The sequence below is a fragment of the Pinus tabuliformis genome, chromosome J, assembly GCF_031772625.1.
Source record: "Pinus tabuliformis cultivar Carrire ecotype Pingquan chromosome J, CPIR1, whole genome shotgun sequence".
Lineage (NCBI taxonomy): Eukaryota > Viridiplantae > Streptophyta > Pinopsida > Pinales > Pinaceae > Pinus > Pinus tabuliformis.
This window is the reverse complement of record NC_142295.1, coordinates 752,437,618-752,509,706: the sequence shown is the minus strand read 5'-3', so window position 1 is coordinate 752,509,706 and position 72,089 is coordinate 752,437,618. Positions and strand designations below refer to the sequence as shown.

General features: G+C 37.5%; 1 pseudogene; it reads left to right on the top strand.

Moving 5' to 3' along the window:
* The first annotated feature begins 18,919 nt into the window (after positions 1–18,919).
* Positions 18,920–44,848, top strand: LOC149228922 (cocosin 1-like; annotated as a pseudogene).
* Positions 44,849–72,089: the final 27,241 nt, after the last annotated feature.

Here is a 72,089-nt window from a genome sequence, read left to right as displayed (position 1 = left end):
TTAGACATTTGAACTATGACAGTCTCTGCTTGTTGAAGAAAAATGGTGTTGTTGGTTTGCCTACAATTCCTAGGAAACTTAAGCAATGTGATGCTTGCATTCTAGGAAAGCATAGCCAACAGTCTTTTCATGATTCACATTCAAGAGCACATAGAAAACTTGAACTCATTCATTCAGATTTATGTCGTCCAATGCCTGTTCCTTCTGCAAATGGAAATAAATATATCATGAAATTTATTAATGACTACACCAGAATGTGTTGGGTTTAATTATTGAAGAAAAATTCTGATGATTTTCAAACATTCAAGAATTTTCATAAATGGATTGAAAATGATGCACAATCTCATATTGGGTCTATTCGCACTGATAATGGAAAAGAGTACACATCAAATGAATTTGAAAACTATCTTCGCCAACATGGGATCAAACATCAAACAATTGTGCCTTATAATCCCCAACATAATGGTGTAGCTGAAAGAATGAATAGGACAATCTTAAATATGGTACGATCGAGGCTCTTCTTCAAAAATGTAAATATAATGTTTTGGGTTGATGTTGTTCTATGTGCTGCATATATAAAGAATAGATGTCCATCTAATGCTATAAGAAACAAGACTCTATATGAAATGTGGTATGGACATGTTCCTTCAGTAAAGCATCTTAGGGTCTTTGGTTCCACCTGTTATGCCTTGATACCAAAGGTACATAGAAACAAACTTGGTGCCAGAAGTCGTAAGTGTATCTTCCTGGGGTATTCAAACACCTCCAAAGCATACCATCTCTATGATGAAGTAAATTAAAGTTTTTTATATCTAGAGATGTAATTTTTCTTGAATCATCCAAAACTGACAATGTTGTTGAGCGGCAACTTGATTGCTTAGATAGATTCGCAAAAGAAAAATCATTTCAAGAATTTGATAATCAGATTCTCATTCCACATCTTGAAGGGGGGATTCCTTTACTAGATCAACATGTGGAATCTTCTTTTGAAGAACACTCTCCCCCACATGAAACTCCAACAACAAATGATGCTTTAAGTGATGTGATTGATAGAATTGGGAGACTCAATCTTGATCAGTCCCAACTCAATCAACGGAGCAGCCTGGACCATCTGAGAAATGTCCCCCAAGGTGGCTGATAAAGACACTTGAAATTGTTCATCCTGATGAGGTTGGAAAGACAGGAACTTGAAATTGAAACCGACAAAATGGAGGTGATGTAGATGACTCTAATTCACCTGTTGATATGGATGTTTCTTATGATTGTGAATTGAACTTGTCTATAGATTTTGAACCAACTTCCTTCAAAGAAGTTGCTTCTCATGATGAATGGAAAGAAGCGATGTAAAAGGAGTATGATGCCCTCATAAAAAACGACACTTGGAAGCTGGTTGATCCTCCATTAGGAACCAAACAAATTGGCTGCAAGTGGTCTACAAGAACACGTATAAAGCTGATGGCTCACTTGACAAGCACAAAGCTAGGCTTGTGGAAAAAGGTTTTGCACAGAAGGAAGGGGTCGATTATGAGGAGACGTTTTCCCCCACAGCAAAATGGGCTACCATCCATAAACTCTTTGCCCTAGCAGCTCAGAATGGTTGGAAAGTCCATCAAATGGATGTAAAAACTGTTTTCTTGAATGGAGATCTAAAAGAGAATTTTTTTATGTCCCAGCCTGAAGGATTTTCTGTGAAAGGAAATGAACATAAAGTATGCAAACTGGTGAATTCCTTGTATGGCCTCAAATAAGAACCACGAGCCTGGTATGAAAAACTAACTGAGCATCTTCTGAAACTCAATTTCAAACATTTTGATCTTGATGATGCAACTTTATTTGTCAAGAAAGTTGGCAAAACAGTTGTATATCTCATGGTATATGTAGATGATCTTTTAATGACAGGGAACAATGAAAGCTACATTGCATCCATAAAGAAGGAATTGGGGAAAAGTTTTGAAATGACTGATTTGGGCTATGTTCATTACTATCTTGGTATTGAAGTAACCCAACATCCGAAGTCCATATTTCTTTCTCAAAAGAAATACATTGGAGATCTATTGAACAGGTTTGGCATGACAGAATGCAATCCTTTGACTACTCCAATAGAACAAAACTTAAAGCTCACATTTATTGAAGGAAAATAATTTGAGGATGCAACAAAGTATAGATAGCTTGTAGGAAGTCTCAACTACCTAACTAGTACCAGACCAAACATTTCGTTTGTTGTTGGAATCCTCTCCAAGTTTATGTAAAAGGCTTGTGAGGGACATTGGTCTGCTGCAAAAAGAGTTCTAAGGTACTTGGAGGGAACTCAAGACTTTGGAATCAAGTATACACCGGTGGACGACTTCAACTTGATTGGATACTCTGATTCAGACTTCGATGGAGACAAAGAAACTGGGGTATCTACTTCAAGATATGCTGTGAGTCTTGGATCAGGAGCTGTCTCCTCGAGATCACGCAAACAATCAGTTCCAGCAGATTCCACAACAAAAGCAGAATATGTGGCGGGAGCTGAAGCAACAAAAGAAATTGTGTGGCTCAGGAAAATTCTTGAATATTTGCAGGTAAAACAAGTACAATCAACTCCACTCATGATTGACAATACCTTTGCAATAAAGTTGGCCAAGAACCCAAAGTTCCATGATCAAACGAAGCATGTCAATACTAAATATCATCTGATTCGACATCATGTTGAGGCCAAAACAATCCATCTCCGTCATTGTTCCACAAATGAGCAAATTACAGACATCTTCACCAAAGCGCTTGGGAGAGAAAAGTTTGAACAATTCAGAACAATGCTTGGACTCACCAACATCCCTTCAGATTAAGGGGGGGAATGTTGACACCTAATCCTCATGATTGGGTGAATAGATGTAAATAAATAAATAAGTAATATGAATAGTCATCGGGAGATGAACTAAACAGTCTCTCTGTCATGTATATAATGAATACCTACTTGATGGAATAAGATATACGAATCATTTTTTGCCTTGAGGAGTTACTGCCTGACATGACATAACTCTTCTTTTTCCCATGACAGAGAATTTGCTATCAGTTCCTAATGTCACTTCAAATTTCACTATTTCATCTAGATTGGAAAACATTTCTATGTTCCCTTACATGTGATTGCTACACCATGAATCTAGATACCATATATCACTTTGTTTTTCTTGTGCTACATTACAAGCTAAAAACATGCTATCATGGTTCTCATTTTATTTTGTGAAATTTACACTTGGGTTGTTACTAATGTCATATTGCTTCTTTCTACATTCATTTGCATAATGACCATACTTCTTACAATAATTACATTGGACTTGAGATTTATCATACCTCTCACTTTGTGCTTGACTTTGGCTTGGCCATTGACTTGGATTTTGATTTCTGCCGCTTCCACTTGAGCTCCAAGGGTCGCTTCTTCCACCTCTGTGTGGGGTTCTTCTTCCTCTGGCATATGATCTTCCTCTGTCTCTACCTTGACCAAATGAAACTTGTGTCTTGAAGGCATGCTCCAATGAGGAGCTTATTTCTCTATTCAACCTGTGTTCATCAGAAATCAGTGATGCATGAAGCTCATCCACTAAGAACTATGAGAGATCCTTTGTCTCTTCTATGGCCACAACAATGGCATCAAACCTTGTTGGCAAACTTCTCAAAACTTTCTCAACTATTCTCCTTTCTTCAAGTGTCTCACCTGAGTAACGAACTCAATTACATGTGTAAGAAACGTCCAACATCAACATGATCCAATGGTTTGGATCAACATTTAACGGAAGCTCCGCGGTGGAGATCCTAGTCGAAATAGCCCCCTCAAGATTGACAAAGGAGATGGTTTTTCGTCCCCACCTTCTCATTTCAAAACCACCACCAAAAGGGTCCTCATTTGTCTGTGGTGGAGATCCAAGTCGAAATTGCACCCTCAAGATTGAAAGCTGAGATGGATTGCGACCCCCAACCTTCTAATTTCAAAATGATCACCAAAAGGGTCCTCATTATGGTGGTAAGTTGTTTTGTAATTTATTTAATTTTTAGATTTAGACAAATTAATATAGTATTATTATAAAAATTTAATACCATTAAGTGTAACAATAATAAAAACAATTAACGAAAACTTGTTTTACTTTACTAGATAAAGATTGCTATGGTTCTTGTTAAATAATTTATGTCGTCATGATTTACATATAAAAGTTAAATATGTTATATTTTGAATTTTTAATTAGAATTGGAGAAAAAATTTGGCTAAATTTTAATTTTTGTTATTTAAAATTAATTTTTAATTATTTATATAAATTCTATACTTTACTGAACCTTTCATACATTTTTATAATAAAGAATTTATAACTCAAACTAATAATTCCAAAAAACCTACTTAATATTAAAACCAAAAACTATCTTTGAAAACCTTCCAAACCCTAAAATAAATAAACTACCAAAAACATATATATGAGATAAAGTTTCTATCCATAGATACCTGCGATTTACAAGCATAATCCATAATCATTGGTTTCGTTCATCGGCATGGAAAATTTGTAAAATATAATAACTTTTTATTTTTAATTTCAAATAAATTCTTAAAAAATAGAAATTCATCTGGATCACCCCACCATTAATTCTAACTTGAAAATCGTGAGGATATTTAAAATGATTTTGGATTCTCATTCTTAATTTCGAAAAGTTTTCAACAACGATATCGAGTAAGAGTTTTTCTTAGTTCAGTTGAGGTATAATATATTTAGAGTATTATTTGATGCATAAATTTATTGAGTTTATAATTTTGTAAAAAAATTAGTTAGAGTGTTTAATTTTTTCGAGGGTAGAAATGGATTATCAAAATTTTTTTAGTCAGATTTTTAATTTAAATAATTTAAAATTTTTAAAAGTTGTGTAAGATTTTAAACAACATGCTAAAATTTCCACTATTTTCGAGGAAAAGTTATAACCTTATTAAATTACTCTTTTATAAATTGTTAAATATTATAAATTATTGACGACTCATTTAACAGTTGCATTTCTATTATTTATTATTTTTCTGATTCAAGTTATCCAGCTATGTCTTAATATAAACCATAGTAAGTTTAAGAACAATTAGATGATAAATTTAACATATAATTTCTCATGAAAATATTTTTTAAAGCATTTATTCATTTATTATAACATATTAATTAAAAAATTCACTTTGATTAATAATAATTGAAATAAATTGTAATCGATCGAAAATGAAAAGAAAAATCTTCACCCATATTTTGTGACTGGATTTAATCCCATCTGTTTGCCACACCATCAGCATATTCCCTTTTCTCGGCCATCAAAGAACTTTGGTTTCAGCGATCACCACTTTGAGTTTTGAACCTTGATGCAAGGTTTTGAACCTTCTGTGGTTTCCAGGCCACTTATATCATCCAACCTTAGGTTGCTTAATCTCTTGAAACCGACATTGGAATCAAAATAATATAGCAACTCAATATGGAATATTTATTTTGACTTCAACATATTTTGGGATTAAATCAGATATTTAGATATTTAGTAATCAGTGATCGATCATACTTTAAATAGAGTAATCTGATTTGTTACTTTGAATTAAAATTCTTTAATTCAAGTTCCCAAAATTTCTGGGGGGTGAAAACCATTTCTGGTTTCCAAAATTTCAGTAAACACTTTATTCGGATGTCAAATGGAAAAATTATTTTGTTTGGTAAATTAAATGTTCTAAAGGTTTCCACATAATTCATTATTTAAACTAAATAAAAATATCACCTTTTATAAGTAATTTATTATTTTATATATGCAAATCAAATCCAATACCAAATAAAACCTATTTATTCTTGTTATGGTATGATATCCTTTTAATTTAAATCAGTGTGAAAAGCAGATATTAAATCTATCTTTTTGAATCATTTATTTTAATAATCAACATCAATATGGTTTTTATTTCTATTAATTTTAGAATGGTTATTTGGTATTTGATCAAAAAAATACTTGACGTTTAATTTATTTATTTTTAAAAAGTTAAAGGGAAGTTTCTTAATTTTTTTTAGTTTACGAAGTTTTATATTATTATCAAATTTTGAATTTCATATATTATAGGTAAATCATTTTAAGAGAAAATGTTTTTTTTATCTTCAAAGTTTTTAGTATTATAAAGATGATTTTTTTATTGAAAAGACATTTTATCCTCTTTCAAATATAATAAAAAGATACTTTCAATATTCTAGATAGTGGTTAATGACATCTTTACAATATTTTGATTTTCCCTTCTCATCTATTTCTTTATCATAACCACCATTTCTCCTCAAGTTTAGATGTGATAGTACTTCTAATGGTATTAATAAAGTTGCATCATTCTCTATTATTAGACAATTTAACCAAGACCTAGAAACTTAATGGTATCTCCATTTAAGTTGTATGTAGCATTTGCTATAATTTGAATCAAACATAGGGAACATTTTGGAGTCCTTCATGTCTTTGTAGTCCAAGGGTCACAAGTGTTTATCGCACACAAAATAGTCATTAAACAGTTGTGGTTTAACCTCCAGCCCTGGGGCCGTCTCTGTTCATCAACCAACCCTTCAATGCATTAGAAACAATCCTTAAACATGCCCTAGAATAGTATGTTGTATCTCAGCAACTCGGCCTCCCTTTTAGGAATGCCCACGTTGTCCTTAAGCTATCTCTCCTTGTTGTGGCTAGGGAATTTTTCTTTGTTGCGGCTAGGTCTACTACACCCGTGGCTAGGGCACTTTAAGGCCTCGACATGATAGCAGATCTTTCTGCGTATAGAAGCTCTCCTAAACAATGGTAGATCTCCCTTCTTTGTTGCAGTAGAGTATAAGGGCAGGTTTGGGCAAAATATAGGAGCCTCTTTAGGGTGTGTATAGAAGCCTCTTTACTGCGGCCAGACCTCCTTCATGACTGCGTTTTAGGCTTCCTCTGGACAGTGTATAGCTAGGGCATCATTATCATCTTCATGTCTGCATCAAAGGTCTCCAAACCTTTCAGTTGTTCAATGTACACTCTTCCTCAATAAATCCATTGAGGAATGTTGTCTTCACATCCATCTAGTGGACCTTCCATCCCACCTGCGCTGCAAGTGCTAGAATTGATTTGATGGAAGAGTACCTTGATAATAGAGCAAAGGTCTCCTCATAGTCAATTCCATCCACCTAAGAGACCCCTTGGTCACAAATCTAGCCTTGTGCTTCTCTATGCTTCTGTCTGCTGCTTGCTTTACCTTGTAGATCCATCTCGAACCCACCACCGATTTATCCTCTGTTCTTGGGACAACTTCCTAAACACTGTTTCTGACAATGGAATCATATTTCTCTACAATATCATCAACCCATACTCGTTTCTCTACAGCTTCCTCAAATGAGGATGGCTCAGTCTCTACAAGTTCACACTTCAGAGCCGTGTAGCCAGTGTACTGTTCTGGTGACCTCCTATGCCTGCGTTATGATGTGGGTGCTCCCACATTCTCTCTAGCATCATGAAATAATCTATCATCTTCCCTAGTTCGCTTCCTTTCTTCTCTCGATGTATTTGCTTAAGTGGATGTCTCCACTCTCTACTCCTCTGCTTGTTGTTGCTCCACAACCTCCTGAGGTTCTTCCTTTTGGGTGTTGGTAAAACTCTTCATATTTTAAATTTATAGTGTGTTTATACATAACAATAATTAGATTGATTTTTAAATAGGACCGACATTAGAATAAAAATGTTAAACATTACATATTAAATGTTTACGTTTAAGTTTACACGTTTACATTTACGTTTATGTTTTTTACATGAGATCCATTGCCATACTGGGTTGTAGAGCACCTCTCGGTTCAATAATTATTCTTATTCCATTAATAAGATTAAAAAGTTATATATAATCTAAAGATTCAAGTTATATATAATTTAAGATTCAAGCTAATGTTTTGGCCGACATTTGGAAGTCATTTTTTATATATGCATACTTCGATATATATGTGCATATGTAGAATTTATGCATATATAGAGTTCATATTTTGTATATACATACTTCCATATATATGTGCATATACAAAAGTCATGCATATAAAGAAGTCATCTTCAATATATGTGGAAATTTTTTATATGCACACAGACACGCACACACATAGAAGCATGCATATATCGAAGATAATTTTGATATATGTGCAACTTTAGTAGATGATTTCTGTATATGCACATCTTCTATAACATAGATATGGAAGTGTGTATATGGGGAAGCCATCTTCCTATATGAATTATTCCCTAACAACCTAAGTGGTTATAGAACGATACCATTTTGCAACATCATATACAAGATTATCTCCTCTGTCATGGTGTGTAGATTAAACCCACTTTTGAACCTCATAATTAGGTCGAAACAAACAAACTTTGTAGTGGGGCAACAAATCCCCGATGGCATAATCTTGGCTCATGAAATACCTCACTCTTTGAAATCTTTACGAAAGCCAGGGATGCTGATGAAACTAGACTTATCTAATGCACTTAAATTGGAAATTCCTCTTTCAAATGCTGACAACCATTATATTTTCTGAAGACTAGATATGGTGGATCAGATCCATGATAACAACCCCTTTCTTTTATATTCTTCCATCTATGATCTATTTTTGTATGATTAGCTTTACTGTGCTAATAACAATTACATATTTATAAATATGTGCATGCGTATTGCTTCTTTTGCTGAGGTTTCATTAGTTGTTTGTGCATACAATCAGGGAAATTTCCTTAAGTTTAAAAAGACATTCATGCGAAAAATATCTTCAGAAAAAATATTGACCAACAAACATGTATCGTGTAGCAAACCATCAAAGAGACACATTAACACAATGTTTTGATGAAGGAGTTCACCCATCCTGGGCTACATCTCCTTGGTCCAGCTTCCATGGCTTGGGCCTCTGTATTAGCTCAATGTGGAAAAAATGTTGTTTACAAATATCTATGGCTCTTGATACCTACACCCATGTGTTCAGAATGTTGAAATTAGCCAATAACACCTTTTTCTGAGCTCAATTTGGTTGAAAAATAACTTCTCTAGTGCTCAATCAGTCATTTCCTACATTTTCTCCTCTAAATATGGAACATTCCAGTTAGTCCCGCTAAATTTGGTAGAGGGCCAAAATTTGGAGGCACCGCAAAACTCTCTTGGAGTGGTTTTTACACACCTTTGGGCATTTGGATCAATCCCCTAATAGCTTGGTTGAAACAATAGAAAACTAGTTGATGGCTCTCTTCAAAAATTTGATTGTTAATTAGGCCTGGGTCATCAACCTAGGCTTCCTCCTTTGGAACATATGGAAGGGTCATAACAAAGCTTATGTGTGCAGTTAGGACCTCATAATTGTACTAATGTTGTGTTGTGCATGTGGTTGGGGAGTTTCCCTAGTGAAATAGAGTTCTAGCTCATGGCTTGACCATCTGGGGTGGTTTGTAGTCTCTTGAGTGATTTTTGGTATTTGAGGGATGTCAGTTTGTCATTAGTTTGTTGGCCCCACTTCCATGGCTGGAAATTGGAAGTCAATTCATATCATAGTGACACTCGTCTCATGTTTACCTTGGCGAGCTTGTAAAATTGGATAAATATGGGAGGGGTGGTTATAGATTCGTATCAGAGCTTCTAGGTTCAAACACTTGGGCTAGATGGGTGAATTTGATTGTTATTCATTCATGTTAGACTTTTCAATTTGTTAATTGTGCATGCATTTTGATTATTATGGTTATCATGCATACTAGGTTAGACATGCATTGGTTGGTCATTATTGCAATTGTGTCATGATGATGGTGTTGGTGTCATTATGTATATTATGCTAATCTCGATTGATTGTGTAGACAAGATAGCCTCCCCTGGAATACACTAAGGTATGATTTGATTATGTCTATATTTGGTTTATCTAACATGGTATGTCTACACGCAATAAAAGATCAGAGATGATGAGAAAAATGGTGGATTACAATTCATGTAACTCTCCTTATAGATCATCCTAGTAGCAAGGATATGAGTATTCTCCTGATTTAGAAGATACACTGATAAGTTTGAAGGCACAGATCAGAATTTCCAAGGCAAACAATAACAATTCAATTGATTCATGGGAAAAAATTGTCAAAGCTCAGGAAAATAATGCAGAAGGTAATGTAGTAATCCTTCATAGCATATCAAATTTGTAGAGACAAGAACATTTAAGGATCAACCATGGGTAAGAGGAAAGGAATAATAAGGAATATGATATCATGTCTCAATCAGGATACATGTTGGACAGGGATGATACATTCAGAGGTGGCAGATAGTTGGATACATGTGACATGATGAATTATAGGCCCTCCATCAAGCCAATATAGTGACACCAACACTCCTTGCTACTCCGACAGTGGATGAGATGCCTCAAACCATTTACTATGTCTTTGAGTAAGAAGCCCCATGAGCAGTTCACCCATGTGCTTTCTGTCACTATACCTCTCACCCATCTTAATTCTCCAACAAGAAAGAGAAGCAAACGAAAACAACTATGCCAAACTCAACTCCTTTCAACGTTAGAATCCATTTTTATATGAAAGCACTTTTGTATATGCATATAGATATGCAAGCAGATATAGAGAAATCCACTTTCATAAATGTGCTTCCATTTATGCATATGAAACTGAAAATATATTTAATCATAATTTCATTTGTAAGTTAAGGCCCCACCTACAATGCTCATGTTGGCTCCAAATGTTTGTATACACACATATGTTAAAGCGCGCATATATGAAAGCAAAGTTGTGTATATGTGTGACTTTTGTAATTGCACACAAATATAACAACATGCATATCTAAAAGCCACACATGTAGATGTGGAAGCGCATATAGGAAAATATTTATAAAATATTATTGTCATATTTTTTGTTCTCCTAATACTTCAATTTTTTATAGGTACTCTATAAATGGGATCTCATGCAAAATGAGGCCATGCATTCCCACCACTTGTCATCGGTGAATTAGTTAGTTAAATGAAGTGTCAAAAAATATATGCACTTTCATATAGCACTTCAGTTCTAAGGGCTTTAATGGAATCCATATGACCAATTGCGGGGACAAGAACTTTAATAGGTAGTTAACCTATTAATTTATATTCATACCTAAGCTTAAACTCTTATACAATAGCTTTCTTTATAGTTGAAGGCCCAAATAACCAAATAACCTCTTCAATGTCACTGCCACCCAATCTTGAAAGTCAACACATTTCCATGTGTTATTATTTGCTACCTCCATGTGTCGTCTACCACCTATACAACTAACCACCTAATAGTGCGAAAAATGAGTGTCATGTGTCATCACCTTTGGCTACCACGTTGATGTCCTCTGCCTCCTAGAACCAACTGGCATGCCATCTATATCACCATTTCTGTTGGGGTCAACAAGTTGGCTAAGGGAAGGAAATATAGATCTGTCTGTTATCTTAAGCATTTCTCGGTTGCACTTGTGGATTCCCAGATGTCCATATATAAAAAAAATTATCCAAATGTGTCCTATATCTAGTTGTTAAGCCAATGTGATGAGCAACAATAGGCTCAATTACTAGATGCCATAGTGCATCCTAAGATGGTTTGGATTGAATTATAAGATGGAAGTTTAAGCCATCTTTCATGTATGCACGTTTCCATATATATGTATCTATATATAGAATCTGTACATATACAAAGGTCATTTTCTATACATACAGTATATACAAAAATCAAATATATATAAAATATGAATTCTATATATGTGCAACTTATGTATATATAAATATATATGAAATCATGCATTTATGGAAGATGGCTTCCATATATGCACAACTTCTATATATACACATAGATATTGAAGCCATCTGTTGTATATGCACACTTCAAGATATATGCTATAGAATATTCACGTATACATAAGCCATAGTGAAGTTGTGCATATATGGAAGCTATATTTCATACATGTACACTTTCATATATATATGTGCATATACAAAATCTGGACATATACGGAATATGACTTATTTATATGTGTGGCCTCTGTATATGCACATATGTATGGAAGTGTGCATATATGGAAGATGGTCTCCATATACGCACAACCTCTATATATGCACATAGTAAAGGAAACATGCACATAGAGAAGATGGTTTCCATATATGCACAACTTCTATGTATGCACATAGATATGGAAACCATCTCTCGTATATGCATGCTTCCATATCTATGTGCATATACAAAATATGGCTTCCATATATGTGCATATTATGTAGATGTACATATCTCTCTCTCTATCTCTCTCTATATATATATGGAAGCGTGAATATACAGAAGATAGCTTTCGTATATGCACAACTTATGTAGACACACACACACACACACACATATATATATATATATGTGGAAATGTTTATTTATGGAATGCAACTTTTGTTTATTCACAACTTTTGTATATGCACAACTTTTATATTTTGACATAGTTATGGAAACATGCATATACGGAAGATTACTTCCATATCTATGTTATAGAAGATACATATATATCGAGGCCATATATTGAAGTTGCGCATATACGGAAGCTATCTTCCGTATATGCATGCTTCTATATATATATATATATATATAATTTGTACATTTCTTTATATGTGTGGCTTATGTATATGCACATATGTACATGGAAGATGACCTCCATATATGCACGACCTCTATATATGCACAACATAGATGACCTCCATACCTATGTGCATATATAAAAGTTATGCATATACGAAAGCCATATTTTGTATATAATTGCTTCCATATCTATGTGCATATATAGAGGTTGTGCATATATGAAGGCCATATTCCATATATGCACACTTCCATACATATGTGCATATACAAAAGCCACACATATAAAGAAGGCATCTTATGTATATGTGCAAAATTTGTATATACACACACAGACACATATATGGAAGCATGCATATACGAAAGATAACTTCCGTATATATGGTATATGGCTTATGTATATATGTATCTTCTATAACATAGATGTGGAAGTGTGCATATATGGAAGATTGCTTCCGTATATGTAAAACTTCTATATATGCACATATATATGGAAGTCATCTTCCATACATGCATGCTTCCATATCTATGTGGATGTTTAGAAGTTGTGCATATACAAAATTTGTGAATATACGGCAGCCATATTTTGTAAATGCACATAGATATGGAAGTGTGCATATACGAAAGATGGTTTCCATATCTATGTGCATATATAGAAGCCACACATATAAAGAATCCATCTTTCATATATGTGTAGATTTTGTATATGCACATATATATATGGAAGCATGCATATACGGAAGATAGCTTCTATATATGCGCAACTTCATTATATGGCTTTTTTATATGTGAATCTTCTATAACATAGGTCTGCAAGTGTGCATATACAGAAGATGGCAACCAAAGGTGATGACATGTGACACTCATTGTTTTCACTTTTAGTGTAACAACCTTGCTTAAAAATTCATGTAAAAATATATAAGACCATGGTCATGGGACACGTATTCCAAGATGAATGGTTGGAAAAACATCCCAGTAGGTATTCGTTTAGTTTATTATTGCTAAGGAAATTGGCAAAAGAAATGACAATGGCTTTGGAAAGGAAAAATGACATTTTTGGCACTTTTATTTCTGAAAATAATGGAAATTATGAGAAAATGAAGGTGAAAGGTCACAGGCTGCATGTGAGGACGAAAATGAAGGAAAATAATGGAAATTGAAGAAAATAGAGGCCTCATTGATAAACAGGCTTCTACGGATCTTTTGGCAAGCTTTTGACAGGTTTTGGTGGAGCTTTATTCTATTCTCTCTCTCTCTCATACCCTTGGACACCATTGTAGTGGCTACAACCACCCTCCAAATTTTTTCCTATGCTTCGCTTTGGAGACTTCTTACTAAATTCCTAGCAGCTTCCAAGAGCGTTGGATCAAACGATACTGTTGAGAGAAACATTGGGGATGTAGTTGAAAAGGTGTCAATGAACTTGTCAGTCTATGCAGACACACAGTTGTTCTTAGAGAAGGACATGAAGATAACATGGCAGGAAATTAAGGATATCTTTATAGGCATCTTCAAGGAAGATCTAGAAGATTAGTAGGTCTATGTCAACCCCCACAAGTCAAGCTTATATAAGGTTTCATGCAGGTATCTCGCCTTCCCATGTGCAGACATCATTCACTAGATTGTCTCACACACCAATCTCGTCACGATGACATTGAACAGTGCTAGTGGAACACAAGTTGCTACATTTAGGATGGAAAAATACCATCAAATGTATCACTTACCATAACTGGTGAACCGCATGGATGCACTTTTGTATACCACCAACAACAATGTGAACACTAGAGACATCATGAACTATTGGGTGAAAGAGTCATCGAAGTTCAAGTTGACACCCAATTAGGGTTACAATACTAAGTCACTCAGAAAGGCTTACCACCTATTTATCATCTTTGCATGCTGCTTGTACTGTAAATAGAGCACATAGACTATTAGGGTTAGTGGTTGTCAACGGTGTATGTATGGATGGAACTTTCACTTAATAATATAATTGACCGATCAAATTTTCATGCATATGTCGTTATTGTAGTTGGACTATTCTGGTTGCTTTAGTGATGTATATTTCTTAACTTACGCATTTGTGTATGAACTATTTTGTATGCAATTGCATGAATCAGGTTGAAGGCGTGTTGTTGGATTAACCCGTCACTTTGTTTTGTGGACTATTCAACTTCCATCTTGTGATGTCAGTTCACTCATGTGTTCCTTTCAGGGTGTGTACTAATATAGGCTTCTAAGGGACACACTTCCTTTCTCTCTTTGTGTGTTAGAACCCCCCATGCATCTCACTTGACTAACTAAAATGTCACGCACTTGCTTCCAACCAAAGATATCATACTTACTTCTATGCACTACCATGGTCAAGGCACTACATTACCACCGACTACTGGGACTCCTACTCCAAACGGTTTGAGGTCTAGTTCGAACATCTTACAAGGGAGATCCCCTTAATATGTTGGTGGATCCAACACCATCAATGTACACTTAAGAGTTTTCTTGGAGCACTCTTGACGTGGAAGTGACATGGAAGACATGACATGGAAAGGGAACGAAGTGGAAAGTTTTGATTGGTTCTCAAAGTTTCCACATGACAACATCTGAAGTCTTAGGACTCTCACTCAGATTTGTTTTGTAGGATTTATTTTTTTTTAATTTTCTCAACTAGGTATATACTAAACCATGCAAGAATAGTATGGTGTAAGGGATGTAGGTAGCATGCACATGAGATTGAAGCCATGATCTGAATTCATAAAAAAATAAAAATTGGTTGATGTTCCAAAAATGGTCTTGATTTCGTGCGTAATAGGTTATTTGGTTATTTGGGCCTTCCGGTATAAATAAAGCTAGTGTATTAAAGTTTAAGCTTGGATATGAATATAAATTAATAGGTGAACAACCTATTAAAGTTATTCTCCCTTCACTTGGTCATATGGATGCCATTAAAGCCCCTAGAACTGAAGTGCTATATGAAAGTGCATATAGGAAATTTGAATTTTTAAAAAAGAATTTGTTTTTGTATTTTATGAAAAGATGTTAATGTTTTTGACACTTCATTTAACTAACTCATTCACCGATGACAAGTGGTGGTCATGCATGGCCTCACTTTGCATGAGATCCTATTTATAGAGTACCCATAAAAATTTGAAGTATTAGGAGAACAACAAATATGCCAACAATATTTTATAGATATTTTCCTATATGCGCTTCCATATCTAAGTGTGGATTTTAGATATGCATGTTTTTATATTTGTGTGCAATTACAAGAGTCACACATAATTTTTTTTCTTCGATATATGTGCAATTTAATATATATATATGTGTATATAAAAATTGGGAGCCAACATGAGCATTGTAGCTCAGACCTTAACTTACAAACGAAACTATGCTTACATATAAAAAAGTTATTAAATATATTGACAGTTTCATATGCAGAAATGAAAGTGGATTTCTCTATATTTGCTTGCATATCTATATGCATATACAAAAGTGCTTGCATATACAAATGGCTTCTAACATTGAAAGGAGCTGAGTTTGGGGGAGTTGTTTTTGTCTACTTCTCTTTCTTGCTAGAGACTAACGTAGGGTGAGAGGTATGGTGACACAAAGCACATGGGTGAATTGCTCATGGGACTTCTTACTCAAAGACATAGTAAATGGTTTGAGGCATCTCATCCACTGTCGGAGTAGTAAGGAGTGTTGGTGTCACCGTATTGGCTTGATGGAGGGCCTCTAATGCATCCTGTCAGGTGTACCCAACCATATGCCACCTCTGAACGTATCATCCCTGTCCAACATGTATCCTGATTGAGACCTGATATCATATTCCCCATTCATCCTTTCCTCTTTCCCATGGATGATCCTCAACTATTCTTGTCATTGTAAACTTGATAGACTATGAAGGATAATTGAATTACCTTCTACTTGCTTTTCTTGAGCTCTGACAAGTCTTTCTTATGACTCAATCAACCTGTTATTGTCTACCTTACAACTTATGATCTTTGCCTTCAAAATTCTCAATGTATCTGCTAAATCAGGAGAATACTCATCTCCTTGCTACTCAACTGATCTGTAAGGAGAGACATGTGAATTGTAATCCACCATTTTTCTCGTCATCTCTGATCTTTTATCGCTTGCAAACATGGCATGTTAGATAAACCAAATATAGACATAATCAAATCATACCTTAGTGTGTTTCAGGGGAGGCTATCTTGTCTGCATAATCAATCAAGATTAGCATAATATACGTAATCATAATTGGGGCTTGTATTAATGGACCCGCATCATTAGTGCCTCTAAACACAATATCCCACTCATGTCATGACACTCTAAACTTGATAAAAAATTCCTTTTCTTTCAATCTAATTTCCAGTCTTTGAGCATGTTGGGTGTAGTTTTGAGAGGGTAGCTCTTAATTTGGGGCCTGTCTAAAACAAAATTGAGCCTATATTTCTCCTCATGTTGAAGGATACTGAAATCCAAATTTTTAACTCCTTTTGCAAAAAGGAATTCTGAAGCCAGACCCCAATTTTTGGAAAGGATTTTTCTGACTTCTGGATTTATATTTTGAAAAATTTTCTTGTTTCTAGCAAGCAATATTTGCTAGCACAGAAAGGAAGGAAGACTGAGATTGGCCTTAAGTCTCTCTATAGACCATTATTTTGGTTTTCTCGAGGTTCACAGATTGGAGACTGACATTAATTGCAACAAGGGTAAGGTTGGATGAAAGATCCATTAGCCCAAAGCCTAGTTAACAATCCATTAATAAACATAGCCTTTGTTGCATTTGTTAGCCAGAATCCATTAACCAGACCAACTTAGGACTTTGAAGACCATTTTTGGTTTTCCTAGTGGCTTAGTGGTCGTTGTTCTATTAACTAGACTAGGGAAAGAATGAGAATCTAGATTATGTTAAAGAATGATAGACATACACTAGCAAGATCTTTCAAGTGATGGAGATCGAGGATAAAAAGTTTGTGAAGATCTAGACGTCTAGACCTTTGGAATTTCTTATAAATAGAATTTATTTATGACAATGGAATATGCCATGAGGATGATATGTAGAGTCCACGTGATCACTCCAAGCCTTGTGGGTAGGAGGGTGCTAACATGTCACATAGACCAATTATGGATGATTTGGCATGTTGTTGTGTCATTAACATGGCATTCAATGTGGCAAGGTTGTGTTGCAAAATTGGTATGAAAGCATCGATGTAGTGATCGACATGGAACCTACCATCGATAGTGATTTGGGATTTGAAAATATGGAAAATTGTGAAAAGGGACCTTTTTGGATTTTTCCAAAACTAGCTAAATCCAAAAAAAATAAAAGTCGGATATCTAGATAGGTGGGGATTTTCCCTATGTTGATTGTTATCATTATGGCACGAGGTGCCATGGGTTAGATACACGACAACACTAAAGTGGAGACCAAGTAGTAGTCTTATGGACCGCTCTTTTCAACTCGAATTTGCCAAGGATTTCAACTCATCTCCTCCGAGTGATGAAGATATCCCCTTTGTTATTCCCTCAGGGTGACGGTTCTGCTGAGGTTGTTTGTGCTTCACCCGTTGGTGTTCTCGGAGAGTGGATACAATAGCCGGGCATAAAAAAAAATTGAGTGCTATTGCCTAGAAGTGAAGTCGTGTAAGATGTCAATTCATTTAAAAATAAAATATGAGCGCCAATGCCAGTTTGAAATCGAAAACGAGGAGGTTTGAAATGGTAATATGCGCGCCAATGGCAGTTTGAAATCCAAAACGAGGAAGTTTGAAATGGTAAATGAGGAGGTGGCATTGAATGCTTGTACAAGTTGTGTTAACCACATGCATGTGATGAAATACGAATGATGGACATTCTTGAGTTGGAGCGATTAAGTGAGAAGCCTGAGCCGTCGAAGTTGACGCTGAACGTCCCGGGAAATATGATGCTTATGTATGGGTATGTATATTGATAAGAGCATTCACTAAGCCAATAATTGGCTCAGTGACTTTGTTTTTAAGAATCGCTGATGAAGCTCGTCTATCAGGAAACGCCCCGGAACATGGCCGTACATGTACTCCATTGGGAAATGTGCTTATCAGTTTACGTGGCAATTAAGTATTTTACTTCATTCTTTTATTTTTATTTCATTGATTACTGGATAAAACAAAAAGTCAATTGCCATTTTTTATGTCGATGGAGAGAACTAGAAATGTATATATTTGGATGCCTTGATTCTTGTATCTCTTCACCACCTTCCCGAGCAGTTTATGTAGTGTTGCTTTCTGGTTGTCTATTGCTTGTACGTCTATTGGCTTTGCTTCAAAGAATTACATAAAGAAATGAGATAATGGAGGCCCGGCCGAAGACAGTGTTGACTACTGCTGAGCCCAAGAAGATCCTGAGTTCGCAGGGAGGGTCTTTTTATGCATCGTCAACTTCAGATCTCTGCATATTAGCCGAAGCCAATGTCGAAGCAGGCAAGCTGCTTCTCAATTATCGTGGTCTCGCTTTGCCAAAGTACTCCGACTCTTCAAAAGTTGGCTACGTGCTTCAAGGTATGTAATGAGGATTTTATTGGTTAAAATTTCTCTTTGGTTGGATAGAGAGTTTTCTTATTTTTGTTGATTTAGATGGGTGTGTGAGACACCAGTTAATAGTTCTATCTCGTGGCGTGTTTGAATGAAGTGTAGTTTACAATCCTCGGAGCCCTTAGGAAGAACCATTCTACAGGGATTTGTGCCCTGGTTGCAAATAATGCCATGCCAGGTTAACTGTTGAAGCCCTAATAATGGTTGTTCTGATTCAATATTTTGCAGGATCTTGAGTTGCATGGATACTTATTCCGGAGGCAGAGTCTGAGCGAGTGGTGAAAATCCACAAAGGGGATGCCATGGCGGTGCTCATGGGAGTAATTAGCTGGTGGTTCAATGATAATGCTTTTGAAGTTTTGGAAATCCTCTTCGTCGGAGATACATCCAAGGCCCACCGTTCGAGAGAGTTTACTATAGGTAAAACTATTTGATTGTGTTCAATGACCCATTCATTTACTAACTCGGGTGAGTACAGGGTTTCTAATTGATGGGTGCACCTAATGGGTTGTTCCATGGGTTTAGCAAGGAATTCGTATCAAGGGAATGGGCTGTTGATGAAGATAAGGTGGAGCATGTTGAAAATGTAATTTCAACGCGCTACGTACGCAGCCCAAAACCACCGAACAAAACCATAAAACCGGCCAGGATCATATCGCACCGCCATCCATGAAAAGTGGTTTCCGTATTGTTGAGCTCCGATGCGATTTGGAGGCGACGCGTGTCACCCGCATGACATCAGCAAACGAAACCCATCGGAAGTTAAAGCTCGGTGAAAATCTGCCTTCCGATATCCTCTCCATCGTCCGATCTGGTTGCGTGTTCTCCGCCGTTGATCGATTGAAGCTGCATACCAACAAACGTCAAATCAATTCATTGCGTGGATTAAACTTTTGGTTGGCCATACGTCTTAATGAAATGTCATAGTGGTAGGTAGAATATTAAAGTTTTTATATAGAGCTCGTAAGTTTTTTTATGAAAAGGTATGGGCACGTTTTAATACAAGTCTATGTCTTTTACGGCATGTATTAAAAAAATGCAAAATCGTATGTAATATGTTTTAGTGTTGACTTTTTTTTATAATGTATCGCACATGGGAGGATATAGAGTGTTTTTCTACAGCAGCGTAAAAAGAATGATGGCGCAGTAAAAGAAATACACATAGCAGTGTGTAAAATGAGAAGAACCAGGTGATGTAATTTCTGGAATAGCAAAAACCATGTGTGGTTTTGCACAAGCAGTGCACAAAGAAAATGGTGGAGCGATTTTTGTAAACCTGTGTTATTTTTATTTACAGCAGTAAACTTATGTAAACTTTCTTTACAGCAGTAAGTTGTCTTTTTCACAGCAGTGAATATAAAAGGGATTTTACAGTGGTAAATCTTTGCATCAGGTTTTAATGAATATAATGTTTTTATGGTGGTGAAATACTCTGTTTCTCTGTGAAATTTTTTTTTTAAGCTGTCTGTGCACAAAAAGATCCTGTGGAGGTAAAACAGAGCATTGCCTCTGTGTGATTGAATCTTGGTTTTTGGTATTTTCCCATTGAAAAATACCCAACAGTGGTATCAGAGCAGGACCAGGCTCTTTAAGGAAGTTAAAGAAGCTGAAGGAAGAAGGTTGTTGCTGCAGCAAAACCTCTCAGGTAGACAGAAGACTCAGACAACGAAGGATTCAGGTATTCTTCAAAAGGCATTTCTTTTGTTATTGCTGAAGACAGTCAGTTTTTTTTTAAAAAATCACAGTCAAGGATTTAAAACCATAGTTCAAGATGCAAGGAATGGCAAGCACAAGCATGGGTATGTTCAACACCCAGCTCCCACACTTTAATGGGAAGAACTATGACTACTGGTCTATAACCATGAGAGCTTTGTTCATTGCTCAAGATATATGGGAACTAGTAGAATATGGGTTTGAGGAACCAGCAGATGAAACTGAGTTCAATGCATTAACTCAGGGAGAGAAGGATCAGCTGAAGCTCAATAGGAAGAAGGATGCAAAGGCCATTGTCTTGTTGTATCAAGCAGTGGACCAGAGTATATTCCCAAGGATAGCAGCAGCTACAACATCACATGAAGCATGGCAAACTCTCAAGACAGCCTATCAAGGCATGGAGAGAGTGAAGACAGCAAAATTGCAAATGTTGAGAAAGGATTTTGAAAACTTGAACATGAAGGAGTCAGACAACATTGAATCATTCTTCACTCATGTGATTGGTGTAATCACACAAATGAGAACTCATGGAGAAACAATTGAAGATAGAAGAATAGTGGAGAAAATATTGAGGGTCTTACCCTCAAGGTTTGATGCCATAGTCACCACCATTGAAGAGACAAAGGATCTCTCAAAATATTCAGTTGATGAGCTACATGCATCACTGATAACTCATGAGCAGAGGTTGAGTAGGAATGAAAACTCATCCCTTGAGCAAGCCTTCAAGACCCAGATGTCCTTTGGAAGAGGAAGAGGTCAAGGAAGAGGAAACCGAAGAGGAAGAGGCAGAAGCCAGAACAGAGGTGGAAGGAACAGCCCATCAAATGCACAAGGAAGAGGCAGCAATCCAAATCAGAACCAAGGTCAAGGCAGCAGCCAACAAAGAGATCAGTGTCAGGCTCAAGGACAAAGGTATGATAAATCTAATGTTCAATGCTATTATTGCAAAAAGTATGGACATTATGCTAGTAATTGTAGAAAGAAACATCATGATATGAACAGCAGACAGAATGCAAATGTTACAAGAGAAAACAGCAGTCAAGAAAATGTCCTGTTAGCTTGTAACATGGCTGAAACACATAGTGAAGACATATGGTTTTTAGACTCAGGTTGCAGCAACCATATGACAGGGAATATAGCCCTCTTTTCAGCCTTAAATCAGAATTTGAAGTCAGAGGTCACACTAGGAACTGATAGTAAAGTGTTTGTTATGGGAAAAGGGGAGGTAAAAATATTTACAAAACAAGGAGAAAGGAAAACCATAGCAGATGTCTACTATGTCCCCGGAATGAGATGTAACCTATTGAGTGTTGGACAGCTTATCCAAAAGGGTTACAATGTTTACTTTGTAAATGATGTGTGCACCATCATGGACATACCACCCAGCAAAAGATGCATTGCTGAAGTGAAGATGACAAGGAACAGGATGTTCCCTCTCCGGATCAGGGCAGACATGAAAAACAAAGGTGAAATTGCAGCAGTCACCCAAGAGGCTTTCCAAAGCGTGCCAAAGGATGAGAACTGGTTATGGCACTTGAGATTCGGGCATCTAAATTTTGGAGGCCTAAACTTATTGAGCAGAAAAGGAATGGTGAAAGGATTGCCATTGATAGAGAAGCCGGACAGCCTTTGTGAAGGCTGCATTTTGGGAAAACAACACAGAGAAAGTTTTCCATCAGGGAAGAGTATAAGGGCAAAGACACCCTTAGAGATCATCCACTCAGATTTGTGTGGACCAATGCAAGCTCCATCATTAGCTGGCAGCCTATATTTCTTGACATTCATTGATGACTGTACAAGAAAGACTTGGATATATTTCCTTAAAAACAAAAGTGAAGTGTTTGAGAAATTCCAAAATTTCAAAGCACTTGTGGAGAACCAAAGCGGGCTGCACATAAAAGTATTGAGAACTGATAGAGGAGGTGAGTATATCTCCAAGGAATTCCTAAGATTTTGTAGAGAAAATGGAATTCATAAACAGTTTACAGCAAGGTACACTCCGCAGCAAAATGGAGTTGCTGAAAGGAAAAACAGAACCATCATGGATATGGCGAGGAGCATGCTGAAGGCAAAGCATTTGCCAAATGAGTATTGGGCTGAAGCTGTACATTGTGCAGTTTATATATTGAACAGGTGTCCTACAAAAGCAGTGATGAACAAGGTGCCAGAAGAGGCATGGAGTGGGAGAAAGCAAGGAGTCACCCACATGAGAGTTTTTGGATGTGTGGCCTATGCACACATACCAGATCAGCTAAGGAGGAAGTTGGACAGCAAAGGGGAGAAATGCATCTTCATTGGATACAGTGATGAATCCAAAGCCTACAGGCTGTACATTCCATCTACCAAGAAGTTCTTTGTCAGCAGGGATGTTCAATTCATTGAAGAGGAAGCTTGGGATGGAAGCATAGAGAAAACAGTGAATGTCAAGAGCTGTTTGTCTCATGATGAAGATGAAGAGGAAGTGGCTGAAATGAATCCCCAAACAGCAGCGCCAACACAAGGACAACAAGGGACACCATTGAGGACAACACAAGGACAGCAAGGTACACCATTGAGGATAAATGAGAGTGCTTCTCCAAGCATACCACAAGGAGGAAATTCAAGTGCATCTTCAAGCACTTGCACACCAAGTGAACGAGGTAAGAAGTTTAGAAATCTAAGTGATATTTATGATGAAGGAATGAATTCCTTATTTGCCTTGTATTGTCATGTTGATGATCCTATTCATTTTGAAGAAGCTATTAAAGATAGGAAATGGATAGAAGCTATGGATGAGGAGATGAATGCCATAGAGAGAAACAAAACATGGGATTTGGTTGAGTTACCAAAAGGCAAAGAAGTCATTGGTGTCAAATGGGTCTATAAGACCAAGAGCAATGCTGAAGGCAAGATAGAAAGGCACAAGGCAAGGCTGGTTGTCAAGGGGTACAAGCAGCAATATGGGAGAGATTATGAGGAGACTTTCGCACCGGTTGCAAGAATGGAAACCGTGAGAGCAGTGCTGTCCATAGCAGCACAAAACAAATGGAAAGTCTACCAAATGGATGTGAAATCAGCATTCCTAAATGGAGTATTAATGGAAGAGGTCTATGTGGAACAGCCTCTCGGATATGAGAAGAAAGGTGAAGAGCACAAAGTGTGCAAATTGAAGAAAGCTCTTTATGGGCTGAAGCAAGCGCCAAGAGCATGGTACAGCAGGATAGACTCATATCTATTGGATAATGAATTTGACAAATGTGAAGGAGAACCCACAGTCTACATCAAGGAAAAGGATGGTAAAATTTTAATTGTTGTCTTGTATGTAGATGATGTTATTTTCACTGGAAATGATATTTGTCTTATTGAGAATTTTAAATCAGTCATGAAGGATAAATTTGAAATGACTGACATGGGTTTGTTGAGATACTTCTTAGGCATAGAAGTAGATCAAAATGAAAAAGGAATTTTTATATCTCAAGCAAGATATGTAAATCAAATTTTGAGCAGATTTAAGATGGAAGAATGCAAGGCAACAATCACTCCCACAGTGATGGGATTAAAACTCAGCAGAGAGGACAGCAGCAAGGATTTTGATCCTAGCTTGTACAAAAGTATTGTAGGCAGCCTTATGTATTTAACAGCTACTAGGCCTGATTTAATGTATGCTGTTAGTTTGATTTCCAGATTCATGGAGAGGCCGAAGGAGGCACATTGGCAGGCAGCAAAGAGAATTTTGAGGTATGTCAAAGGTACCAAAATGTTTGGAATTTTATATAATACCTCAGAACATTCAGATTTGGTTGGATACACTGATAGTGATTGGGCTGGAAGTGTAGATGATCGGAAGAACACTTCCGGTTATGTATTTCATATGGGTTCAGGAGCCATTTCATGGGCTTCTAAGAAGCAGTCCATTGTAGCATTGTCTACAGCAGAGGCTGAATATGTGGCAGCTACAGCAGCAGCATGTCAAGCAGTGTGGATGAGAAGAATGTTGAGAAGCTTAGGCCAAGAGCAGGCAAAAGCGACAGTGATATTTTGTGACAATAGCTCAGCTATTGCATTGTCAAAGAATTCAGTGTTTCACAAGAGAACGAAGCACATTGATACAAGGTTTCACTACATCAGAGAATTGGTGAACAATGGAGAAATTGTCTTGGAACATTGCAGGACTCAAGAACAGGTAGCAGACATCTTGACAAAGCCGCTGGATCAGAAAAGCTTTGAATTTTTGAGGAAGTGTTTGGGTATGACTGAATGCCCAGCAGTTGAAATTAAAGGGGAGTGTTGAAAATGTAATTTCAACGCGCTACGTACGCAGCCCAAAACCACCGAACAGAACCATAAAACCGGCCAGGATCATATCGCACCGCCATCCATGAAAAGTGGTTTCCGTATTGTTGAGCTCCGATGCGATTTGGAGGCGACGCGTGTCACCCGCATGACATCAGCAAACGAAACCCATCGGAAGTTAAAGCTCGGTGAAAATCTGCCTTCCGATATCCTCTCCATCGTCCGATCTGGTTGCGTGTTCTCCGCCGTTGATCGATTGAAGCTGCATACCAACAAACGTCAAATCAATTCATTGCGTGGATTAAACTTTTGGTTGGCCATACGTCTTAATGAAATGTCATAGTGGTAGGTAGAATATTAAAGTTTTTATATAGAGCTCGTAAGTTTTTTTATGAAAAGGTATGGGCACGTTTTAATACAAGTCTATGTCTTTTACGGCATGTATTAAAAAAATGCAAAATCGTATGTAATATGTTTTAGTGTTGACTTTTTTTTATAATGTATCGCACATGGGAGGATATAGAGTGTTTTTCTACAGCAGCGTAAAAAGAATGATGGCGCAATAAAAGAAATACACATAGCAGTGTGTAAAATGAGAAGAACCAGGTGATGTAATTTCTGGAATAGCAAAAACCATGTGTGGTTTTGCACAAGCAGTGCACAAAGAAAATGGTGGAGCGATTTTTGTAAACCTGTGTTATTTTTATTTACAGCAGTAAACTTATGTAAACTTTCTTTACAGCAGTAAGTTGTCTTTTTCACAGCAGTGAATATAAAAGGGATTTTACAGTGGTAAATCTTTGCATCAGGTTTTAATGAATAGAATGTTTTTATGGTGGTGAAATACTCTGTTTCTCTGTGAAATTTTTTTTTAAGCTGTCTGTGCACAAAAAGATCCTGTGGAGGTAAAACAGAGCATTGCCTCTGTGTGATTGAATCTTGGTTTTTGGTATTTTCCCATTGAAAAATACCCAACAGAGCAACTGCTAAAAGCTCAGTCGGGGACTGGAATTGTAAATTTGAAGGAAGGAAAACGTGTACCTACTTCATAATCCCAAGAAGAAGAAAAAGATAAAGAGAAGATAAGGTTGGTGTTCAACTGCGAGGAAACCAAATTGGACGTCGATGTGAAAAATGGAGGGCGTGTGGTCGTTCTGACCAGCCATTAGCTGCCATTGTTGGAGAAAATTGGGTTGGGGGCAGACCTTGTGAAGCTTGATCTGGTAACCTCTTTCTTTCACCCTACCTATAATAATATTCTTTTGTGCATCTAGGAAGAAGGAAATAATAATGTATTATTTTTATGTTAGGCGGCAATGCGTTCGTCGGGATTCTCGTCGGATTCAGCCTTCCAAGTAACATACATAGCGAGAGGGCATGGGAGAGTTAGGGTGGTGGGGATTCAGCCTTCCAAGTAACATACATAGCGAGAGGGCATGGGACAGTTAGGGTGGTACATAGCGAGAGGGCATGGGAGAGTTAGGGTGGTGGGAATCGATGGGGCAAGGGTGATGGAAGTAGCGGTTAAGGTTGGTTTCTTGTTTACCATTGTCTCGAGGATGGCTGGAAACAATGAGCTAGAATCGTTTTTTATTATTATTGACAAAGAATGAAACTAAACTAGCATTTGCACTTTATGTTGCAAAGGAAACACCGTAAGGTATAGAGTGGGGATGAATAGCATAGAGTGGAGAAGAATAGAGACATGTATAGAGTTGGGAAGAATAGCATAGAGTGGGGAAGAATAGGGACATGTGAGTGGACATTGTTGAAAGCAAGGGTGGATGATAATGAGTTACAATTGCAATAGTTAGTTATGTGTATTTTGAAAATGAATATTTTGTAAATAATAATAGTTTGTGGAAGAATTTATAAAAAGTATGCCATCAACTACACAATTGATATCTACAAAAATAGAAGGCTAGAAAACAAGAACTTTAATTTATAAGATCCAATTTACATGGTTGGTCAACATGTAAAAACCCCTTCCACTACAAATATTTTTATTGACAATGGCCCTTATAGAGAGTTTATTTTCAAGCATTTTCAAGTGGCTTCTGTTGATGAAGAAAGTGCAGTAGTAGTTCTAGTAAGTTGATCAGTGTATAAAAGAAATTCCCATCTGAAGCCCTGAGTAGGCTATGAGTGAGACTTTTTGCCTCTACATAAGTGTTCATTAGATAATGCATTCTACAAACCCTTCTCACATACTCAAATGCATGACTGCCCTATTCAAGAGCCAGCTATTCCAATAAGCATGTGAATGAAAATCACCTATACAATTTACCAATTACAACAACAACCAACCAACAAAAACAAAAAAAGTGTACTTAGCAGACTAAGGCAACAAATTGGTCAAGTAATAATCCTCAAAAGGGCCAATATACTGGGACTCTCCATTCAACTAGGTATTACCACCTATATTTTATCTTGATTTAAGTATATTTCCAGTAACAATTCACCAAACCGTAGTCAGGCTATGTGATGAAACAATATTACCAAAAGTTCAAACTAAGCATGTTACCAATAAAACTGTTGGCTAAACCTATAAACAATCTTAATCATCCACTTCTACTTGCCTTCTTAATATTAGGCCTTTACCAACAAGTGTGTGATTAAGTTGTTTCTCATCTTTTATCAACTACCAGGTTTGACAGAAAAGAAGTGCAAATTTCCTGCCTCCACTATCTAACAGATCTGCTAATTTCTAAATCATTCAAAACTTGAACAGGGCCAATATATTGAAATAACATTTCCTTTGCTCGAAATTGTTTCAACCTATGATTGTTTATATAATCGTCTGACAACTTGTATATTTTTATAGAGGAGTGTGGTTTCCTAGCATGCTTATGTATGAAATTAGGTCCAAGATAAATGGCAGGAATTTGACTGATTTTAACGCTTGAGCATTTTCAAAGCATTTCAGGTTCAGCTAAATAAAATACTTAGCTTGTTGTTTGTCTACTTTACAGTTTCCAGCAGCAAACAGAATTTACTTTTATATTGGAGTCTAGCCTTGAACTCTTAAATAGAACTCTACACATGTATCCTTTCTATTAAGAGTGCTGATTTTTGTCCGTTCATTTTCTTTTCGACTGCGACTGATGCTTGTTCAAAACGATGTTGTCAGACTCTTTTCGGACTCCTGAATCTTGCCAAGTCCATTGAGTCGCCACTGAAAAGAGTAACTCCTAAACACTCTTCTGTCATAATCCCCACTTTCCAGACTCCTTTGAAACTTGCCAACACATATTCTGAGTATTTTTTTTTCTCTTTGCCAAGTCTGAAAGATTATGTTGAGTCTTCCTGAGTCACAGCTCAGCCGAGTCTTAGAAGAGTCCAAGTCTGACAACAATGGTTTGAAACAATTTCTTTTTCAAGTCAGGTCAGCACATCTTCCTGTCCTTCCCACAATATTTATGTATGTGTCCATGTGTGTAGGATGTGTGTGTGGATCTATTTCCCACTTTATTTCGTTTGAGTGAATCAATCATTGTTAAGATGAACTTTACAACAAACCAGTTTGTAAGTGAGGTGTCATGAACATACCTCTCCACAAAAACGCTGAACTCTTGTGCAATACAAAAGTTGTTTCATCTATGGAATGAAAATTTTGTTTGATACTACCAGATTCAAACTGGATCGAGAGAAATTTTTGTCCAATGTTTATTGAGAGTAAAATTAGTCTTTTAACTAGATGTTCTGTATAGGCAATTGTTAAAAATGGTCAACTAATGTCAAATTCCACTATGGACGGCTCCTTTGTATGAGATGATGATGGCATTGGATTCCTCTTCTCGAGAGGACCAATTTTGACCTAAAGCACGACGGATTCTGACAGGCGGAAATGTATATTTGAAGTCAAACCCACAATGTTGGTTTTGGTCAAGGTCAGCCCCACAGTCATGTAGGCTCATGAAGCCCAAAAGACATGACCTTTGACCCACATTGAATTGTATAAATATAAGATGAGTTCACTCCATTTTGGCATCAACACACATGATTTTTTCTTTCCTCTCATGATGGGTTTGACTTTCTTTGAGAAACTATCTCTCTCCCATACGTGCAAATTTTTGGAGGATGAATTTCCTATGATTTTCTGCGCTTGACTTTTCTAGTACACAGAGCAGCATTGACCAGGCACTTTGACCAACTGTTTGACTGCGACTTTGATGGATTATTACTCTGCCAGCTAGGCCGCACTTGTGAGCAGAGGAACCGATCACAAACTGACGTGTTTGACCACAGGTCTGAGGCAGGTTTAACCGCAGACTGTTGACCAAGTTTTGACCAGAATTTTGAAGGCTGCCTTGACTGCATTTTAACTGCCTAGAGAGGGTGAATTTCTCTCTCCTTTTACCGAATAGATTGGGCTGATTTGACTGAGTTGTTAACTATTGACTGCTGACTGGTTAGGATAGATTTGACTGTTGTTGACTTCTACATATGTGACTTTGACTTTTGGACATTTGATTGGGATCATCTATGGCAACTCAATATATTGAGTTTGACTAATGTATCATTGTACTTATGGATTTCTCTCTCTGTGAACATTTGATATTATCAAGAAGAAAAGATCTATGGGTTTTCCCCCTTGTCGGGTTTTGTCCTGGCTTTAAGTCTAAATCATGGTGTCCTCTTGTCTTGGCTTGCCTCTTGCATTTATGTTTGATGTTTTTTCATCAGTTACTGTCATGTGATAATGGTCAACGTGATTTCTAATGGATTAATGGAATTAATAATGGGCTAATGGATTAATGAAGTAACTGACCTCTGACCTAAGCAAAGAACATGTTAACTCAAAAATTAACATGGTATTAGAGGTAGCTGAGGTCAAGCCCAAGCAAGAGGAGGAATGCAATCTCAAGAGATGAAGCAATGGAATGTTAATGTATTTGAAGTATCTTGTTGCAAGCCTTAGAAAACATGAGAGGTCTCGAAAAATAATACAAGTCTAGGTATATGCAAGAGCTGGGCTAAATAGCTCATGAAGGCCATTAATCAAATCTGAAGATGTTAAAGTCCTCCTTCAGCAGCTAAACCACGTGTCATGATAAGAAGTCAATGAAGAGTTTTGTTTTAAGAATTTGTTTATCTAAGTCCAATCTTCTCATTGGATAAAGCAGTCAACATTATGTTTGAAGATCTGATCCCTTTGGCACCTCTGCATCAGAATTCTGAAGCTAGCAGTCCTTCCATCCAGTCACCTGTGCTCACATAAAGCCAAGTCTTGTAAACAAAGATGTCCAACAAGCAAATTTGTTGAGGATCAAATAAGTGACTCTAGGGATACATATATTTATTTGGATTTGATCAATGAATTAACGAGAGTCCTATGGAGCAATGAAGAACCGAGTTGTTGGCCTAGTTCTCTGAACCATTAAGAAGGAGCCAAGTGTTCCTATTGTTCTGAGCACAAGAAACAATAAAGGTCTGCTATGCAATGGAGCTATCTCTCTTTTACATTCTGGGCATAAGTATGCTTTTGGATAAGTCTTTTGAAAATAACTTTATTCTCCTAAGAGGCCAAGAAAAGTGCAAGAACACAAGAATATGCCAAAGGTCATTTCATGAAGCCAACCTTGGAGAAAGGATTACTCTGTTCTCGATCTTGTGGTATGGAGGAAGAAATGTTATGGCTCGGTGAACTCTGCCTTATATTCTCTCTCGCTCTTCAATTCAGACAGTGAATCCGACCTATTCATGCCTCTTTGTTCTTTGAGTTATTGAAGAGAAAAAGTTTTGTTAATGTCGATTGTTTTATCTAAGAAGATGCCTACTTATTCCTTGTGCTTGTAATAAGGCCAAGAAGCCTATGTCACATAAAGCACTACTATATACTATCATGCTTTGTGAATTTGGCCGACCAGCATAGGTCATTGGGGCTGTGATTTCTTGATCTCCAAGCTATAAAAGAAGAAAGGTGGTGGACTTCTCATTCCACATATTTGTAAGGAAGCGGAGAATCTTTTAAAGGACAGTTCTAAGGCCCTTCATAATTTAAGGAAGTCGAGATTCTGTATGCATGTATTTCCAAGCCTTGAAAAGACAATCAGTGGGCATCCTATGTCATCTATATTAGTAAAATCGAGGAACCCTATTTTGTGTATTGAAGAAGAGGCCAAGTCCTTATCACTGTGACAAGCGCATATATATATATATATATATATATATATATACAAGTGTTAAAAGCCTGTTCCATTCAAGCCAACTTGCAAATCAATAAGGAATATATATTCATATCTTTGAAACCCTCATAAGAGGTGCCCTGAAGCCAATAAAAATAGAGGATGCAGTTATGAGAAGGGATGGTCCCTTTCGACATCAATCTGAAAATGATTTTTGAAGAATAGTAAAAGCCCTCCATAATGTCATTATCTAGCAGTTGATGTGATTTTGTTGAGAAGGTTTAGTGGAAGCCCTCCATGTGATCCTAGTTTTGTCTCGCAACTGAAGCAAAGGAAGTTCATCCAAGAAAAGTATGCATCTCCTTTGTGTTGGCACCATTTGATAAGGGTGACAGTACCTTTGGAAGTCTGGAAGATAGAAGAAGTGCGAGGCACTTTGGAGCAGACCCCTGTAGCAGCTTGTATGAACATAAAATCAGAGGTATGGTATCGCTCAAGGTGCCTCATGAAGAACACATTGGAAGAAGGATGTGCATGACTGATCCTATGTCTTGGCGAGCACGATGAGCAGAGGGAACTGTGAGGACCCTGATTTTGGCATCTTGATTAGGTCATTGGGCACTTTGATGCGTTGAGCCAGGATCCTATGAAAGACGGTCTTATGAATATGGATGCCTGGATGCGAAGGACCCCTCCTCATCATGGATTGGGTAATTTAATGCATATTACCCATTTAATGCAGTAATTTAATTTTTTTAGGTACTTTTGATATGCTATTTGCGGAGGTAATATTTCAATGTTCTTACAATAGGAAATTCCTCCTTCAGCAGCTAAACCACGTGTCATGATAAGAATTCAATGAAGAGTTTTGTTTTAAGAATTTGTTGATATGAGTCCAATCTTCTCATTAGATAAAGCAGTCAACAGTATGTTTGAAGATCTGATCCCTTTGGCACCTCTGCATCAAAATTCTGAAGCTAGCAGTCCTTCCATCCAGTCATTCTGAAGCTAGAAAATCCAGAAATTCAAATTGCAGATCTGTTTTATATATTAATATGAATATGAAAATCTTGGAGCCCTATATCAAACCCAGATACATGAACCATACACTGAAAGTGGCAAATATCTTAAAAACAGGCAAGGGCATCATACATATTCCCATAATTGAAAATTTAAATACATTACAGAGAGAAATGTTTATTTATTTTAAGTTAAGGGACCTTAAGCCCATGAAACTTAAAACTGCATCTACAAGTAGCCTGCTCACTGCCTCTTAAGTGGCTTCTCCAAGACAGCAGAGATATACATTTCTTTGAGGTCGGGCCCTCTATCCAACTTAGGGGAAATAGACCATTTCAGCTTCTTATACCCTAGCTGGTCAATCATGGGCACATAGATCTTTAGCTGATTCTTTGTATAGAAAAAATGATCTAGCTAGAACAGGCCTCCAGGCCTCAGAATCCTGTAGATATCATAGAGTACAAATTCCAGCAGCTGTGTGGGAATCCAATTGCTCAAGACATGCATAGAATGAACAATGTCCAAAGTATTTTAAAAAATGGCAGCCTCTGCGTTATAGTGATATACATGGGAATAACCCCTCTGGAGGCAATGAAACTATTGAAGGGCCCGTTCAAGTTCATGGAAGTCGTAACAATTGTTACATTCCGCTCCCTCACTCTCACGACAAAAGTTCCTGTTCCTCCTCCGATGTCCAACCCAATTCGAATTGTCTTCTTCAGATTCAAGACCTCGTCGATAGAGTAATCCATGGAGCCACCACCATTTACCCACCTGGTTTTCTCTTGGCCTTGAAGATCGAAGCAGTCTTTGCAGTCAACGAAGCCCTTATGATATTTTATCTGAATGAGGCACGAGTAATTCTTGCAAGAATATGCAGTCCAGACGACACTAGAATCAGGGGGGGTTTTCCATATGCTCTTAGGAAGTTGCAACTTCTTCGTAGCAATGCCACGATAAGCTGTATTGTGGCAAAGCTTCTTCACGCAGTGCTGAATCAGCTGGTGACTCCAGCTTTTGTAGCATGATATTTGAGATCTCTTGTCATCACTATCTGGGTTATCAACATTAACCTATGTATATCTAATCAGCATGAAGTACTACAATACTGACAGGGGAGGGTTGAGATCTCACCCATTATATGTGTCCAGATCGAAACCCCTTATTTCTGCAACACGAGAAAGGGCATCTCTCCAGGTTTGAATGATGGTGGAGTTGTATCGTAGTTTCCCTTCACCCGTTTGTGCGATTTCTATCCCGATTTCAATTTCAGAAGGGTTTTGGGGGCATGAGGATACATGGGATGCCATTGCCAATGCCGATTTGACTATACAAACAGAAATTCGAGCCCGTAAACTGAAACAGCCATAAACTCCATGAAACCGTAAACGGAAACAAATAAGTGACTCTAGGGATACATATATTTATTTGGATTTGATCAATGAATTAAAGAGAGTCCTATGGAGCAATGAACCATTAAGAAGGAGCCAAGTGTTCCTATTGTTCTAAGCACAAGAAACAATAAAGGTCTGCTATGCAATGGAGCTATCTCTCTTTTACATTCTGGGCATAAGTATGCTTTTGGATAAGTCTTTTGTAAAGAATTTTATTCTCCTAAGAGGCCAAGAAAAGTGCAAGAACACAAGAATATGCCAAAGGTCATTTCATGAAGCCAACCTTGGAGAAAGGATTACTCTGTTCTTGATCTTCTAGTATGGAGGCAGAAATGTTATGGCTCGGTGAACTCTATCTTATATTCTCTCTCGCTCTTCAATTCAGACAGTGAATCCGACCTATTCATGCCTCTTTGTTCTCTGAGTTATTGAAGAGAAAAAGTTTTGTTAATGTTGATTGTTTTATCTAAGAAGATGCCTACTTATTCCTTGTGCTTGTAATAAGGCCAAGAAGCCTATGTCACATAAAGCACTGCTATATATTATCATGCTCTGTGAATTTGGCCGAACAGTATAGGTCATTGGGGCTGTGATTTCTTGATCTCCGGGCTATAAAAGAAGAAAGGTGGTGGACTTCTCATTCCACATATTTGTGAGGAAGTGGAGAATCTTTTAAAGGACAGTTCTAAGGCCCTTCATAATTTAAGGAAGTGAAGATTCTGTATGCATATATTTTCAAACCTTGAAAAGACAATCAGTGGGCATCCTATGTCATCTATATTAGTAAAATCAAGGAACCCTATTTTGTGTATTGAAGAAGAGGCCAAGTCCTTATCATTGTTACAAGCGCATATATATATATATATATATATATATATATATATATATATATATATATATATATATATATAAGTGTTAAAAGCCTGTTCCATTCAAGCCAACTTGCAAATCAATCAAGAATATATATTCATGTCTTCGAAACCTTCATAAGAGGTGCCCTGAAGCCAATAAAAATAAAGGATGCAGTTATGAGAAGGGATGGTCCCTTTAGACATCAATCTGAAAATGATTTTTGAAGAACAGTAAAAGCCCTCCATAATGTCATTATCTAGCAGTTGATGTGATTTTGTTGAGAAGGTTTAGTGGCAGCCCTCCATGTGATCCTATTTTTGTCTAGCAGCTGAAGCAAAGGAAGTTCATCCAAGAAAAGTATGCAGCTCCTTTGTGTTGGCACCATTGGATAAGGGTGACAGTACCTCTGGAAGTCTGGAAGATAGAAGAAGTGCGAGGCACTTTGGAGCAGACCCCTGTAGCAGCCTGTATGAACATAAAATCAGAGGTATGGTATCTCTCAAGGTGCCTCATGAAGAACACATTGGAAGAAGGATGTGCATGGATGATCCTATGTCTTGGCGAGCACAATGAGCAGAGGGAACTGTGAGGAAACTGATTTTGGCATTTGTATTAGGTCATTGGGCACTTTGATGCATTGAGCTAGGATCTTATGAAAGACGGTCTTATGAATATGGATGCCTAGATGCGAAGTACCCCTCCTCATCATGGATTGGGTAACTTAATGCATATTACCCATTTAATGCAGTAATTTAATTTTTTTAGGTACTTTTGATATGCTGTTTGCGGAGGTAATATTTCAATGTTCTTACAATAGGAAAGTCCTCCTTCAACAACTAAACCACGTGTCATGATAAGAAGTCAATGAAGAGTTTTGTTTTAAGAATTTGTTGATCTGAGTCTAATCTTCTCATTGGATAAAGCAGTCAACAGTATGTTTGAAGATTTGATCCCTTTGGAACCTCTACATCAGAATTCTGAAGCTAGCAATCCTTCCATCCAGTCACCTGTGCTCAAATAAATTCAAGTCTTATAAACAAAGATGTCCAACAAGAAAATTTGTTGAGGATCAAATAAGTGACTCTAGGGATACATATATTTATTTGGATTTGATCAATGAATTAAAGACAATCCTATGGAGCAATGAAGAACAGAGTTGTTGGCCTAGTTCTCTGAACCATTAAGAAGGAGCCAAGTGTTCCTATTGTTTTGAGCACAAGAAACAATAAAGGTCTGCTATGCAATGGAGCTATCTCTCTTTTACATTCTAGGCATAAGTATGCTTTTGGATAAGTCTTTTGAAAAGAACTTTATTCTCCTAAGAGGCCAAGAAAAGTGCAAGAACACAAGAATATGCCAAAGTTCATTTCATGAAGCCACCCTTAGATAAAGGATTACTCTGTTCTCGATCTTGTGGTATGGAGGTAGAAATGTTATGGCTCGGTGAACTCTGTCTTATATTCTCTCTCGCTCTTCAATTCAGAGAGTGAATCTGACCTATTCATGCCTCTTTGTTCTCTGAGTTATTGAAGAGAAAAAGTTTTGTTAATGTTGATTGTTTTATCTAAGAAGATGCCTACTTATTCCTTGTGCATGTAATAAGGCCAAGAAGCCTATGTCACATAAATCACTACTATATACTATCATGCTCTGTGAATTTGGCCGACCAGTATAGGTCATTGGGGCTGTGATTTCTTGATCTCCGGGCTATAAAAGAAGAAAGGTGGTGAACTTCTCATTCCACATATTTGTAAGGAAGCAGAGAATATTTTAAAGGATAGTTCTAAGGCCCTTCATAATTTAAGGAAGTCGAGGTTTTGTGTGCATATATTTGCAAGCCTTGAAAAGACAATCAGTGGGCATCCTATGTCATCTATATTAGTAAAATCAAGGAACCCTACTTTGTGTATTGAATAAGAGGCCAAGTCCTTATCACTGTTACAAGCGCATATATATATATATATATATATATATATATATATATATATATACATATACATATAAAGTGTTAAAAGCCTATTCCATTCAAGCCAACTTGCAAATCAATAAGGAATATATATTCATGTCTTTGAAACCTTCATAAGAGGTGCCCTGAAGCATATTACCCATTTAATGCAATAATTTAATTTTTTAAGGTACTTTTGCTATGCTATTTGTGGAGGTAATATTTCAATGTTCTTACAATAGGAAATTCCTCCTTCAGCAGCTAAACCACGTGTCATGAGAAGAAGTCAATGAAGAGTTTTGTTTTAAGAATTTGTTGATCTGAGTCCAATCTTCTCATTAGATAAAGCATTCAACAATATGTTTGAAGATCTGATCCCTTTGGCACCTCTGCATCAGAATTCTAAAGCTAGCAGTCCTTCCATCCAGTCACCTATGCTCACATAAATTCAAGTCTTGTAAACAAAGATGTCCAACAAGCAAATTTGTTGAGGATCAAATAAGTGACTCTAGGGATACATATATTTATTTGGATTTGATCAATGAATTAAAGAGAGTCCTATGGAGCAATGAAGAACTGAGTTGTTGGCCGAGTTCTGTGAACCACATTAAGAAGGAGCCAAGTGTTCCTGTTGTTCTAAGCACAAGAAACAATAAAGGTCTACTATGCAATGGAGCTATCTCTCTTTTACATTCTAGGCATAAGTATGCTTTTGGATAAGTCTTTTGAAAAGAACTTTATTCTCCTAAGAGGCCAAGAAAAGTGCAAGAACACAAGAATATGCAAAAGGTCATTTCATGAAGCCAACCTTGGAGAAAGGATTACTCTGTTGTCGATCTTGTGGTATGGAGGCAAACATGTTATGGCTCGGTGAACTCTATCTTATATTCTCTCTCGCTCTTCAATTCAGACAGTGAATCTGACCTATTCATGCCCCTTTGTTCTCTGAGTTATTGAAGAGAAAAAGTTTTGTTAATGTCGATTGTTTTATCTAAGAAGATGCCTACTTATTCCTTGTGCTTGTAATAAGGCCAAGAAGCCTATGTCACATAAAGCACTGCTATATACTATCATGCTCTGTGAATTTGGCCGACCAGTATAGGTCATTCGGGCTGTGATTTCTTGATATCCGGGCTATAAAAGAAGAAAGGTGGTGGACTTGTCAATCCACATATTTGTAAGGAAGCGGAGAATGTTTTAAAGGACAGTTCTAAGGCCCTTCATAATTTAAGGAAGTCGAGATTTTGTATGCATATATTTCCAAGCCTTGAAAATACAATCAGTGGGCATCCTATGTCATCTATATTAGTAAAATCAAGGAACCCTATTTTGTGTATTGAAGAAGAGGCCAAGTCCTTATCAATGTTACAAAGAGTTTGGACATAGTACACAAATTCTACATTTCACAGCCATAAAAATAACGCGATTTTATTGTATACCGTATCTGCTTGTTATTCCATTCCTAATTCAATCTCGATGAATTTCAGATAATTTGCAGTTTCGCCATTGCAATCAAAACCTACTAAACATGGCCATTGAATTTCAGCCCTTGACCATTACAGACGAACCATCCACATTTTTTCAAAAATCAATGAAAACCATGGCACGGTAGAAAATCCAGAAATTCAAATTGCTGATCTGTTTTATATATTAATATGAATATGAAAATCTTGGAGCCCTAAATCAAACCCAGATACATGAACCATACACTGAAAGTGGCAAATATCTTAAAAACAGGCAAGGGCATCATATATATTCCCATAATTGAAAATTAAAATACATTACAGAGAGAAATGTTTATTTTTTTTAAAGTTATTGTTTTAAGTTAAGGGACCTTAAGCCCATGAAACTTAAAATTGCATCTACAAGTAGCTTGCTCACTGCCTCTTAAGTGGCTTCTCCAAGACAACAGAGATATACATTTCTTTGAGCTCGGGCCCTCTATCCAACTTAGGGGCAACAGACCATTTCAGCTTCTTATACCCTAGCTGCTCAATCATGGGCACATAGATCTTCAGCTGATCCTTTGTGCAGAAAAAATGATCTAGCCAGAACAGGCCTCCAGGCCTTAGAATCCTGTAGATACCATAGAGTACAAATTCCAGCAGCTGTGTGGGAATCCAATTGCTCCAGACATGCATAGAATGAACAATGTCCAAAGTATTTTCATAGAATAGTAGCCTTTGTGTTATAGTGATATACATGGGAATAACCCCTCTGGAGGCAATGAAACTGTTGAAGGGCCCGTTCAAGTTCATGGAAGTCGTAATAATTGTTACATTCCGCTCCCTCATTCTCACGGCGGAAGTTCTTGTTCCTCCTCCGATGTCCAACCCAATTCGAATTGTCTTCTTCTTCAGATTCAAGACCTTGTCGACAGAGTAATCCACGGAGCCACCGCCATTTACCTACCTGGTTTTCTCCCGCCCTTGAAGATCGAAGCAGTCTTTGCAGTCATCGAAGCCCTTCTGGTATTTTCTCTGAATGAGGCACGAGTAATTCTTGCAAGAATATTCAGTCCAGACGACACTGGAATCAGGGGGGTTTTCCACATGCTCGGCGCACAGATGCCAAGTGGAAAGTGAAACGTTTTTTAAGTTTTTTTAATGTTTTAAAACATTTTTGATTAAATCCGACGGCTGATTTTTGTTCAATCGTCTAACAAAAGATATAACGGCTACGATTAGGACAGAAAGGCATTTGGGGGAGTTCATTTCAGAGGGAAACGCCTTACGGCGTAAAAATGGAGCAGAAATTGTTCTTTCTAAATATTCTGAAAAACTAAATAGGATAGGTTATATTGTAAACATCAATAATAAATGACTCAAGTAAAACTCGACACCTGTGGAGTAGAACTCAATTAAGACTAAACTATTTATGACACCTAGCATATAAGAAATCAATTAAGACGACACCTAACCAACAACTAACTAACAGTGAGATTAATATCTCAACATCCTCTCCTAATCCCAACTGTTACATGTAGTGAAACTCACGATGCCAAGTTGTTTTCTTTGAAATTCAAATACATTCCTACTCAATGGCTTTGTGAAAATGTTTGCTAGTTGATCTTTCGAACTACAGAAAGAAAGTCCCCATCATTGACAAGCTCCCAGATGAAATGAAAACGAATGTCAATGTGCTTGCCCTTTTTGTAGAATACATGATTTTTTTATAAGGAAATAGTTGAACTGTTATCACAGTAGATTGGATTTAACTCCTTCTGAATATTTGAAATATCTTTTATTAATCTTCTTAACCACAGCTTGACAAGCTGCTGAATTTGTTGCTACATATTCTACCTCTGCAAAAGATATTGAAACGATTGATTGTTTCTTGGATGCCCATGAAATCATATTGGTTCCAAGATGAAAAGCATACCTTGAGGTGCTTTTGTGATCATCTAAACTCCCTGCATAATCACTGTCTGTATAACCTAAAAGTGAACAATTTTCAGAATGTGTATAAAACAAACCATAATCTATTGTCCTGACAATATACCTTAAGATCCTTTTTTCAACCTTCCAATGAGAAATCTTAGGTTACTACGTAAACCTCGACACAAAACTTGCTGCAAACATAATATCAGGTCTAGTTGAAGTGAGATATAACAAGCTACCAACTAAACTTTTATATAGTGTGGAATCAACTGGTGGTGCTACATCTTCTTTGCTCAGTTTTGTGCCTTGAGCAATTGGTGTATGTGAAGGCTTACAATTGGTCATTTTGAACTTTTTGATGATATCACTCACATATTTTTGTTGACCAACAAAAATACCATTAGTAGATTGGTGAACTTCAATGCCTAAGAAGTATTTCATGACTCCTAGATCTGTCATGTCAAACTCTTTTTGCATTGTTGTTTTGAAATCTTCTAACATCATATTTCCTATATAAACAAGATCATCTACATAAAGCCATACAATCAAAATTTTACCCTCATGCATTTTGGTATACAAAGTTGACTCATGATTGCTTCTGAAAAAACTATTTTTATGAGATATGTGTCAATGCGACTGTACCAAGCTCTTGGAGCTTGTTTCAAACCATACAAGGCTTTCTTCAATTTGTATACCTTTTTATGTTCCTGTCCTGAAACTTCAAAACCAGGAGACTGCTCTACATAAACTTCTCCCTGCAATATACCATTTAGGAAAGAAGATTTTACATCAAGCTGAGAGACTCTCCATTTGTGCTAAGCTTCTATGGAAAAAATGGTTCTGACAGTGTCTAACCTTCTTATTGGAGCAAAGGTTTCACCATAGTCGACACCAAACTGTTGTGAGAATCCTTTGGCAACCAACCTTGCCTTATGTTTTTCAATCTCTCATTTTTCATTTAGCTTGGTCTTGTATACCCATTTTACACCAATTCTGGTTTTGTCTCTTGGGAGATTAGTTAATTCCCAAGTCTGATTCTTCTCTATGGCAGCAATTTCTTGGTTCATTGCTTCTACCCAATGCTTTTCTTTAACTTCTTCTTCAAAATGATTTGGTTGAGATGAAAGAAACGAAAACATATTATGCTGGTCAAACTCATGCTCCTGCTCATATATTTCTCCAATGATTCTTGTTTTCTGATTGTCTTCTGAAGATGCTAAATCACCGGTGGATTCACTGCTTGGAGATGTACCATTTCAGAATGGTATGGCTCTCCTTCAACCTGCAATCTCGGTGGCTATGGTGGATAAAAACACTGACTTGAAGCTTCATGAACTTCATTAGACCAAAATTTATTTTAATTTTTTTTTACATCTCTACTTAAAACAAACTTCTTTGTAATTGTATTATAAAGTCTGTAGGCCTCTGATTTCTCACTATAGCCTACGAAAATACATATTTCACTACTATCATCAAGCTTTTTTCTTAGCTTCTCAAGAACATGTGAAAAAGCTATTGATCCAAAAATTCTAAAGTGAGATACATTTACCTTTCTACCATCCCATGCTTCTTGAGGTACTATATCTTGGAGAGTGGTTGTTGAAGATCTGTTGAGAACATACAATGTTGTCGAAACCGCTTTAGCCCAATAATTGTTTAACAACTTCTTCTCACAAAGCATACATTTGGCCATGTTCATGATTGACTAATTTTTCCTTTCTACTACTCCATTCTGTTAGGTAGTATATCTTGTATTCTGGATTATGATTCCTTGCTATTTATGAAATGCTTTGAAGTGATTGGAGTTGTACTCTCCTCCTCTGTCAAATTTGAGTACTTTCAAAGGCTTTCCACTTTGTTTTTCTACGTTTGCTTTGAATTCTTTGAACCTTGAGAATGTATCTGATTTATTTTTCAGAAAATACAACCATGTCTTCCTGCTATAATCATCAATGAATGTTGGAAAATACAGGCTACCACCAATAGATTGTGTCTACATTGGACCAAATATATCTGTATGGACAAGCTCTAAAGGCTCTTTTTCTCTAGAGGAAGATGTGGGAAAGTTGTCTCTTTTATGCTTGGACATAACACAAATTTCACAATTACAGTCTTTCTCATTCATAGTAGGGAGACCAATGACTATTGACTATTTCTGAAGCTAACTTACACTTTTGAATGGTATGTGGCCATATCTAGAATTCCATAGCTGAGACTCATCTATTCTTGACACATTGTGTACAAAATACTATGAAATATTTCGTCTTCTAATAGTCAAAGGAAACATTGTGTTCTTAGTTTTTTCAACCTTAACTATCAATCTTCTATAGGGAGGATTGTTATAGATATAGCATGTGTTCCCTTGAAATATTACATCATAACCATGTTCCATTAGCTTTCGTGCACTAATGAGGTTATGCTTCAGAAATGGAACATAATAAATATCAAGAATGTATTTCTACTGATTTTGTTTAGTAAGAATAGGAACAATACCATTTCCTTCAGCTTTAATGCAAGAACGATCTCCAAGAGTAATTTCCGATGTTATGGAAGCATCAAGATATGAAAGTAGATTTTTGTTACCTATCATATGATTGTTGCAACCACTGTCCAGCAACCAAAGATCCTTGTTGTGAGTGTCTTTAAAAATATTGCATGAAAGAAACATTGTTTTAGAGGATTCTCCTTTATTGTTGGAGAGATGGACATTGCCTCTATGCTGATCTCACTGTTTCTTTTTGCATTCATTTTCATAATGCCAAAAATTCTTTTAGTAATAACACTTGATATTATATTTGCTCCAAGATCTTCTTCTTTGAGTTTGATTTTGTGAAGGTATCCACTTCTCTATTGCATGATGATGTTTTGATCTACCTCTGCTTCGGCCTTTGCCTTACTTGTTGCCGTCTCTATATCCTTTGTCTCTACCTCTGCCAAAAGAGAGTTGTGCTTTGAAAGCTTTTTCCATGAAATCTTTTGCCAAGTTGAGTCTTGTTTCGTGTGCTAGAAGCGAGCCAGTCAATTGTTCTACTAAGAAAGTGGTAAGATCTTTGGATTCTAGAATGGCTGTTACAATGATGTCATATTTCTAGGGCAGACTTCAATGGAATTTCTGAACAATTTTCTCATCTGAAATGGCTTCACCGATGAACTTGATCTGATTTACTAGTCCCACAACTCTAGTCATGAACTGATCCACATTTTCTGTGTCAGTCATCTTTAGGGTTTCAAACTATGATCTCAATGTCTGTAATTTCACTGTCTTCACTGCATCATTACCTTGATATGCAACTTTCAATATTTTTCAAGCTTCATGTGTTGTGGATGCACCTGTTATCTTGTCGAAAATAGAGTCATCCACTGAGTTTTGAATCCAACATTTGACTCTATGTTCTTTTTTTTTAAGTTCATTCACTGCATTCCTCTCATTATTAGTCATGGCCATCCATGCTTCTTGAGTTAGCTCTACATATGCAGTCTGAAGTATATCCCAACACTCTTGGGCTTGCATGAATGCCATCATTCTCAAAAACCAAAACTCATAATTTTTTCCAAACAGAGACGGGGTCTGTGGGTGGATAAAGCCATTTCTTTGAATGCAAAATGTCCGCATCTTTTTTAAAATCCCCTTTAAAAAAATCTTTTTTCTTTCCAATTTTTTATAAAAAACTTCAAAAAATTACAAACTCTATGCTCTTTTTTCTCTCCAATTTTTTATTTAAAAAAAAATAACAAACCCTTTTCTTATAATAAAATAAGAAATCCTTTTGAATATAAATTCTATTCAAAAAAATACTTTTTAACTCACACATACCTCGTAATCTCAGAAAGCATATCATAAGGCTTTAATTTATTTTTTTAAATCCAAATGAATACGTCAACGAATGAAACGAAAATAAAAACTTTAATATGGTTTTTCTTTTGCTAACGCGGTAGAAAGAATGGGTAGCCAGCATGCTAAAGCTTCTCTCGACGATGAAGGGAAACGTGATAAAGCTTTTCTCAGTTTTGAAGGGGAGCGTTACAGCACTAACGCACTGTTCATTAATAGGACGAAGCGTTACAGCACCAACGCACTGTTCATTAATAGGACGAAGTGTTACAGCACCAACGCACTGTTTATCAATAGGACAGAGGTTAAATCAGAATTGGGGTCAAGGAAAAGGACAGAGGTTAAATCGGAATTGGTGCTAAGGAAAAGGCAACTAACGCGTTTGATCTTCTCACTCTCTAGCGTTAGTGGTGTTACTACACCATTAACTCATTGGTTTGACTCCTGAACATCGTGCAAAAAAAATCAAGTTTCTTTTCAACGCAACTTCGCAGCAACCTTAGTCTCACACTTGCTTCACTTTTGTGCAATCTCTGTACCGAATCATCGCTGCTTTTTTGTGAATACATGTGTATGAAATGCTTCTCTCAACTAGTCTTATGCATCCTATTCTGATCTCTGCGGCTCTGTCAAAGAATCTTATGCAGTTTAAGCTCTCATACTATCACAAAGAATGAAACTGAAAAATGGAGTAGAGATTTCTTTTCTCAGCATTTTGAAAGACTAAATAAATTACATTGTAAACACTAATAATAAATGATTAAAGTAAAACTCGACATTTATGGAGTAAAAATCAAGACAGACTAAACTGTTTATAACATCTACCACACAAAAAATCAATTAAAATGACACCTAACCAACAACCAACTAACTTTGTCAACCATCACCACACCCAAAGATGTATATATCCATCTATTTCTAAAGGGGATTGGATAGGATATAATGTATTGGGTTTCGTTGAAATTGATTAGTGACATTGATGCATGTATGTGCAGGCCCATCTTCTGTCATTTGGTAAGGAGAACCTCTCTGTGGAAGGCTCTCTCGAAGGAGATTCTGAGTGCCTCTTTTGATGTGGATGAAGAAATGGAGCAACACTTCCGCTCCAAACGAACGCAGGCCGCCATCTTCTTCCCACCTTCCACTCATTGAACTGAGCAATATGATTAAAATATAGTATTGGGAATTAATTTTATTTTAGCTTTATTATCATAATGAATAACTTTATCATACGAAAGGGAATATCTTTTGTAAGGATGTCCCTATCCGTTTTAGTGTTAAGCTAGTGAGACATAAATTGATTAAGCTAGTGGGACATAAATTGATGGATGATGATTTTGTGTTGCTCTAGCCTCCAATTGAAACAATATGGATATTGGAATTTAATAAATTTCAACCGAAATTCTTTAAGACATTTGAAACTCTAGTAGTGTAGTAGCTGTTAGTAGTGTAGTAGCTGTTGTTAGAGGTACTAGAGAATATCTTAGAATAGTGAGTTGGTTCACAAGGCCTCATGATATGAATTAGTTTCTATTTTTTAGGTTATGGTGTTCACAAGACCTCATGATAGGAATTTGTTTCTATTTTTTAGGTTATGGTTCTAACATCCCTATATCTGTGATTACTATATATTGTATAATGTACATGAACAATGTAGAGCGTTCTGGAAAGCCAAACTCTCCTGGTTCAGACTCTCTTTCGTGGAACTGACCAATGGGTTTTATTTATTTTAATACAACATTGCGATTTTTATCATGGTATAAGAGTGTCAGGGTTGAGGAACCTATACCATGAGAGAAAGGTGCGAGCAAAACCGAAATCATCACAGGTTTCAGGAGAATAAATGCGACGATTACGAAATCATACTTAACATCACCGTCTCGGATATTGGGTGTATAGCTGCGATGACGTCGCGAGTTCCAAGGGTGGCCACCAAGTCCTTCTCGATCGTCATCCCCTGCAGTTCCCCCTTTTTGCGAAGGCATGGGGGTGGGGAAGCTTGTTCTCTATTTGAGCCTCCCCCTGTGAGCCAGTAGACGCGTTTGATATCTCTCTTTCTTTCATGTTGTTTTCTTTCCTTCTTCATTTTGGCCCCTAGCTTTACGGAGAAAAGGTGGGATTGTTGTGGATTGGTGTTCGAGAAGGATGAAAAGCAGTGCGAGTTCTCGAGGTGGCCACCCTAGTCCTTCTCGATCACCGTCCCCTACAGTTCCCCCCTTTTTGCGAAGGCACGGGGTTGGGGAAGCCAGTGTACACCTGCGACGACGTCTTAGATAAGTGATGTATATCTGCGACGATCGTGTAAACAACAAAAAGGCTCCGAGAGAAGGCTACATCCTGAAGAAGGTTGCAGAGGCTGACAACAAAAGGTTGTTTGGAGGTTGTTAAGGAAACCACGGTGATCTGCGGGTGTACTGTGAGATCAAACAACATTGAAGATCAGTGATTTGTCTTTGTCACAGATTTGGGGTAAATCTAACATCTTCTTTTACCTGTTGAAATTTTTTTGTTTAAAACGCCAAGATGAATAATAATATGTTTGAAGCATGCGTGAATGAGCATAACAAGCTCAGTGGTTCCAATTGTGCAAATTGGAAATTCAAGATGCAGACTCTGCTAGAAGTGCAAAGTGCTTGGATGATTGCAAATGGGGATGAACAGAAGCCAACAGCTGGATCTGCAACAGTCCAAGATTGGGAGAAGCATGAGGGTAAAGCAAGGATGCTGTTGAAGATGTCAATGAAAGACAACATCATACCGCACATCAGAGTGTGTAAGACAACTAATGAGATCTAGGGAATTCTGAAGGATTTGTATGAAATCAGGAATACAAATCGTCTTTTGTTCCTGAAGAGCAAGATCCTATCCCTGAAAATGGAGGAGAGTGAAACAGTTTTCTCATTCATAGCAAGGATCAAGGATCTAAAGAACAAACTGTTAAACATTGGTGAGGCGGTTGCAGATACAGATCTTGTAACCATTACAATGAATGGTGTGACAAATGACTATCAAATGTTCATCACTGGGATAAATGCAAGAGAGAAGATCCCAAAATTTGAAGAGCTGACAGGAGTACTGATGCAAGAAGAAGAAAAGAGATCGACTGTGAAGCCCTAGAGTGCCGATCTTGCATTGATGGCAAAGAAGAACTTCTTCAAAGGGAAAAGAAATCCGCAACAACAAAACGGAGGACATTCATAGAAAAGACTGAATCAGACCCAAGGTACGCATCCGAATAGAAACAACTCTTAAATTAAATGTTTTTATTGTGGAAAACTTGGTCATATTGCTAGAGAGTGCAGGAAGAAGAAATATCATAAAGAAAAATAGAAGCAGAAACGACATGCAGGTCATCTCGCGAATGAAAATCATGTGCATAATTTTAGATTGTTTATGGAAGATTTTGATGAGAATGTTGATGCAGACATCTGGTATGTAGATTCGGGATTATCAACACATATGACATGGAACAAGCATTGGTTCAAAGATTTTAAAGAAATCAACGAAGGAGCACAAATTTACCTAGGTGATGATAGAAGTCATCAGATCAAAGGGTGTGAGAAAATTTCTGTCATTCTACCTAATGGTAATGTAAAACAAATTCATAATGTCATGTATGTGCCCGGTGTAACGAAGAACTTGATTTCTGTATCCATTATCACAGATCAAGATCTTAAAGTTGAATTTTTTAAATATAACTGTTATATTAAATATCTGCTAGATGGGATGAAGACAATTGCTATAGGAATCCGAACAGGAGGTCTGTACAAGTTGGATGTAAGACATGCACCAATTCGAGCCTTGACATCGGCGAGTTTGACTACAGAAGAGCTATGGCATCAGAGATTTGGTCACATCAACTAGAATGATTTGTTGTTACTATAGAAGAAGTAAATGGTAAGAGATCTTCCTATGCTAAAGCAAGTACATAATGATTTTGATGCATGTACATTAGGAAAAATGCATAGAGAAGAATTCCCTGTTTGAGTAGCAAAGAAATAGAGGGATATGCTTGAATTAATGCATACAGACTTGTGTGGACCCATGCAAACAAAATCATTAGGAGGTGCATTATATTTTTTACTGTTTATTAATGAATGCACAAAGTTTTCTTGGGTATATTTCTTAAGTAAGAAGAGTCACACATTTGAATACTTTAAGCAGTTCAAAAACATGATTGAAAGGCAAATAGGGAAATAGATAAAAATTCTCTAGTCCGATCAAGGGGGAAAATACAGGGAAGATGAGCTTATTAGGTATTGTAAATACCATGGAATATTGCAGCAGTTCACAGTACGCCATACTCCACAGCAAAATGGAGTAACTGAAAGAAATAACAGAACACTAGTGGAATGTGCTAGGAGCATGTTGAAAGGTAAGAATCTTTCGAATGGTTTTTGGGTTGAAGCAGTGAATACTGTAGTTTATTTGAAAAATAGGAGTCCTACACAGAGTTTTGAGTTTAAAAATCTTTATGAAGCATTATATGGATTTAAGCCTGCACTAAAACACTTAAGAGTATTTGGATCTAAAGCATTTGCCCATATTCCAGAGGAAGATAGAAGAAAACTAGATTCGAAGCCATGATATGTACTTTTATAGGTTATTGTTCACAATATAAAGCTTATAGATGATTTATTCCCTCTACTCACAAGATTTTTGTTAGTAGAGATGTCATATTCCATGAGTAGGATCATGAAGAATCTGATAAGCACAATGAGGAATGGGATATTTCGTACTTGGTGGAAGAAGAAGCAGAAAACAATCAGGATCAACAACAAACAAAAGAAGAAGATGAACAACAACAACAACAACAACAGTGATAGCAACAGTAGCAGGAAGAAAATAATGATCAAACAAGGTTTGATGCTACCCCACCTCTCAAGAGATCAGGTAGGAAAGCTCAATTGCTTGCAAGATATAGGGAAAATGCTTTTATAACTAGTATGATGAATGTGGTTGAACCTTCTAGTTATAAAGAAGCAAATGAATGTAGAGAATGGAAAACAGATATGGAATAGGAATATGAATCAATAATCAGGAACAACACTTGGGAACTAGTTGAACTTCCTAAAGGAAAACAAACCATAGGTTTTAAATGGTTATACAAATCGAAGATTCATGCAGATGGAACCATAGAAAAATTAAAATCTAGATTGGTATCAAAGGGGTATTCGCAAAAACAAGGTATAGACTATGAAGAAACCTTCACCCCTATAGCTAAACTAAACACTATCAGAATGTTAATTGCTTTAGCTACTAAGAAACATTGGATGATACACCAACTAGATGTAAAGTCTGCATTTTTAAATGGAGAACTAAAAGAGGAGGTTTATTTAGAGCAACCTGAAGGGTTTGTCCAGAAAGGGAAAGAACATTTAGTCTGTAGATTGAAGAAAGCACTTTATGGACTAAAGCAAGCACCCAGGTCTTGGTATGAAAATATTGATTCATTTTTTCTACAATTTGGCTACAACAGAAGCAAAAATGACCCTAATCTTTACACCATGCAAGATGAACAAGGGCGCATAGTGATGATTTCTCTGTATGTAGACGATTTGATCATTACAGGTGATGCTACATATTTGATCAAAGAAATCAAGCAACAAATGTCACAGGTATTCGAAATGAAACACCTTGGTGAATTAAGATACTGTTTGGGTCTTGAAATCTGAAGAGATTCAGGGACAACATTTCTGTCCCAAGGAAAGTATGTCAAAGGCCTTTTAGAGAGATTTAGGATGGATCAGTGTAAGCCTGCAGCAATACCATTACAACAGAACATTAAACTGCAGAGTGAAGATGGCTCAAAGGAGGCAGATGCGACACTTTACAGACAACTGGTTGGGAGTCTAATCTACCTAACCACCACTAGACCAGATTTGGCTTATGTAGTTAGTGTGCTAAGCAAATATATGTCCAAGCCACTTGAAATCCATTGGAATTCAGCGAAAAGTATTTTGAGGTATCTGCAAGGTACTATAGATTACGGTGTTGTTTAGACTGACTCTTCTGATGTTAGATTGACAGGATTTGCAGATTCAGATTGGGCTGGAAATTTAGATGATCGCAGATCCATATCAGGTTATGCATTCAGCATTGGATCCGGGGTGATCACATGGAACAACAAGAAACATAACACAATCTCCTTGTCCTCAGTGGAAGTAGAGTATCAAGCCATGTGTGGAGCAACGTGTGAGGCAGTTTGGTTGCGAAGACTTCTCCAGGATGTCGGGGAAGAATAGATAGACGCAACAACAATAAGATGCGACAATCAGAGTTCAATCAAACTTGCTAATAATCCAGTGTTCCACAAACACACTAAACATATTTATACACAATTCCACTTCATGAAGGAAAAAATGCAATCAAAAGAAATCCATTTGGTATATTGTAATACATGTGATAATGTTGCAGACATTTTCAGTAAGCCTCTTGGAAAAATCAAGTTTGACATGTTTAGGGAGATGTTAGGCATGTTTGTGAACCCCTTCTCAATTAAAGGGGAGTGTTAGAGATAATGGAGAATATCTTAGAATAGTGAGTTGGTTCGCAAGACCTCAGGATAAGAATTAGTTTCTATTTTTTAGGTTATAGTTTTAACTTCCTTAAATTTGTGATTGCTATATATTGTGTATTGTACATGAGCAATGTAGAGCGTTCTGCAGAGCCAAATTCTCCTGGTTCAAACTCTCTTTCGTAGAGCTGACCAGTGGGCTTTATTTCTTTTAATACAACATTGTCATTTTTACCAACTGCTAAGTTGCGTACAACGTAATGCTGAGCTAATGATGTGTTATACACTGAGCTATGATTGTATTTAGCTAAGAGTAGTAAGTAGTGATTTGTGGCAACCAATATTTACCCAGCTATACTTCATTTAATGCCTATAAAATAGTACAAGAGAGTACGAGATGCCATGCGAAGAGAAGCATGCCAAAACATAGCATGAATATCAAGGCCCTAAGACTCCCAATTTTCCTATAGCTCTACAACTTTGACTCCCACAGCTTATACGAAGATGTGGTTAAGGAAAAGTTGTACTTAATTAAAGGGATAGATAAGAGGTCCACATATCCACATTCAATTCCCAAAAAGTTCAAACACAATTTCAAACTGACTATTTTGGCGGGCAAGTTTTGAAATGATCTGCATTCGATTCTCAAAAATCTCAAACGCAATTTCAAACCGAGTAGTTGGGCGCCGAAGTTTTGAAATGTGGGAGGAAAGGAGCATAATACTATTGCAAAATGCATGCTATCGCCATTTGCATTAGACCAGTGGAATGCTTAACAACGACCATTTCATTTCGGAGCAGCTGAAATGGAAGGTTTATTTCCACTACAAAGAAGGGGAGTGTGCAAATAACTATATAAAGGGGAGTGCGCAAAAATCTATATAAAGAAGAAGAAAAAAAGAATTTATGAACGGAAGTTAGAAAAATCATCTATTATGATACTTTATTATTATTTTCCTTTTCAAATCTCCATTTTCCATTGGAAAGTTTTGTATAAGAGAAATATATTCTATTATCATGAATGAGGAAATTACACACATATTTATACAATCAATAGTCTCAAGATAGGAATTCTATCTTAGACGTACAGTAGTGTAGTTGAGAGATTCTCTCAACCACACACTAAACTAGGAGAAACTAAATTCCTATTATGTAGGAACAAACTCCTCAAATGGAGAATTACAACCATAGACAAGTAGGAATTAATTATTTCTAACTCCCCCCCTTAATGACTACTTGTCATGATAGTCAAATCCAACACCATGAGGCGAATTGCATGTACAGAACCTCCAAAACACAATCTGCCTCCCTCGGATAGATCCACAACTTCTCCGATCTGCCTCCTCTCGCAAATCGTTAATCAAAGATGAGGATTCCCACGGATCCCCTTGAAGGTGAATTGGCGTGATCTTTCCGTAAAATTCCGCACCAATATGGTATTTTGGCGCGGTGGTGCTATTAGTGGCCTAACAGACGCGTTATTTACGCATCTTGGCACGACTGTTAGCGCGAAAAGCACGCCAATCCCCTTCTACTCAGAAAATTAAAAATCATCTAAGTCCGAGCCAGGTGTTCTGCAGTCCACCTGCTCAATTGATCGCAAAGCTCTTGTGTACACCCGGCCAAAAATGCACCTCAAGCCATAGAGGCGATTCTGCCACAAAGGCAAGCTGGTCACAAAAGCACTTCAGCCACAAAAACTCTATACATGGTTTTTGGCTCACCACCAACCCTCAATTTACAGTGACAAAAGATGGTTTTAGGCTAACCACAAACCATTACAAAGTGGTTTTGAGATCACCACGAACTTTCAGATGCCTTTAAAAAATTTACATTTCATTCCACATTTTGGAGTTTTTGGGTACATACAATGACCATTACAACAACTAGACTTGTTAATAATATGTTAGGGTCTATTCCACAAACCACACTATTCAAACAAAAATCTACTTTGTTGTCCACTATAAACATTGTCATTGCTCCTTTACCTCATCTGTGAGGGGTCCACTGATAAAGAAATCGGAACATAGGCACTCACAGCCACACGAAGAGAACACAAATTTCCATTCAAGAACAGTAATTCAGGGCTCCACGGTCCAATCCTCCACCGCATTTTAGTATCCAATTCTCCTGGCATCGCAACATAATGCCACTTCACCTACTCACAGTATCAAGGTTAGTCACTGTTTTCAAGCATATTGCCTCATGCTCACTAACAATTTGTAACACGATCTCAACTCCAATTGATGTCGTTTTCACTGTCATGTGTTCACCATTCCCTGCAAATTTGCTTAGTGTTGGAATGACCAGTTCCAACACACTCAACATTGTGACAATAGTTGGTCATACTAATGTCACTTAAATAATAACATAAAATACCATGACATGAAATACTTATTATGAAAATCAGTAGCATTTACTTCATGGCCAAATAGTAAGAGTAGAAACCAGGTCGCCCTTGCTGGAGGACAAACGGAGAGCAAAAAGATGGGCTGACACACCCCCAATCACCCAAAACTGCTCATTTCTCCACCAATCATCAATACCAACCCCACTCCATCGCATCTCCAAAACACCAGTTGTAATGATACACACAAAGAGAGCAATAAACCATAAACTAGCATAATTGCTAATCTCTGGAATTATAAATTTTCCAGTGAGCAAACATACAACAGGCAAGGTACAATAAGCTAACAAGGATAAGGATGTCAATGGATACACAGTTGCGTTTATATAAGACAGTCTTTCCAGCCATTTCAACCCGCCTCTGTATCCATACCAAATGGGGCAATGCTTGCTCAGGAAAATTTCTACTGATCCAAGAGCCCAACGCAACACTTGATGGAGCCGATCTGAGAGATTAATTGGAGCAGATCCCTTGAATGCTGGTCTTAAAGGGATACAGTAAATAGAACGCCAGTCAGCAGACAAGCGTATATCAGAGAATCAACCATGCCAGATCATGATGCAACAGATCTGTTGAACAAAAAAATTGTGGCCTGCAAACAAAAAATAGAGATCCGGCCTCCTCGGCCTCTCCTCGCGGCCTCCGGGCAAGTCCGGCCTCCTCCGATCTGCAAACAATCTCACAAAATTCGGAAGCCGGACACTGCGGTTCCATCTATCCCGTCAATGCTGATTTTCAATAGATCAGGGCCAACGATAATATACATGAAATCTCCTAAGATCATCCACGCAGAAGTGCAGGATTTCATGAGTCTGGTCCAACCCCTGACTTGGAGGTCATCTTGTAGTGCCAAAACTGAAACCCAGACAGACGATCATGACTCTACGACAACAAGTCTCACTCGAATCAGCAGATGCACGCCTCCACGATCTCTTCACATTAATTTCTTTTTCTACCCAATGAATTCTCCACAGGAAGAACTGACAGCAGCTCTGAAGGAGATTTTGGGCCCTCAACCTGTTGTAGAAGGGCAATCCGCTAGTTGGTCGCAGGCATGATAAAAGCACAAAAAGGAAAAGTCAATGTTTTTAGACTGTTACTCATCTTAAAACCTTCACTAGCCCTGACATTGCCTCACCATGAAACAAAATTCTGATTGATATATTCCACGACCACCTCAGAGCACAACGTATCTTGACAGAACGTCAGCGTTTTTGGATGTTCCGAAGAATGCAAGTAAACGAACGATAACTTGAACTCTTCACGAGAGGTCCTCAAAGCATCCATAAAGCTAGCTATCTAGAAAGCAGGATGGAAATTGCCATATTCCCTCTCGAACAGATTAATAAAAGCCAGAAGAACCTGCAGGATCTTCAGCAAGACCACCTCTTCTGATGTTGGGTCAGTTACTTCAAATCAAGAACTCGTCACAACATCCACTATGGAACGCATTTCCTCATCAACATGGACTGTATTCAAATAAAAAAACTTCCAAAGTTAAAAAGGTCGATTCACCAGGTTTTCTTCACAGCCATACTTCCACTGCGGGTCAGCGATTAAAAACCCTCACCACACGAGAGATCAGCCAAGATTACTGGTCTCTCGACATTTAAAAGAAAAAAAAATTGCGATGCCCCTAAATCAAAGCTCATGCAGTGAACGAGCTATTCGCCTCTCAACCAGCAAGTTACGCAGGAGTAAGGCACTTTACTCTGTCGGCCTCCTCCGATTAACAACACGCCAGTCCAATTAGTGGCTACCTCCATGATTTTCACGATGGCACCCACGTCGACGCCGAGGAACTAGAGTCCTGTTGCAACCTTTGCACCTAGATCCCGCGATGCTCACACACCGCCACATAAACAGGTTGAATGCAACACACCTCCAGGCTCAACGCAACCACTCAGATTTAGGTGCAATATGACAACCACTATCCACCAGGCAACACCCAAACTCTGTCACACACGCGGTTCTCCTTATGCCACCGCTCGGCCCGCAGCTTGCTCGGCCTCCCAAACTACACCACCAAACTACGCCACCAAAAGGCTTCACAAACGCAGAAATCATAGATCCGCTTGAATCCAAAACTAGAGTCTCTTAATGATGGACAAACTAAACACTAAAAACAAAAACTCTTTTATTTCCTCAGCCCAGGAGGGGCCAGGCCCTCACAGGCTCTGATACCAAGATAAAATAGCACACAACAATATATTCTATTATCATGAATGAGGAAATTACACACATATTTATACAATCAATAGTCTCAAGATATGAATTCTATCTTAGACGTACAGGAGAAACTAAATTCCTATTATGTAGAAACAAACTCCTCAAATGGAGAATTACAACCATAGACAAGTTGGAATTAATTATTTCTAACTTTTTATGTGTTAATCAATTTTATTTGATATTCATGCAATATTACAATTGAATGTGTTAAATCCATTCTCGGGTTTGTCATTAAAGAATGAGAATGAATACTCAAAACTACAAGAGTTGTCAGGTTTGTAACAGTTGATTTCTTTTGAGACATCAATTATTTTCTAATTCTTAAAGCTGTAGAGCATAGATTTAAGGTTGTACACAAAGTTATCAAAACTTGAAGTTCCTAATTGCTGTTGTTGTAATGTTTGAAACATCGAGTATTTGGGTGTGGAGGAACGTGAAACGCTGGGGAGCGAACCACGGTTGGGTAGCTCACAAAGCTCCAAACCCTAAATGTTGTTACAAGAGTTCCCAGGTTTCGAATTAGTGATGTGAATAACGCTGTTTCTTGTTTGTTGTTGCCCCATAATGTTTTGGTAGCAGGGGATTAAAAAAATGCAATGTTGTAGTTTTGTAAGTTGAGTCTATCATCTTTCTACTAAACTGTGAAGAATATTTACAAAGCCAGGCTTATATTGTTAAAGATCCCATCTTCTTTGTTCTTTGAATATCATTGTTTCCAGAGGGCCTGGCCTGCTCTGTTGAGCTGCTTTTCAATGGATGCGTTTCAATCTCCATTATTAGCTACCTACGTATCTATTAATAGGCAGTACCCAAAAACAACCCTTTTTAGGGCATTTAGCCACCGTTTAGCCATTCCGGGGCATTTCCCATCAGAATCATCGGGGATTATGCAGAACCAGCATGCCAGTTTTTTAAAAGTACTATGTCGTCTATAAGGACTTGCTAGATCTTCGTCCCGTGGAAATTAAAAATAAGAGTCTCTAAACGAGTAGCCGTGATCATGTTTCACTAGAAAAGGCCGACATCCATTCTGGAAAACATTTCCTGTCATAAACGTGACGCTGAAGCTGTAAAATACGTATTGCGGACCCTCACCGAAACCGTATTGAAGCTGGCGAGAGGAATCTTCACGGATGGCCACCATAACGTGGGTTCTCACAGAAATGAAAATTGATGCTTTCCCAAAAGTATTCCAAACTGAATAATTATAGAAAGAAGAGCCGCCTTGATGCAAGGTTTTGAACCTTCTGTGGTTTCCAGGCCACTCATATTATCCAACCTTAGGTTGCTTAATCTCTTGAAACCGACATTGGAATCAAAATAATATAGCAACTCAATATGGAATATTTATTTTGACTTCAACATATTTTGGGATTAAATCAGATATTTAGATATTTAGTAATCAGTGATCGATTATACTTTAAATAGAGTAATCTGATTTGTTACTTTGAATTAAAATTCTTTAATTCAAGTTCCCAAAATTTCTGGGGGTGAAAACCATTTCTGGTTTCCAAAATTTCAGTAAACACTTTATTCGGATGTCAAATAGAAAAATTATTTTGTTTGGTGAATTAAATGTTCTAAAGGTTTCCACATAATTCATTATTTAAACTAAATAAAAATATCACCTTTTATAAGTAATTTATTATTTTATATATGCAATGAAATCCAATACCAAATAAAATCTATTTATTCTTGTTATGGTATGATATCCTTTTAATTTAAATCAGTGTGAAAAGCAGACATTAAATCTATCTTTTTGCATCATTTATTTTAATAATCAACATAAATATGGTTTTTATTTGTATTAATTTTAGAATGGTTATTTGGTATTTGATAAAAAAATACTTGAGCTTTAATTTATTTATTTTTAAAAAGTTAAAGGGAAGTTTCTTAAATTTTTTTAGTTTACGAAGTTTTATATTATTATCAAATTTTGAATTTGATATATGATAGGTAAATCATTTTTAAGAGAAAATGTTTTTTTTATCTTCAAAGTTTTTAGTATTATAAAGATGATGAATTTTTTTATTGAAAGGACATCTTATCCTCTTTCAAATATAATAAAAAGATACTTTCAATATTCTAGATAGTGGTTAATGACTTCATTACAATATTTTGATTTTCCCTTCTCATGTATTTCTTTATCACAACCACCATTTCTCCTCAAGTTTAGATGTGATAGTATTTTTAATGGCATTAATAAATTTGCATCATTCTCTATTCTTAGACAATTTAACCAAGACCTAGAAACTTTATGGTATCTCCATTTAAGCTGTATGTAGCATTTGCTATAATTTGAAGCAAACATAGGGAAAATTTTGGAGTCTTTCATGTCTTTGTAGTCCAAGGGTCACAAGCGTTTATCACACACAAAATAGTCGTTAAACAATTGCGGTTTAACCTCCAGCCCTGGGGCCTTCTCTGTTCATCAACCAACCCTTCAACACATTAGAAACAACCCTTAAACATGCCCTAGAATAGTATGTTGTACCTCAACAACTCGGCCTCCCCTTTAGGAATGCCCACGTTGTCCTTAAGTTGTCTCTCCTTGTTGTGGCTAGGGAATTTCTCTTTTTTTCGGCTAGGTCTACTACACCTGTGGCTAGGGCTCTTTAAGGCCTTGACATGATAACAGATCTTGCTGCGTATAGAAGCTCTCCTAAACAGTGGTAGATCTCCCTTCTTTGTTGCAGTTAGGGCATCCTTTAGGCAGAGTATAAGGGCAGGTTTGGGCAACATATAGGAGCCTCTTTAGGCTGTGTATAGGAGCCTCTTTACTACGGCCAGATCTCTTTCATGACTGCGTTTTAGGCTTCCTCTGGATAGTGTATAGCTAGGGCATCATTATCATCTTCACGTCTGCCTCGACATGATAGCAGATCTTGTTGCGTATAGAAGCTATCCTAAACAGTGGTAGATCTCCCTTCTTTGTTGCGGTTAGGGCATCCTTTAGGTAGAGTATAAGGGTAGGTTTGGGCAATGTATAGGAGCCTCTTTAGGATGTGTATAGGAGCCTCTTTACTGCGGCCAGATCTCCTTCATGACTACATTTTAGGCTTCCTATGGATAGTGTATAGCTAGGGCATCATTATCATCATCACATTTGCATCAAAGGTCTCAAAACCTTTTAGTTGTTCAATGTACACCTCCTCCTCAATAAATCCATTGAGGAATGTTGTCTTCACATCCATCTAATGGACCTTCCATCTCACCTGCGCTGCAAGTGCTAGAATTGATTTGATGGAAGAGTACCTTTCTACTAGAGCAAAGGTCTCCTTATAGTCAATTCCATCCACCTGAGAGACCCCTTGGTCACAAATCTGGCCTTGTATTTCTCTATGCTTCTGTCTGCTGCTTGCCTTACCTTGTAGATCCATCTCGAACCCACCACTGATTTATACTCTGTTCTTGGGACCACTTCCTAAACATTGTTTCTGACAACGGAATCATATTCCTCTACAATATCATCAACCCATACTAGTTTCTCTACAACTTCCTCGAATGAGGATGGCTCAGTCTCTACAAGTACACACTCCACAGCCGTGTAGCCAGTGTACTGATCTAGTGACCTCATATGCCTGCGTTATGATGTGGGTTCTCCCACATTCTCTCTAGCATCATGAAATAATCTATCATCTTCCCTAGTTTGCTTCCTTTCTTCTCTCGATGTATTTGCTTAAGTGGATGTCTCCACTCTCTACTCCTTTGCTTGTTGTTGCTCCACAACTTCCTGAGGTTCTTCCTTTTGAGTGTTGGTAAACCTCTTCATATTTTAAATTTATATTGTGTTTATACATAATAATAATTAGATTGATTTTTAAATAGGACCGACATTAGATTAAAAATGTTAAATACTAAATGTTAAACATTACATATTAAATGTTTACGTTTAAGTCTACATGTTTACATTTACGTTTACGTTTTTTACATGAGATCTACCACCATACTGGGTTGTAGAGCACCTCTCGATTCAATAATTATTCTTAGTCCATTAATAAGATTAAAAAGTTATATATAATCTAAAAATTCAAGTTATATATAATTTAAGATTCAAGCTAATGTTTTGGCCGACATTTCGATACATACTTCCATACATGTGTGCATATACAAAAGTCATGCATATAAAGAAGTCATATTCAATATATGTGGAAATTTTATATATGCACACAGACACGCACACACATAGAAGCATGCATATATCGAAGATAACTTTGATATATGTGCAACTTTAGTAGATGATTTATGTATATGCACATCTTCTATAACATAGATATGGAAGTGTGTATATGTGGAAGCCATCTTCCCATATGAATTATTCCCTAACAACCTAAGTGGTTATATAATGATATCATTATGCAACATCATATACAAGATTATCTCCTCTGTCATGGTGTGTAGATTAAACCCCCTTTTGAACCTCATAATTAGGTCAAAACAAACAAACTTTGTAGTGGGGCAACAAATCCCTAATGGCATAATCTTGGCTCATGAAATACCTCACTCTTTGAAATCTTGACGAAAGCCAGGGATGCTGATGAAACTGGACTTATCTAATGCACTTAAATTGGAAATTCCTCTTTCAGATGTTGGCAACCATTATATTTTCTGAAGACTAGATATGGTGGATCAGATCCATGGTAACAACCCCTTTCTTTTCTATTCTTCTCAACAGATATTCCTCAAGGAAATTCTGCTCCATGTATGATCTATTTTTTGTATGATTAGTTTTACTGTGCTAATAACAATTACATATTTATAAATATGTGCATGCTTATTGCTTCTTGTGTTGAGGTTTCATTATTTGTTTGTGCATACAATCAGGTAAATTTTCTTAAGTTTAAAAAGACATTCATGCGAAAAATATCTTCAGAAAGAAATATGTAAGTATGGGGGTTTACGCAGTGCATTATATTAGATATCATTTTCGGGATTCAACTGCGTTAAGTAAGTCATTCACGTATGACCATTTCCATGAGAGGTAGTCGTAACTGACTAATTTCTCATGATTTTTGAATAGTTCACTTAGCACTCATTGCATCGGGTGATGCTCACAGGGGTGAAGAAGTGGGATTGAAACTAGTGAAATGAATCACATAGCATCAATCATCACTTCCGGGGCTTGCACCCGGTAACCAGGACTTCCCAGGAGGTCACCCATCCCAGAACTCCTCTGGCTCAAGCGCGCTTAACTGTGGAGTTTTCCCCACAATCAAGCCCACTTAGCTTGCTACCCCATTTGCAAAACCTTAGCAAGTATTGTGCCTCATGAACCATTCACGTAGAGATCCCTTGACTCTTTTTGAATTTAAGTATGGGGGTTTACACAGTGCATTATATTAGATATCATTTTCGGGATTCAACTGCGTTAAGTAAGTCATTCACGTATGACCATTTCCATGAGAGGTAGTCGTAACAACAAACATGTATAGTGCAACAAACCATCAAAGAGACACATTAACACAGTGTTTTTATGAAGGAGTTCACCCATCCTGGGCTACATCTCCTTGGTCCAGCTTCCAAATTAGCCAAGAACACCTCTTTCTGAGCTCAATTTGGTCGAAAAATAACTTCTCTAGTGCTCAATCAGTCCTTTCCTACATTTTCTCCTCTAAATATGGAACATTCTAATTAGTCCCACTAAATTTGGTGGAGGGCCCAAATTTGGGGGCACCACAAAACTCTCTTGGAGTGGTTTTTACACACCTTTGGGCATTTGGATCAATCCCCTAATAGCTTGGTTGAAACAATAGAAAACTAGTGGATGGCTCTCTTCAAAAATTTGATTCTTAATCAGGCCCGGGTCCTCAACCTAGGCTTCCTCCTTTGGAACATATGGAAGGGTCATAACAAAGCCTATGTGTGCGGTTAGGACCTCATAACTATACTAATGTTGTGTTGTGCATGTGGTTGGGGAGTTTCCCTAGTGAAATAGAGTTCTAGCTCATGGCTTGACCATTTGGGGTGGTTTGTAGCCTCCTGAGTGATTTGTGGTATTTGAGGGATGTCAGTTTGTCGTTAGTTTGTTGGCCCCACTTCCATAGTTGGAAATTTGAAGTCAATTGATATCATAGTGACACTCGTCTCATGTTTACCTTGCCGAGCTTGTAAAAGTGGATAAATATGGGAGGGGTGGTTATAGATTCATATCAGAGCTTCTAGGTTCAAACACTTGGGCTAGATGAGTGAATTTGATTGTTATTCATGCATGTTAGACTTTTCAATGTGTTAGTTGTGCATGCATTTTGATTATTATGGTTATCATGTATACTAGGTTAGACATGCATTGTGTTGGTCATTATTGCAATTGTGTCATGATGATGGTGTTGGTGTCATTATGTATATTATGCTAATCTCGATTGATTATGCAGACAAGATTCCTCCCCTGAAATACACTAAGGTATGATTTGATTATGTCTATATTTGGTTTATCTAACATGGCTTGTATGCACGCAACAAAAGATCAGAGATGATGAGAAGAATGGTGGATTACAATTCACGTAACTCTCATTACAAATCATCCTAGTAGCAAGGATATGAGTATTCTCCTGATTTAGAAGATACACTGAGAAGTTTGAAGGCACAGTTCAGAATTTCCAAGGCAAACAATAACAATTTAATTGAGTCATAGGAAAGACTTGTTAGAGCTCAGGAAAATAATGTAGAAGGTAATGTAATAATCCTTCATAGCATATCAAATTTTTAGAGACAATAAGAGTTGAGGATCAGCCATGGGTAAGAGGAAAGGAATAATAAGGAATATGATATCATGTCTCAATCAAGATACATGTTGGACAGGGATGATACATTCAGAGGTGGCAGATGGTTGGATACATGTGCCACGATGAATTATAAGCCCTCCATCAAGCCAATACAGTGACACCAACACTCCTTGCTATTCCGACAGTGGATGAGATGCCTCAAACCATTTACTATGTCTTTGAGTAAGAAGCCCCATGAGCAGTTCACCCATGTGCTTTATATCACTATACCTCTCACCCTACTTACGTCTCCAACAAGAAAGAGAAGCAGACGAAAACAACTATGCCAAACTCAACTCCTTTCAACGTTAGAATCCATTTGTATATGAAAGAACTTTTGTATATGCATATAGATATGCAAGAAGATATAGAGAAATCTACTTTCATAAATGTTCTTCCATTTATGCATATGAAACTGTGAATATATTTAGTCTCTCTTTTATATTTAATCATAACTTCATTTGTAAGTTAAGGCCCCACCTACAATGCTCATGTTGGCTCCAAATGTTTGTATACACACATATATTAAAGTGCACATATATGAAAGCAAAGTTTTGTATATGTGTGACTTTTGTAATTGCACATAAATATAACAACATGCATATCTAAAAGCCACACATGTAGATGTGGAAGCGCATATAGGAAAATATTTATAAAATATTATTGTCATATTTTTTGTTCTCCTAATACTTCAATTTTTTATAGGTACTCTATAAATGGGATCTCATGAAAAATGAGGCCATGCATTCACACCACTTGTCATCGGTGAATGAGTTAGTTAAATGAAGTGTCAAAAACTATATGCTCTCTCATATAGCACTTCAGTTCTAAAGGCTTTAATGGAATCCATATGACCAATTGCGGGGACAAGAACTTTAATAGGTAGTTAACCTATTAATTTATATTCATATCTAAGATTAAACTCTTATACACTAGCTTTCTTTATAGTTGAAGACCAAAATAATCAAATAACCTCTTCGATGTCATTGCCACCCAATCTTGAGAGTCAACACATTTCCATGTGTTATTCTTTGCTACCTCCATGTGTCGTCTACCACCTGCACAACTAACCACCTAATAGTGCGAAACATGAGTGTCACGTGTCATCACCTTTGGCTGCCACATTGATGTCCTCTGCCACCTAGAGTCACCTGGCATGCCATCTATATCGCCATTTCTGTTGGGGTCAACATGTTGGCTAAGGGAAGGAAATATAGATCTGTCTATTATCTTAAGAATTTCTTGGTTGCACTTGTGGATACCCAGATGCCCATATATAAAACAATTATCCAAGTGTGTCCTATATCCAATTATTAAGCCAATGTGATGCGCAACAATAGGCTCGATTACTAGATGCCACAGTGCATCACGAGATGGTTTGGATCGAATTATAAGATGGAAGTTTAAGCCATCTTTCATGTATGCACGTTTCCATATATATGTCTCTATATACAGAATCTGCACATATACAAAAGTCATTTTCTATATATACAGTATATACAAAAATCAAATATATATAAAAGATGAATTCTATATATGTGCAACTTATGTATATTTAAATATATATGAAATCATGCATTTATGGAAGATGGCTTCCATATAGCATAACTTCTATATATACACATAGATATTGAAGCCATCTTTTGTATATGCACACTTCAAGATATATGCTATAGAATATTCACATATACATAAGCCATATACTGAAGTTGTGCATATATGGAAGCTATATTTCATACATGTACACTTCCATATATATATGTGCATATACAAAATCTGGACATATACAAAATATGACTTATTTATATGTGTGGCCTCTGTATATGCACATATGTATGGAAGTGTGCATATATGGAAGATGGCCTCCATATACACAAACCTCTATAAATGCACATAGTAAGGGAAACATGCATATACAAAAGATGGCTTACATATATGCACAACTTCTATTGACACACATAGATATGGAAACCATCTCTCGTATATGCATGCTTCCATATCTATGTGCATATACAAAATATGGCTTCCATATATGTGCATATTATGTATATGTACATATATATATATATATATGGAAGCGTGAATATACAAAAGATAGCTTTCGTATATGCGCAACTTCTGTATATGCACAACTTATGTACACACACACACACACATATATGGAAATGTTTATTTATGGAATACGACTTTTGTTTATTCACAACTTTTATATTTTGACATAGATATGGAAGCATGCATATACGGAAGATGACTTCCATATCTATGTGCATATATAGAAGTTTCACATATACGAAAGCAATATTTCATATATGCATAATTCCATATCTATGTTATAGAAGATACACATATATCGAAGCCATATACTGAAGTTGCGCATATATGGAAGCTATCTTCCATATACGCATGCTTCTATATAAACATATATATAATCTGTACATACACATAAGGTGACTTCTTTATATGTGTGGCTTATGTATATGCACATATGTATGGAAGTGTGAATACATGGAAGATGACCTACATATATGCACGACCTCTATATATGCACTGTTAGCTCTGCTATGCAATGCTGATTTTCTAAGGACAAAAGAGATCTAGTCTGTTTGGTTGTGCTCAAAAAGGTTTCATATTCGGTCATTTTTCCCTTCTTTCTTTTCTATCCCGCTTTCTCTCCGCCCTCCATTCCTCTATTTTGCTGCTAAACCCTGCAAAATAAGCCCCTTTTGACTTTAGCCTCGAGCGCAAACCCCAATCCCGTCATAGAACCACACCCATATGACCTCGCACGCTCATAAACCCATCGCGCCTCTTTCTCGCCGTTGATTAACCCCTGCCGATCTAACGGCCCACATCGCGCCCGATAAAGTAACCTGTCCGATTACTCTCCACCGTCAGATCCTCTCTACCACGATCTAATTTTTTTCGTTGTTTCCACACCCGCAACTCAATCAAACGATAGCGCGTGATGAGAACGATTTTTCTCTCTCATCCGCTGCTACGTGTCAATCGTTGAATGGAATCGCGCGACTCCTGGCTTTTACCGCTTATGACCCGAAAGTGGTGTGAGGAATACCATTACCGCCCATCCAAACCGCCTGCACCTGTTACATGACCACGTAGCTCCTTAGCCCGATGATCGTCTGATCTGTCCGCCAAAGATCTGACGGCCCCAATTCACCCCACTCCCACCTCGACCTGTAGCCTCTGTCAAGCCATCTCCGCCATCCGTTTCCTCGATCCGACGGTCATCCTTCCTTCTCATCCCGATTGACTGTTTGCCCATGCATTCCACGTCCTTGACCACTCTGTTGCCCGAGGAAGGAGATAACCAGTTTGCCAGTACCAGTCACAGTCAATTCCCAACAACCATATTTAATAGAAGACATGGCCAAGAGGGAAAGGGACGCAACACGACCCTATAACTGAATTATTAGTTATGTACTCGATTGCTACGAGCACTCCAATAGCCAAAAGGGACATCGCAACACCTGAGCAGATCAGATTCATCCACTGAAGCAAGCAAGCATGTTCAGAGACTCCATCAGGCAGTTAAATGCGGTTGGTGGTCAATTATGACCCCTCCATACCTAAATGGCAAAGTGCCCTTGCAATGTAAATCTATAAATACCCAGAAGAAAGATGTAATCAAGGTTGGCATTTGATGTAAAGTTCAACTTCTGGAGACTGTAGATATTTTGTCACTTGTAGCGTCTCGTCTTCATTTTCAGCTAATACAAGCTTCTTTTGTTGTTAACTACTCACTTTCCATTTCCCTCTGTTCTAAGTTGTGCCTGATATGCTATGTTCTTGATCTTTGAGGTTTAACACTAGATAACTATCATCTTATGTCTGTGCTAGAATCTTGTATGCAACATTAAATAGGTGGTCCAGGTTTCTTTCTAGCTAATGCAAGAGAGCTGTCATCCTGTCTTTGCATTAGTAGATTAGATTTACAGACTTCTTTACTAGTTGCAGCCAACCATCACATGGTCTTGTGCATCTGCTGGTGTGGTTAGTATTCTCCATATTCACCTAATACCTCAAATTGTGAGAAATTGGTGGTCTAAAGCCTTGTAGTTTGGGGGTTTTCATGCATGTATGGAGTGAAACAAAGTAGAAGTGGTTATCTGGCTTGAACCAAACCATCATTCCTTCCATTAAACCTGCAAAAATAGTTGAATTTATATGTTACTAGGCATCTCTGAGCTACAACCTAGGAGAGTTTCTTGGAATCCTAACATAATTGGCACCGTTGCCAGGGAGAGGAGATTGAAGCTCAGCTTCTGTGGGAGAACGACACAAATCCAGCTTTGATGATAGACAAACTCTGGACTCATTTCTAGTTGTAATCATCTATCTGGCGACTCTACTAGAAGACCAACCTTCTAGCGACTCCATATCACATTTCTGGCTCAGTTTGTGAGGCATACCCAGAGAAATCCTCAGAAATCACTAGCTAACCCAATGCCTGACCCTGAGAAGATTGTTAAGTAGAAAAAGATCATTCAGAAAGGAGCATCAGGATCAGGTAAGCCTAAACAATCTTATGTATCTCTACAAGAGAGGCTTGTAACTAAGCATGTTCATTTTGAAAATATAGAGCCTAGCATTACTAGTGAAGAAATAATCCCAGAGATTCATAAAGCTCCTTGTTCAATAAGTTCCCCTTTGGATCTCAGTCCAAAGAAAACCTCCCCTATAGTCCATCATATTCCTTTATCCTTGTCAGTCATTTCTCAGCTCCCTACCTTTCAAACTGCCAGTACCTTTCCATCTACTCCAGTCATGGCAAGCTCGCAAGAACCCACTAAAATGGAAAGAATCATAGCTGCTAGGTATGGACCCCTGGTTAAGCCTATTCCTTTGAATGCCATGCCTGCAGGAGAATACCAGAAATACATGCCTAAGTTCACTGGTACAGAGGGAGTAACAGCTGAAGAGCACCTTGAATATTTTTATAGCTATGCTTATAACCTAGATATCAGTGAAGATGATGTGTGGATGAGAGTGTTTGTCCAAAGCCTTGATGGAGAGGCTAGAAAGTGGTTCAGAGAGCTGACCCCCAGGTCTATAGCAAATATTGAAGCATTAGATGATGTGTTTTTAAAGCATTGGGGAGATAAGAAAGACTTGCTATACTACCATACTGAGTTTGGCAACCTCAAAAGGGAAAATGGGGAATCATTGTCTGACTTTAATAAAAGATTCAATCGTATGTATAGCAAAATACTAGCTGAAGTGAAGCCTACCCCCACCTCTGCAAAACTCACCTATGCTAATGCCTTTGATTCTAATTTCTTCTTGCTGTTAAGAGAAAGAAGATGTGCTACTCTAGCTGAAATGCAAGATGCGGCCTTAGAGGTGGAATCTAATATCATCGCTGCAGAGAAACTCAAGGTCCATGCTGACAGAAGGAGGCAGAGAGGTGAGGCTTCCTCCTCTTCTTCATCTTCACAGCCTAAAATAGACAAAATGACCAAAATGATAGAGTCATTGGCTGCTGAGATATCCAAGCTGAAGTTTGAGCAGAGTTCTGGGAAGGGAAGGTTGCCTAGCACGTTTTCTCCTAGAAATCCAAATCCATTCAGAAAAGAAAATGAACAATTGCAGATCATTCAAAGAGGCAAAGAGGCCAGTGAAGAACAAAAGGTTAAAGCTCCTTTCCAGAACGTAATCATGGAGGAGGAGCAGTTTGATGAAGAGGATGAGATTTACTGCATGGAATACAAGGGTAGTGCTGCTTTTTTGACATTGGCTGCCTATGAAGAGTCATTACTCAAAGACCAAACTAGTCAAGAGTGGGATGGAGAAGCTGTTCTATAGATTGAAGACCAGCAAAGATATAATTTGAGGTCAAGAACGAGAAACGTCAAGGAGAATCCTGCTCAAAGAGTTGTTTTCCCCACAAAGCAGCAAACAGAAAAAACGAGTAGCTGATTCCATCATCCTCAAAGCACCAGCTCAAGAGGTAAGAGGCCCTGACAAGTCCCTTTCCCCTTTTAGTTTTGAATCAGAAGTCCAGAAGTTAAAAATATCTGTACCTTTGATAGAACTTGCAAAGAGTGAGGTCTTTAGAAAGCCTATCCTTGATGCCCTTGAGCTAAAAGCCTCACAAGCCTCCAATGACTATGTGAATTTACAAGATGATAAACCTGCAGTTGTGCTTAGCCCAATGACTGAACCCTCTGATAATAGCTCCCCATCATTTTATGTCTCCTTGACCATTCATGACAAAACCCTCCACAACTGTCTGCTGGACACAGGTGCCAGCCATAATTTGATGCCCAAAGCTGTCATGGAAGAGTTAGGCCTTGACATTACTAGACCTTATCATGATTTATTCTCCTTTCATTGAAGGAAGATGAATTGTCTGGGATTAATCAAACACTTTTCTATCACCCTAACTGAGCTTCCCATAAAAAGCATGATGATGGATATTGTGGTAGCAGATGTCCCCCCTAAGTTTGGTATGCTACTTTTCAGAGGATGGATTAATAGGTTGGGTGGGATATTACAAAATGATTTATCTTATGCCACAGTCCCAGTTTTTGGAGGGGAAAGCGGGAGATTGTACAGGGAATCCCAGTTGGCCTATATCATCAGTGATGAGAAGAACCCCACTAATCATCCCATTTACGCTGTGGACACTAATTTTGGATCATGTATTCTCCAAATTGAAGACTCCCATAAGGCCTCGGTACAACTCAAGAAACCAATATCCCAAGCCATGGAAGGGGAAGGGACACAAGTTTGGGATATGTTCTTTGATGGAGCCTGTTCAAGGGAAACTGCAGGAACAGGAGTGGTGCTAGTATCTCCAAAGCAAGAAAGCACACATTTGTCTTTCAAGCTGACTTTTCAGGTCACCAAAAATATAACAGAGTATGAGGCTCTGATATTGGGCTTAAATGCAGCCAAAGACAGAGGAATCAGAGACATGAAGGTGTTTGGCGATACTGATCTCATCATTCAACAAGTGAAAAAAACGTTCCAAGCAAGGCACCCAAGGCTGAAAGCATACAAAGATGAGGTATGGAGACTCAAAGATTCTTTTGACAGTTTTTGTATTTCATATATTCCTAGAGTCAAAAATCAGCTTGTTGATTCCTTTGCTGTGTCTGCTAGCATGTTTATCCCTGCCATGCCCCCTAGGTTGGTTTACGAGGTCCACATAAAATATAGACCATCCTTGCCTGATAATGTCTAGCACTGGAAATTTTTTGAGGATGATGATTAAGTGAATAAGTTTCTGCAATTCATTGATGAATTCTCTGAAATGAAAATTGATCAAGAGAATGAAACCTTGGAGGAATGTCCCTAACCCCAGCTAAAGAATACAATTGGCCAAGATAAAATTGTTCAGTTGCTTAGCAATCATATACCTAAAGGGTTAGTGCCTCTAGAGAAGTTGTTTGACCATAATGATGTGCCTCATAAGATTTCCCAAAAAGAAGAGTAGTTTGTAGTCCATAGGCATAACATAGGGAGTCTAGATCATCCCAGATATATAATTCTATCCACCCATTTGTCTGTTGCCCAGAGTTCTAAATATTGTACCTTGATGAAGCAATTTGCTGATGTCTTTGCCTGGGAATACAGTGACCTCAAAACTTAAGACAAAAAGATCATCCAGCATAAGATCCCCTTGGAAAAGGACACCATTCCTTTCAAGAAGAAATTGAGACCCATAAATCCTCTGCTCCTTCCTTTGATTGAAAAAGAAATCAAGAAGTTGTTGGCTGCCAAAATCATAGTTCCTCTGAGATATTCAAAATGGGTAGCCAACTTGGTAGTGGTGAGGAAGAAAAGTGGAGAAATCAGGCTGTGCGTTGATTTCAGAAACTTAAACAAATTCTCTAAGAAAGACAACTATCCTCTGCCCAAGATGGAGCATTTGCTGCAGAAAGTCTCAGGAGCCAAAGTCATGTCTTTCTTGGATGGATTTTCAGGGTATAACCAGGTTGTTGTGCATCCAGATGACCAAGAAAAGATTGCTTTCACCACTCCTTGGGGCACTTTCATGTACTCTAAGATGCCTTTTGGGCTGATGAATGCTAGAGCCACCTTTCAGAGAGCTATGGATATAGCATTTGTAGGAGAGAAGGATAAATTTGTCCTTGTCTGCCTGGATGATATAACAGTATACTCCAGCAGCCATCAGGATCATTTGTAGCATTTGAAGAAGGTGTTCCTGAAGTGCAGAAGGTTTGGAATATCAGTGAACCCTAAGAAGTCGCAGTTTGCTTTAGAAGAGGGCAAGCTATTAGGACACATTGTCTCTGCTGCAGGTGTCAAAATTGACCCAGAAAGAGTGAAAGCAATACAAACCTTTTCTATTCCAAGATCAAAAAAGAACATCCAATCCTTTCTGGGAAAAATAAATTTTGTAAGAAGGTTTATTCCTAATTTTACAGAATTGGTAAAGCACATCACCTCCATGCTGAAAAATGGATCAGATATCAAATGGAATGATGCAGCGAGAAGATCTTTTGAAGCCATCAAAAGAGATATGATGGAAGCTCCCACTTTGATCATCCCAGACTATGGCAAGGAGTTCCATATTTTCTCCTTTACTTCTAGTGACACCCTTGCAACATTTTTATTGTAGAAAGATGATGAGGGTTCAGAGCATCCTTTGGCATTCTTCAGCAAAACATTAAGGGATGCTGAACTAAGGTATGATATTATTGAAAAGCAGGCCTATGCCCTTATCAAATCCTTGAAAGCTTTTAGAATATACATTCTACACTCCAAGGTAATCGCATATGTGCCCTTTGATTCAGTAAAGGATGTCCTAACACATCTAACGTTGATGGAAGAAGGGCAAATTGGATTGCAAAGCTTATTGAATTCAACATCGAATTAAAGCCCACCAAGTTGGTCAGAGGTGAAGGCCTTGCCAAACTAATGGCTAAAGAAAATTGCAAAATGCTGGACATGAATTGGATAGGCACAAGCTCAGATGACAGACAGACAGGGGAAGAAACAGTTGAACCAGGATAGAACCAGTCATTGGCAGAAAATCTAGCTTCTTGTGAATGGTATTCTACAATAGTTCATTTTTTGCTGAAGCTAGAAGTCCCTCCAGGCCTAAGTTCGAGCCAACCCAGAACTATTAGGCTCAGGGAAGTCAAGTTCTGTGTTCATGAAGACCTGCTCTACTGGAGGGATCCATCTGGAATCCTTTTAAGATGTCTGGACAAAGAACAATCTATGGAGGTCATGCATTAGTTTCATTCCAGCATCTGTGGAGGACATCACTATTAGAAGACCACAACCCATAAGACCCTCAGGGCTGGGTATTATTGGCCCACTCTATTTTCTAATGTCTTCTCATTGTAAAATCTTGTGACAGGTGCCAGAGGTTTGAAGGAAAACAACAGTCAAAATCCTTACCCTTGAAGCTAATACATGCCAGTGGCCATTTTTAGGAGTGGGGTTTGGATTTCATAGGTGAAATCAATCCACATTCCAGTGGCCAGCATTGATGGATCTTAGTAGCCATTGACTACTTCACTAAATGGGTTGAGGCCATCCCTACTAGGAAAGCTGACCACCATGTGGTCATGAGGTTCTTGATAGAAAACATTTTCACTAGGCTTGGTTGTCCACACAAATTGGTTACAGACAATGCAATAGCCTTTAGGGCAAAAGAGTTGGTGGACATGTGTGACTCAATGGGCATTAAGCTAGTGAATTCCACCTCATATAACCCCCAAGGTAATGGTCTAGAAGAATCATCCAACAAAATCCTGTATAAGGATAATTGAAAAACTGATGGAGGACAACAAGAGGAACTGGGATTCCAAGTTGAAATATGCATTGTGGGCTGACAGAGTGACCACCAAGCAATCCACAGGGAATTCTCCATTCAAGTTGGTATATGGCACTGAGGTCGTATTCCCAATTTAGTTGACCCTCCCTGTGGCTAAATTATTGCAGGAAGAGCAGAATGAGGAAGATGACATGGCAAAGAGGATTAGTGACTTGGCAGAAGTGCACCAAATCGGGGATCAACTGATTGAAAAGTCTACAAAACATCCAAGCAGAGTCAAGGAAGCCTTTGATAGAAAGGCAAAGATGGACAATTTTCAAATTGGAGACTTAGTTCTCAAATGGGATGCACTAAAGGAAAAGAAAGGCAATCATGGGAAGTTCAATGCTCTGTGGACTAGACCCTTTGTCATTGCTCAAATCCAGGGGAACAACACTTTCATGCTGCAAATTATGGAAGGAGAAACAGTTTTTGATGGCCTAGTCAATGGGCAATTTTTGAATATTTATGTTGTTTAAGGCCTTTAGGCCTCAGCATTGTAAATATGTTCTTTTTACAAGTTTTAGTGTAGGCTTGATTAGACTCCATGCCCAATGGAACACTAGGAAATATTGTTGATCTTGTTTTTGTAGGAAAGCCAGTGGTCTATAGTTCTTGAGACCTCACAGGGAGGATCTCATCCCCAGAAGGAGCCAGTGTTAGCT